This window comes from Oncorhynchus mykiss, chromosome 13 (assembly GCF_013265735.2).
Source record: "Oncorhynchus mykiss isolate Arlee chromosome 13, USDA_OmykA_1.1, whole genome shotgun sequence".
NCBI classification, from domain to species: domain Eukaryota; kingdom Metazoa; phylum Chordata; class Actinopteri; order Salmoniformes; family Salmonidae; genus Oncorhynchus; species Oncorhynchus mykiss.
In genome coordinates, this window is record NC_048577.1 from 8,399,470 (window position 1) to 8,471,558 (window position 72,089).

Below are 72,089 nucleotides of genomic sequence, written 5' to 3' on the forward strand. Positions count from 1 at the left end.
TTTAACTCTCTGCAAACTGGAAACGATTTATCTGGAGGCTGCATTCATTGTAGCTGGGGATTTTAACAAGGCTAATCTGAAAACAAGACTCCCCAAATTTTATCAGCATATCGATTGCGCAACCAGGGGAGGAAAGACCTTGGATCATTGTTACTCTAACTTCCGCGACGCATATAAGGCCCTGCCCCGCCCCCCTTTCGGAAAAGCTGACCACGACTCCATTTTGTTGATCCCTGCCTACAGACAGAAACTAAAACAAGAGGCTCCCACGCTGAGGTCTGTCCAACGCTGGTCCGACCAAGCTGACTCCACACTCCAAGACTGCTTCCATCACGTGGACTGGGAGATGTTTCGTATTGCGTCAGATAACAACATTGACGAATACGCTGATTCGGTGTGCGAATTCATTAGAACGTGCGTTGAAGATGTCGTTCCCATAGCAACGATTAAAACATTCCCTAACCAGAAACCGTGGATTGATGGCAGCATTCGTGTGAAACTGAAAGCGCGAACCACTGCTTTTAATCAGGGCAAGGTGTCTGGTAACATGACCGAATACAAACAGTGCAGCTATTCCCTCCGCAAGGCTATCAAACAAGCTAAGCGCCAGTACAGAGACAAAGTAGAATCTCAATTCAACGGCTCAGACACAAGAGGCATGTGGCAGGGTCTACAGTCAATCACGGACTACAGGAAGAAATCCAGCCCAGTCACGGACCAGGATGTCTTGCTCCCAGGCAGACTAAATAACTTTTTTGCCCGCTTTGAGGACAATACAGTGCCACTGACACGGCCTGCAACGAAAACATGCGGTCTCTCCTTCACTGCAGCCGAGGTGAGTAAGACATTTAAACGTGTTAACCCTCGCAAGGCTGCAGGCCCAGACGGCATCCCCAGCCGCGCCCTCAGAGCATGCGCAGACCAGCTGGCCGGTGTGTTTACGGACATATTCAATCAATCCCTATACCAGTCTGCTGTTCCCACATGCTTCAAGAGGGCCACCATTGTTCCTGTTCCCAAGAAAGCTAAGGTAACTGAGCTAAACGACTACCGCCCCGTAGCACTCACATCCGTCATCATGAAGTGCTTTGAGAGACTAGTCAAGGACCATATCACCTCCACCCTACCTGACACCCTAGACCCACTCCAATTTGCTTACCGCCCAAATAGGTCCACAGACGATGCAATCTCAACCACACTGCACACTGCCCTAACCCATCTGGACAAGAGGAATACCTATGTGAGAATGCTGTTCATCGACTACAGCTCGGCATTCAACACCATAGTACCCTCCAAGCTCGTCATCAAGCTCGAGACCCTGGGTCTCGACCCCGCCCTGTGCAACTGGGTACTGGACTTCCTGACGGGCGCACCCCAGGTGGTGAGGGTAGGCAACAACATCTCCTCCCCGCTGATCCTCAACACTGGGGCCCCACAAGGGTGCGTTCTGAGCCCTCTCCTGTACTCCCTGTTCACCCACGACTGCGTGGCCACGCACGCCTCCAACTCAATCATCAAGTTTGCGGACGACACAACAGTGATAGGCTTGATTACCAACAACGACGAGACGGCCTACAGGGAGGAGGTGAGGGCCCTCGGAGTGTGGTGTCAGGAAAATAACCTCACACTCAACGTCAACAAAACTAAGGAGATGATTGTGGACTTCAGGAAACAGCAGAGGGAACACCCCCCTATCCACATCGATGGAACAGTAGTGGAGAGGGTAGCAAGTTTTAAGTTCCTCGGCATACACATCACAGACAAACTGAATTGGTCCACTCACACAGACAGCATCGTGAAGAAGGCGCAGCAGCGCCTCTTCAACCTCAGGAGGCTGAAGAAATTCGGCTTGTCACCAAAAGCACTCACAAACTTCTACAGATGCACAATCGAGAGCATCCTGGCGGGCTGTATCACCGCCTGGTATGGCAACTGCACCGCCCTCAACCGTAAGGCTCTCCAGAGGGTAGTGAGGTCTGCACAACGCATCACCGGGGGCAAACTACCTGCCCTCCAGGACACCTACACCACCCGATGTCACAGGAAGGCCATAAAGATCATCAAGGACATCAACCACCCGAGCCACTGCCTGTTCACCCCGCTATCATCCAGAAGGCGAGGTCAGTACAGGTGCATCAAAGCTGGGACCGAGAGACTGAAAAACAGCTTCTATCTCAAGGCCATCAGACTGTTAAACAGCCACCACTAACACTGAGTGGCTGCTGCCAACACACTGACACTGACTCAACTCCAGCCACTTTAATAATGGGAATTGATGGGAAATTATGTAAATATATCACTAGCCACTTTAAACAATGCTACCTTATATAAATGTTACTTACCCTACATTATTCATCTCATATGCATACGTATATACTGTACTCTATAGCATCGACGGTATCCTTATGTAATACATGTATCACTAGCCACTTTATACTATACTATGCCACTTTGTTTACATACTCATCTCATTTGTACATACTGTACTCGAGACCATCTACTGTATCTTGCCTATGCTGCTCTGTACCATCACTTATTCATATATCCTTATGTACATATTCTTTATCCCCTTACACTGTGTACAAGACAGTAGTTTTGGAATTGTTAGTTAAATTACTTGTTATTACTGCATTGTCGGAACTAGAAGCACAAGCATTTCGTTACACTCGCATTAACATCTGCTAACCATGTGTATGTGACAAATAAAATTTGATTTGATTTGATCAATAGCTGAAGCACAGGGGGATGGTGGCACCTTCATTGGGGAGGATGGGCTCGTGGTAATTGCCGGAGCGGAATAAGTGGAATGGTATAAAATACATCAAACACATGGTTTCCATTCTACTTGCCTCGTTCCAGCCATTCTTATGACCCGTTCTCACCTCAGCAACCTCCTTCAGGACAAAGTGCATTTCCTTGAACTCATAATATGGTGTAACAATGGACATTTTGAAAAGTTGCACTCAGGGTTGGGGTCAATTCCATTTCCATTTAGGAAAATTCCAATTCCAATTGTTCCTCATTGAAAAGCATTGAGAAAATCTGACATTTCAGTTTACTTCCTGAATTGAAATGTGTTTCCTAAGTGATTGGTTTAGGCCAATTTTTAGTTGTGTCTTTAGACTAAACTTTAGCAAAAAACAAATCTGCACAAGACTATACAGCTGCACTCTTATTCGATTCGATGTATGACATTAACTTGGCGTTGATATTGAGACTGTCAAGCATGGTACTATAACGCTTATTTAATCGCTTATCTGAACGTGTTTCTTACTTCTTGTCAAATGTGATGAGTGGCCAGTGTTTGTTTATCCATGAGAAAATGTGATGAGTGGCCAGTGTTTGTTTATCCTTGAGAAAATGTGATGAGTGGCCAGTGTTTGTTTATCCATGAGAAAAGGTGATGAGTGGCCAGTGTTTGTTTATCCTTGAGAAAAGGTGATGAGTGGCCAGTGTTTGTTTATCCTTGAGAAAATGTTAATAAATGCGTTCATCCTCCATTGGTTCTCACGCTCTTCCTTTTTGTCAAACAGTGAATGTGGCCTCCTTTAAGTCACTGATATATTAACAAAGTAAAACAATGACAGAGCTAATGCCTATAGGGTCTATTTTAAAATAAGTTGAACAAAGAAGAAATATCAGTTTGTTGACATGAGAGTATTATGATGATGGAACATATATACTTAATATCATGCAAATGAGCAAGCATTTCAGTTCTAGCATGATGTCACTGGTCCTCTTCTATACACCTGTGAAATTATCTTTACGTACGGTGTACATTTTAGGACCTCCCGACTCCTTATGACAAAAGTCGACTATGGGTCTCCATCCAAAGGTTTCACTTTCGTTTGCATTACAAGCAAAAGCACAACTACACAAAAATGACATTATTAACAAAATGTATTATATCATCTAAAACTACATTCTGGGATTTAAAAAAAAACACGGTCACTTCACCATCTGTTTTGGTAAAGAGATGAGAATTCTGTCTGGAGAAATGTAACCACTCTGGAATTCTATCCATGAGATCGAAATGATTGTTTTAACCCTGTTTTAAAGGGTTTTGATGGGGTAGTACCGTTGAAATAAGCTTCTAAGCATTTAAGTTATATTCTTCAAGAATTAATGGCCATACATCATTCATTTAAAAATCTGAAAATGGATGTACCAATCACAGACTGTAGCTTTAAGCTGACTTAGACACATGCCTTTTGTTGTATAGAATTCACTGTTCCTGTACCCCTTGGTAGCACACAGGATATAAGAAAAAATAGTTTGTTGATTTGAGAGTACATGATGTAACATCAACAAATCAGCATTATGCAAATTAGTATGCTTTCCAATTCTGACATGTCACTGATCCTCTTCAATAGACATGAAATGATCTTCTCTACGGTGTACATGTTAGGACATCCCTAAAACAAAGTCTACTATGTAATTTCATGGGACTCCTTCCAATGTGTTTACGATAAGATCATGGGTATTGTGTTTGCTGTTAATGTGACACACACACAAACACACACACACACACACACACACACACACACGCAAGTAATGTTATGGTATTGTGGTATTGTGGATTCTATATTGCAAATGTGAAATATTAGATTAATGATGTAATAATGTATTATATGATGTATTGTTTTATTGATGATTTTATTTGTATTATTTTATTTAACCTTTATTTAACCAGGTCGGCAAGTTGAGAACATGTTCTCATTTACAACTGCAACCTGGCTAAGATAAAGCAAAGCAGTGCGACACAAACAACAACAGAGTTACACATGGAGTAAACAAGCGTTCAGTCAATAATACAATAGATATAATAGTACATGTGTTTAGTTCAGTTCAGATTATTCAATAGCGTGTTTAAAACATGATCAGTAGAGGACAGTATGCCAGTAATACCAAAATGCATTTCTGCTGAAGGATAATGTTCACGTCAGTGTATTACACTGTCAAGTATAACTGTGTGGTGTGTTTGTGTGTTCATGTACTTTTATATATGAATCTGATTGTGAGATATACAGTCACGACTGTAATTATTGGCACCCCTGATAAATATTAGCAGAAAATATAGTATAAAATACATATTACAAATACTGCATGCTGCAAAAGATGGGATGTACATCTGGTTTCATATATAATACTCGTGCTTGCTATTTTAACGTGTTAACGGTACAGGTTCCCCTAGGGGTACCACACCCCCCCCCCCCCCGCTCAGCTGAAACCGTGGCGCAGGCAATGCAAAAATATTCTTAGAAATATTTAACCTCCACACATTTTAACGTTACAGAATTAGTTGACTATGTAATAATCTGAGACGGCGCTCAGACGTAAGCAATATTTCTCCGCTATGTTGGAGTCAACAGAAATACAAAATTACCACATAAATATTCCCTTACCTTTGATGGTCTTCGATCAGAATGTAGTGGAAGGAGTCATACTTACCCAATACATCGTTTTGTTTCACTTCGTGTGCCTCTATAGTAGCGTATGCTATGAGTTCCAGCTGAAATGCATCCAAAATTACTTCTGGTCCCGAACAGTTGCGCATCAAAACTTCAAAATGACATATTATATGTCGACTAAACTGGTCAAACTAAGTGCAGAATCAGGCTTTAGGATGTTCTAAACGTACAAAACAATTCTCTAATCTGTCGGACATTCTTGCTTCTTCTCAGGCATTCTGGAACAAAGGAAAGTCTCTCCAAAAAGCGCTCTCTGGTCACCTTGTATTTTCTCGCGACACTCAGTCTTTTGCCTACCAAAGAGTCAAAGCTCACGGGATTTGCACAATTAAACGCTGTACTGAATGAGGACATCTAGTGGAAGACATAGAAAGTGTCTCCAGATCCATAGCTGGTTGGGAAGGGTGGGGGCGATGACGTCAAAGTTGCCCCAAGTTTCAGGCTCCCAAAAATAGTTTGGGAGATTGCCTGCCCTGTGAGTTCTGCTATACTTACAGACATAATTCAAACGGTTTTAGAAGCTTGAGTGTTTTCTATCCAATAATAATTATTATATGCATATATTAGCAATTTTGGACAGATTTTTTTTCAGTTTACTATGGGCACGCAATTCATCCAAAGGGGGCAGTATTCTGCCTAGCCCTAACTGGTTGACCTCTGAGAGTAACAGATTGTTGTGGAGACATTTTGAAAATGGCCTACAGTAAGAGTAAGATTGATTGAGTTGATGCTTCATAAGAGCTTTAGGAGTAGTATAGACACAGTGATGGTGGGTTGTTGGTAGGAGTAGTATTAACATGAGACACAGTGATGGTGGGTTGTGTTTAGGAGTAGTATTAACATGAGACACAGTGATGGTGGGTTGTGTTTAGTAGTAGTATTAACATGAGACACAGTGATGGTGGGTTGTGTTTAGGAGTAGTATTAACATGAGACACAGTGATGGTGGGTTGTGTTTAGGAGTAGTATTAACATGAGACACAGTGATGGTGGGTTGTGTTTAGGAGTAGTATTAACATGAGACACAGTGATGGTGGGTTGTGTTTAGGAGTAGTATTAACATGAGACACAGTGATGGTGGGTTGTGTTTAGTAGTAGTATTAACATGAGACACAGTGATGGTGGGTTGTGTTTAGGAGTAGTACTAACATGAGACACAGTGACGTTGGGGTATCAGGAATCTGTATAAACACATTCGACTATACAGAATATAGTTCCCTGTAGCTCTGCGGGTAGAGCAATTTTTTGTATTCCTATTACTGCCCAAATGAATGAGGACATCATATGAAGACTGGAGGCTGCAGTAATGTTGAGATGCCAGTAGGGAGCGCTCTAGTCTAGAACACTGGAACATTCAGTAAAACTGATGCAGCTGATGAGGAGTGATAGGAATGGGTCACATTTTTCCTCTTTAAAAAATGTATGGCCCACTCCTCAAATGAAGAAATGCAACCCTCTTCTGAGATGCTGATAATGCATGTTAATGTCTTATCTCCCTGTTTAGAATTCACACTTACAGGAGGCTACTTCTTGTTTCTCTGCACTGCCAGTAAGTGTTGTTGGTTCAGATCAGAGGTTCCCAAACTTTTTATAGTCCCGTACCCCTTCAAACATTCGACCTCCAGTTGTGTACCCCGTCTAGCACTCTCAAATATAGTTTTTTGCCATCATTGTAAGCCTGCCGCACACACACTATACGATACATTTATTAAACATGAGGGTAACATGAGGGTAAAGAATGAGTGTGAGTTTGTCACAACCCGGCTCGTGGGAAGTGACAAAGAGCTCTTATAGGACCAGGGCACAAAAAATAATATAATATTAGTGAATCATTTTGCTCATTATTTTGCCATCTTACATGTAAAACCTTATTTGTTCATTGTGAGTAACTCACCACAGGTTAATGAGAAGGGTGTGCTTGAAAGGATGCACATAACGATGCAACGTTGGGTTGTATTGGAGAGAGTCTCAGTCTTAAATCATTTTCCACACACAGTCTGTGCCTGTATTCAGTTTTTATGCTAGTGAGGGCTGAGAATCCACTCTCACATAGGTACAATTAAAGTCAGAAGTTTACATACACTTAAGTTGGAGTCATTAAAACTTCAACCACTCCACAAATTTCTTGTTAACAAACTGTAGATTTCGCAAGTCGGTTAGGACATCTACTTTGTGCATGACACAAGTAACTTTTCCAACAATTGTTTACAGACAGATTATTTCACTTATAAATAACTGTATCACAATTCCAGTGGGTCAGAAGTTTACATACACTAAGTTCACTGTGCCTTTAAACAGTTTGGAAAATTCCAGAAAATGATGTCATGGCTTTAGAAGCTTCTGATAGTCTAATTGACATGATTTGAGTCAATTAGAGGTGTACCTGTGGATGTATTTCAAGGCGTACCTTCAAACTCAGTGCCTCTGCTTGACATCATGGGAAAATCAAAAGAAATCAGCCAAGACCTCAGAAAACAAATTGAAGCCCTCCACAAGTCTGGTTCATCCTTGGGAGCAATTTGGCCATAATGACCATTGTTATGTTTGGAGGAAAAAGGGGGAGGCTTGCAAGCTGAAGAACACCATTCAAACCGTGAAGCACAGTGGTGGCAGCATCATATTTTGGGGGTGCTTTGCTGCAGGGGGGACTAGTGCACTTCACAATATAAATGGCATCACGAGGAGGGAAAATGTGGATATATTGAAGCAACATCAAGACAGTCAGAAAGTTAAAGCTTGATCGCAAATGGGTCTTCCAAATGGACATTGACCCCAAGCATACTTCCAAAGTTGTGGCAAAATGGCTTATGGACAACAAAGTCAAGGTGGCCATCACAAAGCCCTGACCTCAATCCTATAGAAAATTTGTGGGCAGAACTGAAAAAGCGTGTGCGAGAAGGAGGCCTACAAACCTGACTCAGTTACACCAGCTCTGTCAGGAGAAATGGGCCAAAAATCACCCAACTTATTGTGGGAAGCTTGAGGAAGGTACCCAAAAGGTTTTACCCAAGTTAAAAAATGTAAAGGCAATGCTACCAAATACACTCAATTAGTATGTAAACTTCAGACCTACTGGGAATGTGATGAAATAAATAAAAGCTGAAATAAATCATTCTCTCAACTATTATCATGACATTTCACATTCTTAAGTCAAAGTGGTGATCCTAACTGACCTAAAACAGGATATTTTTACTGGGATTAAATGTCAGGAATTGTTAAAAACTTAGTTCAAATGTATTTGGCTAAGGTGTATGTAAACTTCCGACTTCAACTGTATATATGGACAACAGGCTACATTAGACCATATATGGACAACAGGCTACATTAGACCATATATGGACAGCCAGTGAAAGTGCAGGGCGCCAAAATCAAAACAACAGAAATCTCAAAATTAAAATTCCTCAAACATGTATCTTATACCGTTTTAAAGGTAGTCTTGTTGTTAATCCGACCACAGTGTCCGATTTCAAATGGTCTTTACGGCGAAAGCACCACAAACGATTATGTTAGGTCACCACCAAGCCACAGAAAAACACAGCCATTTTCCCAGCCAAAGAGAGGAGTCACAAAAAGCACAAATTGAGATGAAATGAATCACTAACCTTTGATGATCTTCATCAGATGACACTCATAGGACACAATACATGTATGTTTTGTTTGATAAAGTTCATATTTATATTTTTTAAATTATATAAAAAAAATCTGATTTTACATTGGCGCATTACATTCACTAGTTCCAAAAACATCCAGTGATTTTGCATAGTCACATCGATTCAACAGAAATACTCATCATAAATGTAGATGATAATACAAGTTATACACATGGAATAATAGATATACCTTTTTAAAACATTTATTTTTATTTAACTAGGCAAGTCAGTTAAGAACAAATTCTTATTTTCAATGACGGCCTAGGAACAGTGGGTTAATTCCCTGTTCAGGGGCAGAACGACAGTTCGGGGGTTTGAACTTGCAACCTCCCGTTTACTAGTCAAACACTCTAACCACTAGGCTACCTGCCACCCCATGTTTGATTCCTCATTGTAGTCTTTCAATACAAAAGCATTCCCACAGTGGGATTATTAAGGAATTAATGCACTTCCTATTTGTGAGATTTACAGGAAGTATACTGGTCAGATAGAAACTGCCGCCCCGTCCTTAATGCAACCGCTGTGTCAGTAATCTGAGACGGCGCTCAGAACAATCAAGTCAAAATAGCCGCCATGTTGTGGTCAACATAAACCATAAATTACATGCTAAATATTCCCTTACCTTTGATGATCTCCTTCAGAATGCACTCCCAGGAATCCCAGGTCCACAATAAATACTTGATTTGTTCGATAATGTACATTATTTATGTCCAATTAGCGACTTTTGTTAGCGCGTTTGGTATACATATCCAAACGCTCGCTCTGGTCAGCGTTACGTCGGACAAAAACTTAAAAAAGTTATATTACAGGTCGAAGAAACATTTCAAACTAAGTACAGAATCAATCATTAGGATGTTTTTATCATTAATCTTCAATAAAGTTCCAACTGGGGTAATCCTTTGTGTCTTGAGGAGTCATGGAACGCAGGTTGCTATCATGTGAAATGCACTTGACCAGGAAATGGCTGACTGTCAACGACACCTGATTCATTCTGCTGTCCTTCAGTCCCACAACACAGTAGAAGCCTCGTTCAAATTTCTATAGACGGTTGACATCTAGTGGAAGACCTAGGAAGTGCAACTTCATTAATACCTAAAGGGGATTCCAATGGGAACTGTGTTGAATACATACCAACCTCAGATTTCTCACGTCCGGTTTTGATTTCTCCTCAGGTTTTTGCCTGCCATATGAGTTCTGTTATACTCACAGACATCATTCAAAGTTTTCGAAACTTCAGAGTGTTTTCTATCCTATACTAATAATAATATGCATATATTAGCAACTGAGACTGAGGAGCAGGCCGTTTACTTTGGGCACCTTATTCATCCAAGCTACTCAATACTGCCCCCCAGCCATAAGAAGTTAACTGTAACTTTGTCAAGTAAACAGTTTAGCTTTTCCACTAGTTTAGCCAATGTATTTTCAGTTTGTTATGTTGTTATTAACCCAACATTATTGAGGACATTATTATTAGGATGGTGCAGTAATGTTGAGATACCAGTAGGGAGAGCTCTAGTCCAGAACACTGGAACCTTCAGTATTAATTTGATACAGCTGATGAGGAGTGATGGTCATGGGTTTAAAATGGAATGGGTTCTACTTGAGTGACATCTTGGAAATTTGACCTGTATATACAGAACTCAGAAGGACAAGACAACACATGAGAAATTGTAAACATTCTAAATAGTATAGAGGGCTTTCGGATACGTCAGAAATCACCTAGCAACCGCATCAAGCCCCCTGTAGTCGACACATTGTTTAAATGGTTCTCTGTGTAGTCAAAATATCACATTGAAAATGTGAAACATTTAGCTAATTTTAAAAATGTAGTCCCACTCCTTAAAATGAAGGCAAGTAGATATGCAATCTGTTGCACAATATGTATTGAAATACAGGAACATCCCTTTTTCTGAGATGCTGGTCTGGTCATCATCCATGTTAACGTCTTAAAGAGGAAGGAAAGGTCAGTTAAATATGTGTCAACAACAGAATTCACACAAACTGCCAGTATGTTGACTCCCTGTACAATACCTCTCCCTTTCACTTCACTCTGTAAGTACTCTTAACAATATCTTGAAATATAGTTTCTGGTTTTGTTTTCAGTCAGGTCATATTATTGAGGGTAATGTATCATTTTACTTGTTATGTTTTGAGCTGTGTTTTGGTTGTTACATCAGGGTCAGTATTCATAAAGTTTAATATCAGTGTAGGAGTGTTGATCTACATAGTGATGAGATGATTAACCAGGGTAAAATAGACATGCAAACAAACATTGTAGCACTGCAGGGTGTGTGTGCATGTGGGCCTAAGTGTGTGTCTGCGTGTGACACAGCTGATTTAGCTGAGGGCCCTTTAGGACCAGTCTGATATGGAGTAGGGTTGACATCTATACTGTGTAGGATGTGTGTTTTAACTTTTCTTCATCCTTTACAACCAGCTCTCTAGACTTTGATACAGACTCCATGGGCTTATTTACCTTCCCTACACATGGTCTCTCCTACAGATGGTCTCCGTGTGTGGGCATTATCAGCCAGAAGTCCCCACAAGAATAGTAAACAGACAAAAATGTTGTTAGTCCCCACAAGATCAAATGCAAGCTCTAGGGGGTTTAGGGTTAAGTTGAATGAATGTTAGAATTAGGTTTAGGAGCTAGGGTTAGTAGGTTTTGGGGTCGAGGTAAAGGAAAAGGGGGGAAATGGGAAATGGGAACCAGGTGTGGGTAATTAGACAGTTCAGTGATGCCTAGAAAGCCAGTGACGTAGACTTCCAGAACTGGTGCACAGAATGAGCAGCAGTACTGGAGGGATCCCTGACAGTTAGAAGCCTTTATAAACCTTGAATCCACTACAAGTTTGCATTTCCAGGAAGCAGGAAAATTCTCTACAACAAAAGTGTGATCAAATTAAGATCCACGTCTGTAGCACAATACAGTACACAATATGAGCTTGGTTCATTTTCAGTGATGAGGCCCTGTACCCCATTTACAGCTTATACTTCATTGTATCAGGTGGAGTTATTCACCAGCTATAGAGTGAGTTGTTGTTTATGTTTCTAAGACTGCAGGGTGGGAGATGCAACAATGTCCTTGAGAACAGCAGGAAGTGTGTTGGTGGTCTTTCTCTGGTCTGTAGCAGGTATGGTCTCATTCTTATCTTTTAGTTGCTCTGGTTAATTAACAGACATTTCTAAAAAGGTTAAGAATCATGATGTTATTCTGGTGTGTTCTGTTAGGCGTCTCCACTTCACTTAAATAGTTTTCTGTGGTTTCCATTCACACTCAACTCAGCAACTATAGCAACATAGTGGAGACAAACCCTACAGTCAGTGTGAACCAATAGATAGTGTCCTAATTCTGATACCATTGTTTTGTGTGACTATGTTTCAGTGGTACTGGGTCAGGATGTCTGGAGTGTGACATACTCCACTCAGAGTATCTGTACCTTGAAGGGGTCATCAGTGGATCTGTTCTGCTTTTACACATATCCCAGTGGTACAGTCACAACAACCTTCTGGTTCACTAAAATTGTAAATCTGAGAGACGACCCAGACTACAAAGGTCGTGTGACGTACCGTAGTGATAGGATGAATGTCCACACCCTGAAAATCACAGACCTGAGGGAGAGGGACTCAGCTGAGTACAAGTTCAGATTTATAACAGATCAGACTGGAGAGAAATATACTGGTGATCCTGGAGTCACTCTGTCTGTTACAGGTACAGTGATATTATATATGGTGTTGATCTGTTTAATCACTCTGTCTGTTACAGGTACAGTGATATTATATATAGTGTTGATCTGTTTAATCACTCTGTCTGTTACAGGTACAGTGATATTATATATAGTGTTGATCTGTTTAATCACTCTGTCTGTTACAGGTACAGTGATATTATATATAGTGTTGATCTGTTTAATCACTCTGTCTGTTACAGGTACAGTGATATTATATATAGTGTTGATCTGTTTAATCACTCTGTCTGTTACAGGTACAGTGATATTATATATAGTGTTGACCTGTTTAATCACTCTGTCTGTTACAGGTACAGTGATATTATATATAGTGTTGATCTGTTTAATCACTCTGTCTGTTACAGGTACAGTGATATTATATATAGTGTTGATCTGTTTAATCACTCTGTTACAGGTACAGTGATATTATATATAGTGTTGATCTGTTTAATCACTCTGTCTGTTACAGGTACAGTGATATTATATATAGTGTTGATCTGTTTAATCACTGTCTGTTACAGGTACAGTGATATTATATATAGTGTTGATCTGTTTAATCACTCTGTCTGTTACAGGTACAGTGATATTATATATAGTGTTGATCTGTTTAATCACTCTGTTACAGGTACAGTGATATTATATATAGTGTTGATCTGTTTAATCACTCTGTCTGTTACAGGTACAGTGATATTATATATAGTGTTGATCTGTTTAATCACTGTCTGTTACAGGTACAGTGATATTATATATAGTGTTGATCTGTTTAATCACTCTGTCTGTTACAGGTACAGTGATATTATATATAGTGTTGATCTGTTTAATCACTCTGTCTGTTACAGGTACAGTGATATTATATATAGTGTTGATCTGTTTAATCACTCTGTTACAGGTACAGTGATATTATATATAGTGTTGATCTGTTTAATCACTCTGTCTGTTACAGGTACAGTGATATTATATATAGTGTTGATCTGTTTAATCACTGTCTGTTACAGGTACAGTGATATTATATATAGTGTTGATCTGTTTAATCACTCTGTCTGTTACAGGTACAGTGATATTATATATAGTGTTGATCTGTTTAATCACTCTGTTACAGGTACAGTGATATTATATATAGTGTTGATCTGTTTAATCACTGTCTGTTACAGGTACAGTGATATTATATATAGTGTTGATCTGTTTAATCACTCTGTCTGTTACAGGTACAGTGATATTATATATAGTGTTGATCTGTTTAATCACTCTGTCTGTTACAGGTACAGTGATATTATATATAGTGTTGATCTGTTTAGTCACTCTGTCTGTTACAGGTACAGTGATATTATATATAGTGTTGATCTGTTTAATCACTCTGTCTGTTACAGGTACAGTGATATTATATATAGTGTTGATCTGTTTAATCACTCTGTCTGTTACAGGTACAGTGATATTATATATAGTGTTGATCTGTTTAATCACTCTGTCTGTTACAGGTACAGTGATATTATATATAGTGTTGATCTGTTTAATCACTGTCTGTTACAGGTACAGTGATATTATATATAGTGTTGATCTGTTTAATCACTCTGTCTGTTACAGGTACAGTGATATTATATATAGTGTTGATCTGTTTAATCACTCTGTTACAGGTACAGTGATATTATATATAGTGTTGATCTGTTTAATCACTCTGTCTGTTACAGGTACAGTGATATTATATATAGTGTTGATCTGTTTAATCACTCTGTCTGTTACAGGTACAGTGATATTATATATAGTGTTGATCTGTTTAATCACTCTGTCTGTTACAGGTACAGTGATATTATATATAGTGTTGATCTGTTTAATCACTCTGTCTGTTACAGGTACAGTGATATTATATATAGTGTTGATCTGTTTAATCACTCTGTCTGTTACAGGTACAGTGATATTATATATGGTGTTGATCTGTTTAATTGGTTAGGGAAAATTGTCTTGATTTGTATTTAAATAAAATTAATATGAATGTTGGTATAATAGGAATGTCTGAATTGATGATTTGAGAACGTCCACTCCTGCCTCATTTGAACTAGACAACAGGTCATTCAGGGTTTTAATGTTGTTATCTACTCCAGACCTGCAGGTGAAGGTGGCCACTACATGGTGGTTAATGACACTGACCTGTAGCACCACCTGTACTCTGACTGGTAACCCCACCTACATCTGGTACAGGAACAGTACGATTGTACAAGGAGCCTCCTCCCCCTCATACTCATTGTACTTTAAAACTGAAGACAGCTTCTACTGTGCTGTAAAAGACATAAATTCTCCTGCAGTGTGTGAGTGTGACTAATACACTTTTAAAGTCTGCCAAAATCATCCAATCATTAGTTAGTGTTGCAGTGGAACAGAACAAGTTCCATGATTGTACTCATCTCATTACTGCACTAACTACAAGTACTTCACAAACACTGTATTGTTACATTATTGTCTAAGTTATACATATTTATATTAATATTTCATTTATTTTAATCATAAGTCCAAGTTCCATGATGCTCCTCATGTAAAGCTCTATGTATGAACAATGTGTTACATATTGTCAACCAGACGGCCCAAAGAACACCTCAGTGTCAGTCAGTCCCTCTGGTGAAATAGTGGAGGGCAGTTCAGTGACTCTGACCTGCAGCAGTGATGCCAACCCACCTGTGGACAAATACACCTGGTACAAGAAGAACGTAGCCTCACCAAAAGCATCAGGACAGAGTTACAGCATCACTAACATCCTCTCTGAGGACAGAGGAGAATATTACTGTGAGGCCCAGAATACAATAGGATCTAAGATCTCTACAGCTCAGATGATCATTGTAACAGGTAAAGTTACATCTTCAATACTTCAATACAGAACTACATGTTTCAATCTAATGTTAATACTTTGAATTTGGCTTATTATAATTAAACATTGAGTGTACAAAACATTAAGAACACCGGCTCTTTCCATGACATAGACAGGCTGACCAGGTTGAATCCAGGTGAATCTTTGATCCCATATTGATGTCACTTGTTAAATCCTTCAATCAGTGTGGATGAAGGGGAGGAGACAAATTTTACCAAATTATATTTGTTTTTAGTTCATTATATCATGCCATGTACTCATATCATCCATATTTTATTATAGGGAAACAAACCTCAGTTCTGACTGCAGCTGTAGGAATCACAGTGTTTATTCTGGTTCTCATCCTCTTTCTCCCTTGCTTCATGTGGTTCAGGTGACATACATTTTGTTTTACCTTAGCACCCTGATTGGTTATGAATGCATTAATATATTCAGTCATTCATTAATGTGCAAAACTTTATTTGTAACATTTCAACATCCTCTGGAGGTCAGTAGAGAGCAGAACTCACTCTGTCCCTCATTACAGGAGATCAACAGGAGGAAGTGATGTCACAGCAGACACACAGGTGATGATATCAGCCATGCCTCCACCTCCACACCTGGTGACATGAATTTACTATGTCACGACAGTCTCTCTCATACTATTTTCACTGTTACCATGACAACGCTCTGTCTCTCTCTCTCTCTCTCTCTCTCTTTCTCTCTGCACAGAGTGTCCATCCTGATCCTAACAGTGAGACGTACACAGCTCTGAACATGAAGACCAGGTCACCAGAGTATGACACCCTGGCAGTAAGTGTGTGTGTTTGTGTTTGTGTGTGTGTTTGTATCCATACAAATGTTATAGAGTGGTGTGTATGTAACGGATGTGAAACGGCTAGCTTAGTTAGAGGTGCGTTCTAAATAGCGTTTCAATCGGTGACGTCACCTGCTCTGAGACCTTGAAGTAGTGGTTCCCCTTGCTCTGCAAGGGCCGCGGCTTTTGTGGAGCGATGGGTAACGATGCTTCGAGGGTGACTGTTGTTGATGTGGGCGAGGGGACGGTCTAAAGTTATACTGTTACATGTAATGTGTTCATTGTGTTTTCTTTCAGAATTTGAGGGACTCGTCCTTGAGGGACACAGTCCCTCAGATAGATGCTGAGCCCTCAGATTATGAGAACTGAAGAGAACGACCACATAACCTGGACCGAAGAGATCCACCACAGAACCTGGACTGAAGAGAACCACCACATAACCTGGACTGAAGAGAACCACCACAGAACCTGGACTGAAGAGAACCACCACAGAACCTGGACTGAAGAGACTCACCACAGAACCTGGATGAAGAGCTTCAGCACCAAACCAAAGCTAGGATTTACACCTCTATTCTCCTGCTATCATACTGCTATCATATCTAGAAGGCTTTCCAGATAATGAGCTTTAACATTTTAGAAAATCATGTCATTATTTTTTATTTTCTTGCAAAGTTAAGGAATGGGAAACTCTCCTCTCAACCTTGTCTTATCACTCCAAAGGGAAACTCTCCTCTCAACCTTGTCTTATCACTCCAAAGGGAAACTCTCCTCTCAACCTTGTCTTATCACTCCAAAGGGAAACTCTCCTCTCAACCTTGTCTTATCACTCCAAAGGGAAACTCTCCTCTCAACCTTGTCTTATCACTCCAAAGGGAAACTCTCCTCTCAACCTTGTCTTATCACTCCATTCCTAGTCAATTGTACAACTGAATGCATTCAACTGAAATGTGTCTTCCGCATTTAACCCAACCCCTCTGAATCAGAGCGATGCGGGGGGCTGCCATCATCGACATCCTCATCTTCGGTGCCCGGTGAACAATGGGTTAACTGCTCAGGGGCACTAAGACATATTTTTGTAGTTATGCTTATTGGTGACATGTCAAGAAGTTTCTCCTAAGCTTTAACTTCTGAGTAAATGCTGGAGTTGAATTATCTTTCCTTGTAATGATAATTGTGTATATTGATGAGAAATAAGATAGATTATGCTTCTGCTCTTTTTCAATGAGATTTGACCATTTGTAGATTTTCTGTAACACATAAAGCTTTTCTGTTTACTCTCTGTAGATTAATATTATACTTCTGCTCTTTTTCAATTAGATTTGACCATTTGTAGATTCTCTGTAACACATAAAGCTTTTCTGTTTACTCTCTGTAGATTAATATTATACTTCTGCTCTTTTTCTATGGGATTTGACCATTTGTAGATTCTCTGTAACACATAAAGCTTTTCTGTTTACTCTCTGTAGATTAATATTAATCTTCTGCTCTTTTTCAATGAGATTTGACCATTTGTAGATTCTCTGTAACACATAAAGCTTTTCTGTTTACTCTCTGTAGATTAATATTATACTTCTGCTCTTTTTCAGTGAGATTTGACCATTTGTAGATTTTCTGTAACACATAAAGCTTTTCTGTTTACTCTCTGTAGATTAATATTATACTTCTGCTCTTTTTCAATGAGATTTGACCATTTGTAGATTTTCTGTAACACATAAAGCTTTTCTGTTTACTCTCTGTAGATTAATATTATACTTCTGCTCTTTTTCAGTGAGATTTTACCATTTGTAGATTCTCTGTAACACATAAAGCTTTTCTGTTTACTCTCTGTAGATTAATATTATACTTCTGCTCTTTTCTATGGGATTTGCCTTTTCCAGATGTTTATACCAAAAATAGGCCGACATTTCTCAGTGACTAATATTGATAACAGCTTTTTATTACTTCTAGCTCTTGGACCAGGTTTCTCCTTGTCACGTTCTGACCTTAGTTCCTTTGTTTTTGTCTTTGTTTTAGTTGGTCAGGGCGTGAGTTGGGTGGGCAGTCTGTTTGTTTTTCTATGTTGGGTTTTGAGTTCGGCCTAGTATGGTTCTCAATCAGAGGGAGCTGTCAATTGTTGTCCCTGATTGAGAATCATACTTAGGTAGCCTGGGTTTCACACGGTACTGTTTCGGTTTTCGTTATTTCACGTTTATTGTTTTGTATTTCGTAGTGTTCAGTTTATGTCTTAAAATAAACATTATGGACACTTACCACGCTGCGCATTGGTCCTCCGATCCTTCTCGCTACTCCTCCTCAGAAGAGGAGGACGACATCCCTTACACTCCTAATTATTTACTTTGTATTCCTGTCAGACATTATTGCACATTTTATATTCATTATTATTTTATATTAGGTAATACCATATTGTTCAGTGTCATGATATCACTTATTTTATTATCAACATTGTTCATTAATATCTATTTTAGATACATTAAATACGTTTACCTTTGCAGTTTTCACAGTTTGGTTTGGTGTCAATACAGTATAAGCGCCAAGTTGTAAATAAGCTCAAAGTTCAAGATAAGAAATACATTGATTATTTGATCAACTATTAATACATTGATTCATAACTATCTTCCTCTCTGCTGTCGTTTCTTGTATTTCTGCCTATTGGACACATGATAGAGGCATTGAACAGATCAACACCCAGCACTGTTCCTTACAAAGGACATGCAGGCACACACGCTAGTGGTGCGCCGGTCAGCTGTTTGTTAACCCGCAGCCGCCCACAACTGCTAATAACCCATCTGCAACCTCACGACTATGTGATAAAGTGAAAGTCTGACGCCCTCACCACCCACCACTACCCCGCAAATATAGAACATTCGCTACAGGCTACAGTCAAAGACTGTGAAGGATTTTTTTGACAGGGGGGGCAGGATATATTTGACAGGGGGGCAGGATATATTTTACGGGGGGGGGAGGATATATTTGACAGGGGGGGGGCAGGATATATTTGACAGGGGGGGCAGGATATATATGACTGGGGGGGCAGGATATATTTGACGGGGGGGCAGGATATATTTGACAGGGGGGGCAGGATATATTTGACGGGGGGGCAGGATATATTTGACAGGGGGGGGGCAGGATATATATGACTGGGGGGGCAGGATATATTTGACGGGGGGGCAGGATATATTTGACGGGGGGGGCAGGATATATTTGACAGGGGGGGCAGGATATATTTGACGGGGGGGGCAGGATATATTTGACAGGGGGGGCAGGATATATTTGACAGGGGGGGCAGGATATATTTGACGGGGGGGGCAGGATATATTTGACAGGGGGGGCAGGATATATTTGACGGGGGGGGCAGGATATATTTGACAGGGGGGGGCAGGATAAGCAGAAACATTTTGGACAACATTTGAATAGTGACTGTCGGCGAAAGTCACACCGACTAATGTGACCAGGATGACCTGTAAAATGTAAGCTATAGCTGATCGTGTGCATTGATTTCAGCGGTTTCGTGAGCTGACGACATGTTGTACTAAACTAGTTAACGTCCACAGACTGAAATACTACTGCATCACTGTGATAAACAGTATCTCCTGCTCATGATCTGAAAACATTGCTTCTCACTCACTGTATAGCAACACATAGCCTGTATGCTAGTCTAGCACAGGCTTCTTCCTCCTTGTATGGATGAAGGACTATTCTCCATGATGGTTCACGGAGTGCATTGACTCAGCTCGAAAGCTGTTATTGGGAACAAACAAGTAGGCTATATGATTGACTACTCCTGAGGCTAATTCTACTTAGCTAATTCTACATGTCGCCGGCTATTAACTGAAAACAGAGCAGTAACATGGTTGATCCTCACAATCAATCACATCACCGCAGCAGCCAAACATTGCAACATGAGCATATTGAACGATGCTGGTGAGGTTTAAACACAGCTAGCGAGCACTTACAAAGAAAACATTATATCAGACATCAGCAGCATAGTGAGAAACAGATAGTTACAGCAGCAGTCAATGGAGAAAAAGAAGCCAGCGCTTAGTAGCAGCAAGCGGCAGAAGGATGTAAGAGCAGACCAGGTCAATAAGGAAGTCATGAATGATACTAGCCTCTAATTGGTTCCATTCTCAGTTGAGGCGGGCCCTCGGGTTTCCTTTCTGGACCTGCTCCCCTTAATAAATAGCCCACTTTTCTTGTGTACTTATCTATTGTTGATCTTTTTCTATGGGATTTAGCCAATTCCAGATTTTTTATAATAGATAAAGTATTGGCTTGTTTTAGTGACACAAAATGAATAATATTGATAAGAGCTTTTAAATCATTTTAGCTCTGGAGTTTCTCCTGATTTGTTTTAATACGTTTTACTTTGTAATGGTGTCAGATGTTATTGGGCATTTTATATTTTATATTATGTAATACCATATTGTTCAGTGTCATAATATTGCTTGTTTTATTATCAAATTATGAATTATTACCTATTTTAGATACATTACATTTTTCATTTTTTTTTACATTGAATACAGTACAAGTATCATGTTGTAAATAAGCTCAGCTTAAGACAATAAATAGACAACAAATAAATCAATTATGTTTCTTGTATTTCTGCCTATTGTACACATGATGGCGCCATTGAGCAACATAATGCATGAGTGGCTAGCCTATAGGCCAGCCAGGGATACTCCATTACTGTCAGGAGATAAACTGTAATAGATCAACAATCAGCACTGTTCATCAACAAACACACACACAAACATGCACGCACGCACACACGCACACACACATGTAAACACACACTGAGTCTGGAACTTGCCAGAGTCTTTCCCGGTAGTTCAGACGTTGTATGGGTGTGTGTGTGTGTGTGTGTGTGTGTGTGTGGTATGGGTATGTTGCTCCCTAGACTATTGCAGGAGTACTCACATTAAAGTGGTCCAACAGATTTGCTAGGTTTTAAAGGTCTGGATGGACTATTTCTACTTTGATCTCATTTCTTGTATTTCTTTTGTTCTCTGGGAATATGGTTTATACTGCTACTGGTGTCTGGAGCTCTACCCCTCTGCCTGTCAGACACTCAGAAGTCCATCCAGCTCAACCCTGATTGGCCAAAGGGATACTTCCTCAAGGGGAGTGCACTGAAGGGGTTGAAGGTCAGTGTCTGAGCTTTCTACTGTGAACGTGGAAATTGCTGATTGTGTGTGTGTGTCAGTCTGTCTTCTCCCTCTCCCCACTCCTTCTATCTCCCCATCCTTTCTCCCCTTCACTCTCTCACTTCATCTCCTCTACCTCCCTTCCACTCCGCTCAGTTTTCCTTAAATGGCCTTCTGAATAGGAATGGACCAGGGTTTTAGGCTGCGTGTTGCTACTGATGTCCACCTGACAGCACAGTAGAGATCACAATGGTGAGTTAGACGTCTCTGCATGATACACAGAGTCAAGAGCCTTCAGTTTAGAGCTTCAGTTTAGAGCTTTAAATAGTATCACCATCGTTCAACACAGAGAGAAAAGTACAACGATTCAACTAATTTCTGGCAGCAAAGGAAAAACAAGCTTTGTTATTGGTTCCATTGTACTTGTGGGACAATGCTATTGGTCCCATTGCATGTATTTGGAATGTGCCTGCTGTTTGTCCTCCGGTCCAGGGGGTGGAGCTGGAGAGCACCAGGCTGGTGATCAGGTACCCAGACAGCTAAATGCAGAGAACACCTCCCTCTCCTCAGAGGACCAACCCCATAGGCCTCAACACCTCCCCAGCCTCCCAGTATGCCTCCACAGGGTAAGGACATCCATCTGGCTGTCAAAACATCATCTACAATTTATAAACATATATATAAGCATTTATAATGAATAATTATGAGTTATAAAGTGTTACCAATCATCTCATATAAACGTTTGAAATGGAAGGTGGAAGCAGGAGCACAGTGTCACGTTCTGACCTTAGTTCCTTTGTTTTGTCTTTGTTTTAGTATGGTCAGGGCGTGAGTTGGGGTGGGCAGTCTATGTTCTTTTTTCTATAATTTGGGTTTTCTCTGTTTGGCCTGGAATGGTTCTCAATCAGAGGCAGCTGTCAATCGTTGTCCCTGATTGAGAACCATACTTAGGTAGCCTGGTTTCACCTTTGAGTTGTGGGTGATTGTTTTCTGTTGTGTGTCTGCACCAGCCAGAACTGTTTTCGGTCGGTCTCTTTGTTATTTCTGTGTTCATTTAATAAATATGGACATATACTACGCTGCACCTTGGTCCTCCTCTTCTTCCACCGACGACGGGCGTTACAGAATCACCCACCACCAAAGGACCAAGCAGGGTGGTAATGGGCAGCAGCAGCAGCGATCTCAGGACTCCTGGACATGGGAGGAGATTCTGGACGGCAAGGGACCCTGGGCACAGGCTGGAGAATATCGCCGCCCCAAGGCAGAGCTGGAGGCAGCGAAAGCCGAGAGGCGGTGGTATGAGAAGGCAGCAGCACAGTCCGGTTCGGGCTATTCCACCTCGCCGCACTGGCCTAGCTACAGGGAGCATTCAGCCAGGTAGGGTTGGGCAGGCTCGGTGCTCGAGACCTCCAGTGTGCCTCCACGGTCCGGTCTAGCCGGTGCCGCCTCCACGCACCAGCCCTCCGGTGGCAGCCCCCCGCACCAGGCTGTCTCTCCGTCTCCTCCCTACAGGTGCTCCCGAGCCTGTCCAGAGCTGCCAGAATCTTCCTCCTGTCCTGAGCTGCCAGAGTCTCCCGTCTGTTAAACACAGGTGCAGGTGTTTGTGTTTTCATACTGTTTGTGTGTCTCTCTCCCAGGACCAGGAGGACGGCTCCCATCAATGGTGACGAGTGTTTCTTCTGGAGGACCACTGGCTGTTTCTATGGTGACAGGTGTCGCTTCAAACACAAGCCTGACCAGAGAGGGAGAGACAGGAAACCATGGCAACCCTGACAACCCTGAACACCACGTACCGTCAGGATACAGATTAAGGAAGAAGAGAAGGAATAATGAATATGACGATTGAGGAAGAGGAGGAGGGACCGTGTAGGTACCTGAAAAGGGAACAGGAACCTTGGAGAGAATGGGGCTGTTGGGAGGGTGTCACCGCTTTTGTAGTCTTCTGACACACAGCACAGACAGCACACTGGACACACAGTAGGAGTAAGTGTCAATCAAAGTGAGGAGTGCTCCTCTGATTTCCTTCCCCCGCCCCCTCGGCCTGAGATGTGAAACATGTTTGGTTATTGATGTTAGATGATGGAGATGAAGTCATCATTAGAATCTTGAGGGGGTTGTTGCCCAGGCCAACGCCTTTACAACAACAATGTTGTAGACACTAAAGGTGGTCAGGGCAGGGTCTTTGATGCAGCTGATGAGGAGTGTACATTAAATGTGTTTGTAGAATAGAATGAATGACATCATGGAACTGACCAAATGTAAATGGAACTTTGACCTGTTCCATGTAGAACTCAGAGGGACAAGGCAACACATTCTAAGATATTATAAACATTCCATATAGAATAGTCAACATATTGTTAACATGGTTCTGTATTTATATAAAAGTGGAAATGGGGGACATTTTGTCTATTATAGAAATGTAGGACCCATTTTAATACAGTAACCTCCCTTTTCTGATGTACTGTTCTGGTCGTCATGCATGTTTGTGTCTTAAAGAGGAAGGAGAGGACAGTTGTCATCTACTTTAAATATGTATCAACCACAGAACTGACACTTACTAGCAGTTCCCACTCACTACCAGTAAGTTGATTCACTGTACAAGACCTCTCCCCTTCACTTCACCCTGTAAGTACAGTTGACAATATCTGGAAAAATAGTTTTTGGTTATTTGTTTTTAGTCATAAGTCAAATACTTGAGGGTAATGTATCATTTTACTTGTTATGTTTTGAGCTGTGTTTTGGTTGTTACATCAGGGTCTGTATTCATGAAGTGTCTCAGTGTAGAAGTGTTGATATACATAGTGATGAGATGATTAATCGGGGTAAAATAGACAAGCAAACAAACATTGTAACATTGTGTGTGTGACTTCTGTTTATCCTCACAGCTTGGGGATAGGAGCTATAATTGAAACCGGGCGTCAGTCTTTAGGCTGCTATACAGCTTGACGGACCGTAGATGATTGAACATTTATCCTCCTGTATTTGGGGTTCTGAGAATAAAACAGCTTCAGAACATTCAGAAATATGTGTTTACAGTTCTACAGATCTGTTCAATAAGTTGTTGTTGTTTATAATGATGGTGATGATGATGGTGATGATGATGATGACTTTATTGTATCCATTAGATAAATAGTTTTTGCATCATACATCATGTCATCTTAAATAGACGTCACACACATTACATACATAGTGGAATAGACTTACAGACAGACAGTATTCACATTGACAACCATATAGCACAAAACAACACAACACAACATGAGCCTGGTTCATTTTCAGTAATGAGGTCCTGTACCCCATTTACAGTTTCTACTTCAATGTATCAGGTGGAGTTATTCACCAGCTATAGAGAGAGTTGTTGTTTATGTTTCTAAGACTGCAGGGTGGGAGATGCAACAATGGTCTTGAGAACAGCAGGTGGTCGTCTTTCTCTGTTGGTCTTTCTCTGGTCTGTAGCAGGTACGCTCTCATTCACATCTTTAAGTTGCCCAGTTTGTCAAACTACAGATATTTCTAAAAGCATAACCATTTTTATGTTCTACTGTCGACACATTTGGCGTCTCCACTCCATTTTAAACAGTTGTCTTTCTCACCTCACTGAGTGAAGCTTATCTGTGGTTTCCATTCACACTCAACCAAAGAGTATCTATGTCTCAACTCAGCAACTATGGAACAAAGTGTTAGTGTGAGTCACAAGACCTTGAACTTAATGTAACGTCCTTGTGATGTCTAACTGTGTTTCAGTGGTACTGGGTCAGTATGGCTGGAGTGTTACATACACCACTCGGAGTATCTGTACCTTGAAGGGGTCAACAGTGAATCTGTCCAGCTCTTACACATATCCCAGTGGTACAGTCACATCAACCTTCTGGTTCATCAAAACGTTTGATGTGGAGAATTATGTAAATCTGAGAAATGACTCAGACTACAATGGTCGTGTGACGTACCATAGTGATAAGACGAATGGCCACACCCTGACAATCACAGACCTGAGAGAGAGTGACTCAGCTACGTACAAATTCAGATTCATAACAGATCAGACTGGAGGGAAATATTTTGGCAATCCTGGAGTCACTTTGTCTGTTACAGGTACAGTGATATTATATATAGTGTTGATCTGTTTAAGTGGTTCTGGAAAAATTGTTTTGATTTGTACAGTAATAATACAATTAATATGAATGTATGGTATAATAGGAATGTCTGAATTGATGATTTGAGAACGTCCACTCCTGCCTCATTTGAACTAGACAACAGGTCATTGATGGTTTTAATGTTGTTATCTACTCCAGACCTGCAAATGATTACTTAATGATGTACTCAGTGTTTTAATCCTCTTTCATTTAGGTCTGCTGGTGAAGGTGACTCCTCCCACTGTGACAGAGGGACAGAAGGTGACACTGACCTGTAGCACCACCTGTACTCTGGGTGACAACCCCACCTACGTTTGGTACAAGAATGGACATGTAACCACAAAATCTACCAGTCTGTTCCTAAACCCAGTCAGCAGTGAGGATGCAGGCAGATTCTCCTGTTCTGTAGAAGGACATGAGGATCTCCACTCTGTTGAAGAGACTCTCACTGTCACATGTGAGGATGTGTGAAACATCTCCAGTTGTATTCTTTTAGTAACATCTTCTCTCATCTATTCTATCTATTATTTCAATCTATGTCCCAGTTCCATGATTGTACTCATCTCATTACTGTAGTAACTACACGTACTTCACAAACACTGTATTGTTACATTAATGTCTAAGTTACACATATTTATATTAATATTTCATTTATTTTGATCATAAGTCCAAGTTCCATGATGCTCCTCATGTAAAGCTCTATGTATGAACAATGTGTTACATATTGTCCACCAGATGGCCCAAAGAACACCTCAGTGTCAGTCAGTCCCTCTGGTGAAATAGTGGAGGGCAGTTCAGTGACTCTGACCTGCAGCAGTGATGCCAACCCACCTGTGGACAAATACACCTGGTACAAGAAGAACGTAGCCTCACCAAAAGCATCAGGACAGAGTTACAGCATCACTAACATCATCTCTGAGGACAGAGGAGGATATTACTGTGAGGCCCAGAATGGAAGAGGATCTATGAACTCTACAGCTCTGATGATCATTGTAGCAGGTAAAGTTACATCTTCAATACTTCAATACAGAACTACATGTTTCAATCTAATCTTTAATCATTCTACTCTGACTAATTACACCTTAGTTTACACTGGGTTATAAGATCCCTTAACAAGTATTACTGTCCTGTATTATAGTTCATTTGTAGTTCATTATATCATGCCATGTACTCAAATCATCCATGCTGTATCATAGGGAAACCCACCTCTTTTGTGACTGCAGCTGTAGGAATCATAGTGGTTGTTCTGGTTCTCATCCTCTGTCTCTCTGGCTTCATGTGGTTCAGGTGAGTGAAGTGAAAACACATTTTTCAGTTTTATTATTTAGCTTTAGTAATATTGATTGATTGATTCATTAATGTGTAAAACAGGAAGAAGGCCTCCAAATCCACCTCTGACACAAGAGATACATCAGAGAATGTACAGGTGAGTCTGTTGGAAACAGAAGGTGACTGTGTATTCTTTGTGGAACATTTCTACTCCTTATGTTGTCTGTCCTCTCTTTCTCCATCAGGGAGACTCTAGTCCAGTGTATGACAACATCTCAGGCATGGCCATGACCTCTACTGCAGCACAGGCAGCTGACACAGACAACCAGGATGATGTTCACTATGCCAGCGTCCACTTCTCTGGCTCCAAAAACCAGGAAGTGCCTCTATACTCCACCGTCCAGCTGCCTCAGCCCCAGATTCAGGACGAGGATGTCCAGTATGCTGCTGTGAAATTCAGCCGCCCCAGTGCTGCCACCCGGTGAATGTTTTCTGCCATTACAACAGAGTCAATACTAGAACACTGAACTCACAGACATCATCAAGGGCATTCATATGCTGCTGTTTATTGGAAGAGTAGACAATGATGTGATCAATAAGCAAAACGGTTGACCCCCTAGTGACAACTCATTGTCCTTGAGAACTCCCTCCATCAATAGCTGAAGCACAGGGGGATGGTGGCACCTTCATTGGGGAGGATGGACTCGTGGTAATTGCCGGAGCGGAATAAGTGGAATGGTATAAAATACATCAAACACATGGTTTCCATTCTACTTGCCTCGTTCCAGCCATTATTATGACCCGTTCTCACCTCAGCAACCTCCTTCAGGACAAAGTGCATTTCCTTGAACTCATAATATGGTGTAACAATGGACATTTTGAAAAGTTGCACTCAGGGTTGGGGTCAATTCCATTTCGATTTAGGAAAATTCCAATTCCAATTGTTCCTCATTGAAAAGCATTGAGAAAATCGGACATTTCAGTTTACTTCCTGAATTGAAATGTGTTTCCTAAGTCATTGGTTTAGGCCAATTTTTAGTTGTGTCTTTAGACTAAACTTTAGCAAACAATAATCTGCACAAGACTATACAGCTGCACTCTTATTCGATTCGATGTATGACATTAACTTGGCATTGATATTGAGACTGTCAAGCATGATACTATAACGCTTATTTAATCGCTTATCTGAACGTGTTTCTTACTTCTTGTCAAATGTGATGAGTGGCCAGTGTTTGTTTATCCATGAGAAAATGTGATGAGTGGCCAGTGTTTGTTTATCCATGAGAAAATGTGATGAGTGGCCAGTGTTTGTTTATCCATGAGAAAATGTGATGAGTGGCCAGTGTTTGTTTATCCATGAGAAAATGTGATGAGTGGCCAGTGTTTGTTTATCCTTGAGAAAATGTGATGAGTGGCCAGTGTTTGTTTATCCATGAGAAAAGGTGATGAGTGGCCAGTGTTTGTTTATCCATGAGAAAATGTGATGAGTGGCCAGTGTTTGTTTATCCATGAGAAAAGGTGATGAGTGGCCAGTGTTTGTTTATCCTTGAGAAAAGGTGATGAGTGGCCAGTGTTTGTTTATCCTTGAGAAAAGGTGATGAGTGGCCAGTGTTTGTTTATCCATGAGAAAATGTGATGAGTGGCCAGTGTTTGTTTATCCATGAGAAAATGTGATGAGTGGCCAGTGTTTGTTTATCCATGAGAAAATGTGATGAGTGGCCAGTGTTTGTTTATCCATGAGAAAATGTGATGAGTGGCCAGTGTTTGTTTATCCATGAGAAAAGGTGATGAGTGGCCAGTGTTTGTTTATCCATGAGAAAATGTGATGAGTGGCCAGTGTTTGTTTATCCATGAGAAAAGGTGATGAGTGGCCAGTGTTTGTTTATCCTTGAGAAAAGGTGATGAGTGGCCAGTGTTTGTTTATCCATGAGAAAATGTGATGAGTGGCCAGTGTTTGTTTATCCATGAGAAAATGTGATGAGTGGCCAGTGTTTGTTTATCCATGAGAAAAGGTGATGAGTGGCCAGTGTTTGTTTATCCTTGAGAAAAGGTGATGAGTGGCCAGTGTTTGTTTATCCTTGAGAAAAGGTGATGAGTGGCCAGTGTTTGTTTATCCATGAGAAAATGTGATGAGTGGCCAGTGTTTGTTTATCCATGAGAAAATGTGATGAGTGGCCAGTGTTTGTTTATCCATGAGAAAATGTGATGAGTGGCCAGTGTTTGTTTATCCATGAGAAAATGTGATGAGTGGCCAGTGTTTGTTTATCCATGAGAAAAGGTGATGAGTGGCCAGTGTTTGTTTATCCTTGAGAAAAGGTTAATAAATGCGTTCATCCTCCATTGGTTCTCACGCTCTTCCTTTTTGTCAAACAGTGAATGTGGCCTCCTTTAAGTCACTGATATATTAACAAAGTAAAACAATGACAGAGCTAATGCCTATAGGGTCTATTTTAAAATAAGTTGAACAAAGAAGAAATATCAGTTTGTTGACATGAGAGTATTATGATGATAGAACATATATACTTAATATCATGCAAATGAGCAAGCATTTCAGTTCTAGCATGATGTCACTGGTCCTCTTCTATACACCTGTGAAATTATCTTTCAGGACATCCCGACTCCTTATGACAAAAGTCGACTATGGGTCTCCATCCAAAGGTTTCACTTTCGTTTGCATTACAAGCAAAAGCACAACTACACAAAAATGACATTATTAACAAAATGTATTATATCATCTAAAACTACATTCTGGGATTTAAAAAAAAACACGGTCACTTCACCATCTGTTTTGGTAAAGAGCTGAGAATTCTGTCTGGAGAAATGTAACCACTCTGGAATTCTATCCATGAGATCGAAATGATTGTTTTAACCCTGTTTTAAAGGGTTCTGATGCGGTAGTACCGTTGAAATAAGCTCCTAAGCATTTAAGTTATATTCTTCAAGAATTAATGGCCATACATCATTCATTTAAAAATCTGAAAATGGATGTACCAATCACAGACTGTAGCTTTAAGCTGACTTAAACACATGCCTTTTGTTGTATAGAATTCACTGTTCCTGTACCCCTTGGTAGCACACAGGGCATAAGAAAAAATAGTTTGATTTGAGAGTACATGATGTAACATCAACAAATCAGCATTGTGCAAATTAGTATGCTTTCCAATTCTGACATGTCACTGATCCTCTTCAATAGACATGAAATGATCTTCTCTACGGTGTACATTTTAGGACATCCCTAAAACAAAGTCTACTATGTAATTTCATGGGACTCCTTCCAATGTTTTTACTATAAGATCATGGGTATTGTGGTTGCTGTTAATGTGACAGACACACACACACACAAAAGCAAGTAATGTTATGGTATTGTGGATTCTATATTGCAAATGTGAAATATTAGATTAATGATGTAATAATGTATTATATGATGTATTGTTTTATTGATGATTTTATTTGTATTCTTTTATTTAACCAGGTAGGCCAGTTGAGAACAAGTTCTCATTTACAACTGCAACCTGGCTAAGATAAAGCAAAGCAGTGCGACACAAACAACAACAGAGTTACACATGGAGTAAACAAGCGTACAGTCAATAATACAATAGATAATAGTACATGTGTTTAGTTAAGTTCAGATTATTCAATAGCGTGTTTAAAACATGATCAGTAGAGTACAGTATGCCAGTAATACCAAAATGTATTTCTGCTGAAGGATAATGTTCACGTCAGTGTATTACACTGTCAAGTATAACTGTGTGGTGTGTTTGTGTGTTAATGTACTTTTATATATGAATCTGATTGTGAGATATACAGTCACGACTGTAATTATTGGCACCCCTGATAAATATTAGCAGAAAATATAGTATAAAATACATATTACAAATACTGCATGCTGCAAAAGATGGGATGTACATCTGGTTTCATATATAATACTCGTGCTTGCTATTTTAACGTGTTAACGGTACAGGTTCCCCTAGGGGTACCCCCCCCCCCCCCCCCCCCCGCTCAGCTGAAACCGTGGCGCAGGCAATGCAAAAATATTCTTAGAAATATTTAACCTCCACACATTTTAACGTTACAGAATTAGTTGACTATGTAATAATCTGAGACGGCGCTCAGACGTAAGCAATATTTCTCCGCTATGTTGGAGTCAACAGAAATACAAAATTACAACATAAATATTCCCTTACCTTTGATGGTCTTCGATCAGAATGTAGTGGAAGGAGTCATACTTACCCAATACATCGTTTTGTTTCACTTCGTGTGCCTCTATAGTAGCGTATGCTATGAGTTCCAGCTGAAATGCATCCAAAATCACTTCTGGTCCCGAACAGTTGCGCATCAAAACTTCAAAATTACATATTATATGTCGACTAAACTGGTCAAACTAAGTGCAGAATCAAGCTTTAGGATGTTCTAAACGTACAAAACAATTCTCTAATCTGTCGGACATTCTTGCTTCTTCTCAGGCATTCTGGAACAAAGGAAAGTCTCTCCAAAAAGCGCTCTCTGGTCACCTTGTATTTTCTCGCGACACTCAGTCTTTTGCCTACCAAAGGGTCAAAGCTCACGGGATTTGCACAATTAAACGCTGTACTGAATGAGGACATCTAGTGGAAGACATAGAAAGTGTCTCCAGATCCATAGCTGGTTGGGAAGGGTGGGAGCGATGACGTCAAAGTTGCCCCAAGTTTCAGGCTCCCAAAAATAGTTTGGGAGATTGCCTGCCCTGTGAGTTCTGCTATACTTACAGACATAATTCAAACGGTTTTAGAAGCTTGAGTGTTTTCTATCCAATAATAATTATTATATGCATAAATTAGCAATTTTGGACAGATTTTTTTTCAGTTTACTATGGGCACGCAATTCATCCAAAGGGGGCAGTATTCTGCCTAGCCCTAACTGGTTGACCTCTGAGAGTAACAGATTGTTGTGGAGACATTTTGAAAATGGCCTAAAGTAAGAGTAAGATTGATTGAGTTGATGCTTCATAAGAGCTTTAGGAGTCGTATAAACATGAGACACAGTGATGGTGGGTTGTGGTTAGTAGTAGTATTAACATGAGACACAGTGATGGTGGGTTGTGTTTAGGAGTAGTATTAACATGAGACACAGTGATGGTGGGTTGTGTTTAGGAGTAGTATTAACATGAGACAGTGACGTTGGGGTATCAGGAATCTGTATAAACACATTCGACTATACAGAATATAGTTCCCTGTAGCTCCGCTGGTAGAGAACATTTTTGTATTCCTATTACTGCCCAAATGAATGAGGACATCATATGAAGACTGGAGGCTGCAGTAATGTTGAGATGCCAGTAGGGAGCGCTCTAGTCTAGAACACTGGAACATTCAGTAAAACTGATGCAGCTGATGAGGAGTGATAGGAATGGGTCACATTTTTCCTCTTTAAAAAATGTATGGCCCACTCCTCAAATGAAGAAATGCAACCCTCTTCTGAGATGCTGATAATGCATGTTAATGTCTTATCTCCCTGTTTAGAATTCACACTTACAGGAGGCTACTTCTTGTTTCTCTGCACTGCCAGTAAGTGTTGTTGGTTCAGATCAGTGGTTCCCAAACTTTTTATAGTCCCGTACCCCTTCAAACATTCAACCTCCAGTTGTGTACCCCGTCTAGCACTCTCAAATATAGTTTTTTGCCATCATTGTAAGCCTGCCGCACACACACTATACGATACATTTATTAAACATGAGGGTAACATGAGGATAAAGAATGAGTGTGAGTTTGTCACAACCCGGCTCGTGGGAAGTGACAAAGAGCTCTTATAGGACCAGGGCACAAAAAAATATATAATATTAGTGAATCATTTTGCTCATTATTTTGCCATCTTACATGTAAAACCTTATTTGTTCATTGTGAGTAACTCACCACAGGTTAATGAGAAGGGTGTGCTTGAAAGGATGCACATAACGATGCAACGTTGGGTTGTATTGGAGAGAGTCTCAGTCTTAAATCATTTTCCACACACAGTCTGTGCCTGTATTCAGTTTTTATGCTAGTGAGGGCTGAGAATCCACTCTCACATAGGTACAATTAAAGTCAGAAGTTTACATACATTTAAGTTGGATTCATTAAAACTTGTTTTTCAACCACTCCACAAATTTCTTGTTAACAAACTGTAGATTTCGCAAGTCGGTTAGGACATCTACTTTGTGCATGACACAAGTAACTTTTCCAACAATTGTTTACAGACAGATTATTTCACTTATAAACAACTGTATCACAATTCCAGTGGGTCAGAAGTTTACATACACTAAGTTCACTGTGCCTTTAAACAGTTTGGAAAATTCCAGAAAATGATGTCATGGCTTTAGAAGCTTCTGATAGTCTAATTGACATGATTTGAGTCAATTAGAGGTGTACCTGTGGATGTATTTCAAGGCGTACCTTCAAACTCAGTGCCTCTGCTTGACATCATGGGAAAATCAAAAGAAATCAGCCAAGACCTCAGAAAACAAATTGGAGCCCTCCACAAGTCTGGTTCATCCTTGGGAGCAATTTGGCCATAATGACCATTGTTATGTTTGGAGGAAAAAGGGGGAGGCTTGCAAGCTGAAGAACACCATTCAAACCGTGAAGCACAGTGGTGGCAGCATCATATTTTGGGGGTGCTTTGCTGCAGGGGGGACTAGTGCACTTCACAATATAAATGGCATCACGAGGAGGGAAAATGTGGATATATTGAAGCAACATCAAGACAGTCAGAAAGTTAAAGCTTGATCGCAAATGGGTCTTCCAAATGGACATTGACCCCAAGCATACTTCCAAAGTTGTGGCAAAATGGCTTATGGACAACAAAGTCAAGGTGGCCATCACAAAGCCCTGACCTCAATCCTATAGAAAATATAGAAAACTGAAAAAGCATGTGTGAGCAAGGAGGACTACAAACCTGACTCAGTTACACCAGCTCTGTCAGGAGAAATGGGCCAAAAATCACCCAGCTTATTGTGTGAAGCTTGAGGAAGGTACCCAAAAGGTTTTACCCAAGTTAAAAAATTTAAAGGCAATGCTACCAAATACACTCAATTAGAATGTAAACTTCAGACCTACTGGGAATGTGATGAAATAAATAAAAGCTGAAATAAATCATTCTCTCAACTATTATCATGACATTTCACATTCTTAAATCAAAGTGGTGATCCTAACTGACCTAAGACAGGATATTTTTACTGGGATTAAATGTCAGGAATTGTTAAAAACTTAGTTTAAATGTATTTGGCTAAGGTGTGTGTAAACTTCCGACTTCAACTGTATATATGGACAGGCTACATTAGACCATATATGGACAACAGGCCTATGGTAACAGTCTACATTAGCCTATACATTCAACACAGAATCACAATGGTGATGATGGTACTGATCCCTCTACTACTACCGGTACTGTACAACGGAGGAGGCTGGTGGGCAGATATATAGAAGGACGGGCTCATTGTAAAGGCTGGAATGGAATAAATGGAACGATATCCCATAATTCTATTCCAGCCATTACAATGAGCCTCTCCTCCTATGTCTCTGCCCACCATCCTTCTCTATTGTACAAAAGGCCCAACAGTGTAACAGAATATGATAGTGGCATATTGTACTACAACAGTGTGTTTGCTTAATTTGGGCTGCAATCCCGTTAACGGGATGATATGACAACAGCCAGTGAAAGTGCAGGGCGCCAAAATCATAACAACAGAAATCTCAAAATTTAAATTCCTCAAACGTGTATCTTATACCGTTTTAAAGGTAGTCTTGTTGTTAATCCCACCACAGTGTCCGATTTCAAATAGTCTTTACGGTGAAAGCACCACAAACGATTATGTTAGGTCACCACCAAGCCACAGAAAAACACAGTCATTTTCCCAGCCAAAGAGAGGAGTCACAAAAAGCACAAATTGAGATAAAATGAATCACTAACCTTTGATGATCTTCATCAGATGACACTCATAGGACTTCATGTTACACAATACATGTATGTTTTGTTTGATAAAGTTCATATTTACAGTGCCTTGCGAAAGTATTCGGCCCCCTTGAACTTTGCGACCTTTTGCCACATTTCAGGCTTCAAACATAAAGATATAAAACTGTATTTTTTTGTGAAGAATCAACAACAAGTGGGACACAATCATGAAGTGGTATATTTAATCTGAGACGGCGCTCAGAACAATCAAGTCAAAATAGCCGCCATGTTGTGGTCAACATAAACCATAAATTAAATGCTAAATATTCCCTTACCTTTGATGATCTCCATCAGAATGCACTCCCAGGAATCCCAGGTCCACAATAAATACTTGATTTGTTTGATAATGTACATTATTTATGTCCAATTAGCTACTTTTGTTAGCGTGTTTGGTATACATATCCAAACGCTCGCTCTGGTCAGCGTTACGTCGGACAAAAACTTCAAAAAGTTACATTACAGGTCGAAGAAACATTTCAAACTAAGTACAGAATCAATCATTAGGATGTTTTTATCATTAATCTTCAATAAAGTTCCAACCGGAGTAATCCTTTGTGTCTTGAGGAGTCATGGAACGCAGGTCGCTATCATGTGAAATGCACTTGACCAGGAAATGGCTGACTGTCAGCGACACCTGATTTATTCTGCTGTCATTCAGTCCCACAACACAGTAGAAGCCTCGTTCAAATTTCTTAAACGGTTGACATCTAGTGGAAGACCTAGGAAGTGCAACTTCATTAATACCTAAAGGGGATTCCAATGGGAACTGTGTTGAATACATACCAACCTCAGATTTCTCACTTCCGGTTTTGATTTCTCCTCAGGTTTTTGCCTGCCATATGAGTTCTGTTATACTCACAGACATCATTCAAAGTTTTCGAAACTTCAGAGTGTTTTCTATCCAATACTAATAATAATATGCATATATTAGCAACTGAGACTGAGGAGCAGGCCGTTTACTTTGGGCACCTTATTCATCCAAGCTACTCAATACTGCCCCCATCCATAAGAAGTTAACTGTAACTTTGTCAAGTAAACAGTTTAGCTTTTCCACTAGTTTATCTAATGTATTTTCAGTTTATGTTGTTATTAACCCAACATTATTGAGGACATTATTATTAGGCTGGTGCAGTAATGTTGAGATACCAGTAGGTGGAGCTCTAGTCCAGAACACTGGAACCTTCAGTATTAATTTGATACAGCTGATGAGGAGTGATGGTCATGGGTTTAAAATGGAATGGGTTCTACTTGAGTGACATCTTGGAAATTTGACCTGTATATACAGAACTCAGAAGGACAAGACAACACATAAGAAATTGTAAACATTCTAAATAGTATAGAGGGCTTTCGGATACGTCAGAAATCACCTAGCAACCGCATCAAGCCCTCTGTAGTCGACACATTGTTTAAATGGTTCTCTGTGTAGTCAAAATATCACATTGGAAATTTGAAACATTTAGCTCATTTAAAAAAATGTAGTCCCACTCCTTAAAATGAAGGCAAGTAGATATGCAATCTGTTACACAATATGTATTGAAATACAGGAACCCTTTTTCTGAGATGCTGGTCTGGTCATCATCCATGTTAATGTCTTAAAGAGGAAGGAAAGGACAGTTAAATGTGTCAACAACAGAATTCACACTAACTGCCAGTATGTTGACTCCCTGTACAATACCTCTCCCTTTCACTTCACTCTGTAAGTACTCTTAACAATATCTTGAAATATAGTTTCTGGTTTTGTTTTCAGTCAAGTCATATTATTGAGGTGTATCATTTTACTTCTTGTTTTGAGCTGTGTTTTGGTTGTTACATCAGGGTCAGTATTCATAAAGTGTCTCAGTGTAGGAGTGTTGATCTACATAGTGATGAGATGATTAACCAGGGTAAAATAGACATGCAGACAAACATTGTAGCACTGCAGTGTGTGTGTGCATGTGGGCCTGTGTGTGTGTCAGCGTGTGAGACAGCTGATTTATCTGAGGGCCCTTTAGGACCAGTCTGATAGGGAGTAGGGTTGACATCTATACTGTGTAGGATGTGTGTTTTAACTTTTCTTCATCCTTAACAACCAGCTCTCTAGACTTTGATACAGACTCCATGGGCTTATTTGCCTTCCCTACACATGGTCTCTCCTACAGATGGTCTCCGTGTGTGGGCATTATCAGCCAGAAGTCCCCACAAGAATAGTAAACAGACAAAAATGTTGTTAGTCCCCACAAGATCAAATGCAAGTCCTAGGGGGTTTAAGGTTAAGTTGAATGAATGTTAGAATTAGGTTTAGGAGCTAGGGTTAGTAGGTTTTGGGGTCAAGGTAAAGGAAAATAGGATTGTGAACAGGACTGAATTTTGTCCCCACAAGGTTAGTTGGACAAGACTGTGATTGAGCCACTGCTGATTAGCCTCAGCTTGGGGATAGGTGCTATCATTGAACCTGGTGGTCAGTCTTTAGGCTGCTGTACAGCTTGACGGACCGTAGAGGATTGAACATTTGTCCTCCTATATTTGAGGTTCTGACAATAACAGTTTCAGAACAATCAATATAGAAATGTGTGTTTACAGTGCAATACAGACAGTATTTACACACAACCGTATACAGACGTAGGATCTTAATATTCCTGCAGCAACAGGAAAAGTGAATTATTATGTGGACTATAATTAATGTGGTGGTTGACAGTTTGTTAGGGAAAATCAAGTCTGACATTTTAAATTACAAACGTTAGTGTCACGTTGTTTAAATGGCAGGAGACAGGCGCAGGAATACGTAATAGGTTTAAATAGTCCATCAAACAATACAACCTGCCATAAAAAGTCACGAAGCCCAAAACACAGGATGAAAACCAAACAAAACAGCCATGTTAAACCTCTAATAAATACACGGGGTGAGACACGTAATACACGGGACGAGACACGTAATACGAGACACGTAATACACGGGACGAGACACGTAATACACGGGACGAGACACGTAATACACGGGACGAGACACGTAATACACGGGACGAGACACGTAATAACACGGGACGAGACACGTAATACACGGGACGAGACACGTAATAACACGGAACGAGACACGTAATAACACGGGACGAGACACGTAATACACGGGACGAGACACGTAATACACGGGACGAGACACGTAATAACACGGGACGAGACACGTAATGAGACACGTAATACACGTTGCACGAAAACCAAAGCAACAAAGCACAGGTACTCACAAGACCAACAGACATGGAAACAATACCTGACCAAGACAATGGTGAACAAAGGGCACATTTATATAATTGCTAATCAGGGGAAATGGGAACCAGGTGTGGGTAATTAGACAGCTCAGTGATGTCTAGAAAGCCAGTGACGTAGACTTCCAGAACTGGTGCACAGAATGAGCAGCAGTACTGGAGGGATCGTGTTGATCTGTTTAATCACTCTGTTACAGGTACAGTGATATTATATATAGTGTTGATCTGTTTAATCACACTGTCTGTTACAGGTACAGTGATATTATATATAGTGTTGATCTGTTTAATCACTCTGTCTGTTACAGGTACAGTGATATTATATATAGTGTTGATCTGTTTAATCACTCTGTCTGTTACAGGTACAGTGATATTATATATAGTGTGGATCTGTTTAATCACTCTGTCTGTTACAGGTACAGTGATATTATATATAGTGTTGATCTGTTTAATCACTGTCTGTTACAGGTACAGTGATATTATATATAGTGTGGATCTGTTTAATCACTCTGTCTGTTACAGGTACAGTGATATTATATATAGTGTTGATCTGTTTAATCACTCTGTCTGTTACAGGTACAGTGATATTATATATAGTGTTGATCTGTTTAATCACTCTGTTACAGGTACAGTGATATTATATATAGTGTTGATCTGTTTAGTCACTCTGTCTGTTACAGGTACAGTGATATTACATATAGTGTTGATCTGTTTAATCACTCTGTCTGTTACAGGTACAGTGATATTATATATAGTGTTGATCTGTTTAATCACTCTGTTACAGGTACAGTGATATTATATATAGTGTTGATCTGTTTAGTCACTCTGTCTGTTACAGGTACAGTGATATTACATATAGTGTTGATCTGTTTAGTCACTCTGTCTGTTACAGGTACAGTGATATTACATATAGTGTTGATCTGTTTAATCACTCTGTCTGTTACAGGTACAGTGATATTATATATAGTGTTGATCTGTTTAATCACTCTGTTACAGGTACAGTGATATTATATATAGTGTTGATCTGTTTAATCACTCTGTTACAGGTACAGTGATATTATATATAGTGTTGATCTGTTTAATCACTCTGTTACAGGTACAGTGATATTATATATAGTGTTGATCTGTTTAGTCACTCTGTCTGTTACAGGTACAGTGATATTATATATAGTGTTGATCTGTTTAATCACTCTGTCTGTTACAGGTACAGTGATATTATATATAGTGTTGATCTGTTTAATCACTCTGTTACAGGTACAGTGATATTACATATAGTGTTGATCTGTTTAATCACTGTCTGTTACAGGTACAGTGATATTATATATAGTGTTGATCTGTTTAATCACACTGTCTGTTACAGGTACAGTGATATTATATATAGTGTTGACCTGTTTAATCACTCTGTCTGTTACAGGTACAGTGATATTATATATAGTGTTGATCTGTTTAATCACTCTGTCTGTTACAGGTACAGTGATATTATATATGGTATTGATCTGTTTAATCACTGTCTGTTACAGGTACAGTGATATTATATATAGTGTTGATCTGTTTAATCACTCTGTCTGTTACAGGTACAGTGATATTATATATAGTGTTGATCTGTTTAGTCACTCTGTTACAGGTACAGTGATATTATATATAGTGTTGATCTGTTTAATCACTCTGTCTGTTACAGGTACAGTGATATTATATATAGTGTTGATCTGTTTAGTCACTCTGTCTGTTACAGGTACAGTGATATTATATATAGTGTTGATCTGTTTAGTCACTCTGTCTGTTACAGGTACAGTGATATTATATATAGTGTTGATCTGTTTAATCACTCTGTTACAGGTACAGTGATATTATATATAGTGTTGATCTGTTTAATCACTCTGTTACAGGTACAGTGATATTATATATGGTATTGATCTGTTTAATCACTGTCTGTTACAGGTACAGTGATATTATATATAGTGTTGATCTGTTTAATCACTCTGTCTGTTACAGGTACAGTGATATTATATATAGTGTTGATCTGTTTAGTCACTCTGTTACAGGTACAGTGATATTATATATAGTGTTGATCTGTTTAATCACTCTGTCTGTTACAGGTACAGTGATATTATATATAGTGTTGATCTGTTTAGTCACTCTGTCTGTTACAGGTACAGTGATATTATATATAGTGTTGATCTGTTTAGTCACTCTGTCTGTTACAGGTACAGTGATATTATATATAGTGTTGATCTGTTTAATCACTCTGTTACAGGTACAGTGATATTATATATAGTGTTGATCTGTTTAGTCACTCTGTCTGTTACAGGTACAGTGATATTATATATAGTGTTGATCTGTTTAATCACTCTGTTACAGGTACAGTGATATTATATATAGTGTTGATCTGTTTAATCACTCTGTCTGTTACAGGTACAGTGATATTATATATAGTGTTGATCTGTTTAATCACTCTGTCTGTTACAGGTACAGTGATATTATATATAGTGTTGATCTGTTTAATCACTCTGTTACAGGTACAGTGATATTATATATAGTGTTGATCTGTTTAATCACTCTGTCTGTTACAGGTACAGTGATATTATATATAGTGTTGATCTGTTTAATCACTCTGTCTGTTACAGGTACAGTGATATTATATATAGTGTTGATCTGTTTAATCACTCTGTCTGTTACAGGTACAGTGATATTATATATGGTATTGATCTGTTTAATCACTCTGTCTGTTACAGGTACAGTGATATTATATATAGTGTTGATCTGTTTAATCACTCTGTCTGTTACAGGTACAGTGATATTATATATAGTATTGATCTGTTTAATCACTCTGTCTGTTACAGGTACAGTGATATTATATATAGTGTTGATCTGTTTAATCACTCTGTCTGTTACAGGTACAGTGATATTATATATAGTGTTGATCTGTTTAATCACTCTGTCTGTTACAGGTACAGTGATATTATATATAGTGTTGATCTGTTTAATCACTCTGTTACAGGTACAGTGATATTATATATAGTGTTGATCTGTTTAATCACTCTGTCTGTTACAGGTACAGTGATATTATATATAGTGTTGATCTGTTTAATCACTCTGTCTGTTACAGGTACAGTGATATTATATATAGTGTTGATCTGTTTAATCACTCTGTCTGTTACAGGTACAGTGATATTATATATAGTGTTGATCTGTTTAGTCACTCTGTCTGTTACAGGTACAGTGATATTATATATAGTGTTGATCTGTTTAATCACTCTGTCTGTTACAGGTACAGTGATATTATATATAGTGTTGATCTGTTTAATCACTCTGTCTGTTACAGGTACAGTGATATTATATATAGTGTTGATCTGTTTAATCACTCTGTCTGTTACAGGTACAGTGATATTATATATAGTGTTGATCTGTTTAATCACTCTGTCTGTTACAGGTACAGTGATATTATATATAGTGTTGATCTGTTTAATCACTCTGTTACAGGTACAGTGATATTATATATAGTGTTGATCTGTTTAATCACTCTGTTACAGGTACAGTGATATTATATATAGTGTTGATCTGTTTAATCACTCTGTCTGTTACAGGTACAGTGATATTATATATAGTGTTGATCTGTTTAATCACTCTGTCTGTTACAGGTACAGTGATATTATATATAGTGTTGATCTGTTTAATCACTCTGTCTGTTACAGGTACAGTGATATTATATATAGTATTGATCTGTTTAATCACTCTGTCTGTTACAGGTACAGTGATATTATATATAGTGTTGATCTGTTTAATCACTCTGTCTGTTACAGGTACAGTGATATTATATATAGTGTTGATCTGTTTAATCACTCTGTTACAGGTACAGTGATATTATATATAGTGTTGATCTGTTTAATCACTCTGTCTGTTACAGGTACAGTGATATTATATATAGTGTTGATCTGTTTAATCACTCTGTCTGTTACAGGTACAGTGATATTATATATAGTGTTGATCTGTTTAATCACTCTGTCTGTTACAGGTACAGTGATATTATATATAGTGTTGACCTGTTTAATCACTCTGTTACAGGTACAGTGATATTATATATAGTGTTGATCTGTTTAATCACTCTGTCTGTTACAGGTACAGTGATATTATATATAGTGTTGATCTGTTTAATCACTCTGTCTGTTACAGGTACAGTGATATTATATATAGTATTGATCTGTTTAATCACTCTGTCTGTTACAGGTACAGTGATATTATATATAGTGTTGATCTGTTTAATCACTCTGTCTGTTACAGGTACAGTGATATTATATATAGTGTTGATCTGTTTAATCACTCTGTCTGTTACAGGTACAGTGATATTATATATAGTGTTGATCTGTTTAATCACACTGTCTGTTACAGGTACAGTGATATTATATATAGTGTTGATCTGTTTAATCACTCTGTCTGTTACAGGTACAGTGATATTATATATAGTGTTGATCTGTTTAATCACTCTGTCTGTTACAGGTACAGTGATATTATATATAGTGTTGATCTGTTTAATCACTCTGTCTGTTACAGGTACAGTGATATTATATATAGTGTTGATCTGTTTAATCACTCTGTCTGTTACAGGTACAGTGATATTATATATAGTGTTGATCTGTTTAATCACTCTGTCTGTTACAGGTACAGTGATATTATATATAGTATTGATCTGTTTAATCACTCTGTCTGTTACAGGTACAGTGATATTATATATAGTGTTGATCTGTTTAATCACTCTGTCTGTTACAGGTACAGTGATATTATATATAGTGTTGATCTGTTTAATCACTCTGTTACAGGTACAGTGATATTATATATAGTATTGATCTGTTTAATCACTCTGTCTGTTACAGGTACAGTGATATTATATATAGTATTGATCTGTTTAATCACTCTGTCTGTTACAGGTACAGTGATATTATATATAGTGTTGATCTGTTTAATCACTCTGTCTGTTACAGGTACAGTGATATTATATATGGTGTTGATCTGTTTAATCACTCTGTCTGTTACAGGTACAGTGATATTATATATGGTATTGATCTGTTTAATCACTCTGTCTGTTACAGGTACAGTGATATTATATATAGTGTTGATCTGTTTAATCACTCTGTCTGTTACAGGTACAGTGATATTATATATGGTGTTGATCTGTTTAATCACTCTGTCTGTTACAGGTACAGTGATATTATATATAGTGTGGATCTGTTTAATCACTCTGTCTGTTACAGGTACAGTGATATTATATATAGTGTTGATCTGTTTAATCACTCTGTCTGTTACAGGTACAGTGATATTATATATAGTGTTGATCTGTTTAATCACTCTGTCTGTTACAGGTACAGTGATATTATATATGGTATTGATCTGTTTAATCACTCTGTCTGTTACAGGTACAGTGATATTATATATAGTGTTGATCTGTTTAGTCACTCTGTCTGTTACAGGTACAGTGATATTATATATAGTGTTGATCTGTTTAATCACTCTGTTACAGGTACAGTGATATTATATATAGTGTTGATCTGTTTAATCACTGTCTGTTACAGGTACAGTGATATTATATATAGTGTTGATCTGTTTAATCACTCTGTCTGTTACAGGTACAGTGATATTATATATAGTGTTGATCTGTTTAATCACTCTGTTACAGGTACAGTGATATTATATATAGTGTTGATCTGTTTAATCACTGTCTGTTACAGGTACAGTGATATTATATATAGTGTTGATCTGTTTAATCACTCTGTCTGTTACAGGTACAGTGATATTATATATAGTGTTGATCTGTTTAATCACTCTGTCTGTTACAGGTACAGTGATATTATATATGGTATTGATCTGTTTAATCACTCTGTCTGTTACAGGTACAGTGATATTATATATAGTGTTGATCTGTTTAATCACTCTGTTACAGGTACAGTGATATTATATATAGTATTGATCTGTTTAATCACTCTGTCTGTTACAGGTACAGTGATATTATATATAGTATTGATCTGTTTAATCACTCTGTCTGTTACAGGTACAGTGATATTATATATAGTGTTGATCTGTTTAATCACTCTGTCTGTTACAGGTACAGTGATATTATATATGGTGTTGATCTGTTTAATCACTCTGTCTGTTACAGGTACAGTGATATTATATATGGTATTGATCTGTTTAATCACTCTGTCTGTTACAGGTACAGTGATATTATATATAGTGTTGATCTGTTTAATCACTCTGTCTGTTACAGGTACAGTGATATTATATATAGTGTTGATCTGTTTAATCACTCTGTCTGTTACAGGTACAGTGATATTATATATAGTGTTGATCTGTTTAATCACTCTGTCTGTTACAGGTACAGTGATATTATATATAGTGTGGATCTGTTTAATCACTCTGTCTGTTACAGGTACAGTGATATTATATATAGTGTTGATCTGTTTAATCACTCTGTCTGTTACAGGTACAGTGATATTATATATAGTGTTGATCTGTTTAATCACTCTGTCTGTTACAGGTACAGTGATATTATATATGGTATTGATCTGTTTAATCACTCTGTCTGTTACAGGTACAGTGATATTATATATAGTGTTGATCTGTTTAGTCACTCTGTCTGTTACAGGTACAGTGATATTATATATAGTGTTGATCTGTTTAATCACTCTGTCTGTTACAGGTACAGTGATATTATATATAGTGTTGATCTGTTTAATCACTCTGTTACAGGTACAGTGATATTATATATAGTGTTGATCTGTTTAATCACTCTGTTACAGGTACAGTGATATTATATATAGTGTTGATCTGTTTAATCACTGTCTGTTACAGGTACAGTGATATTATATATAGTGTTGATCTGTTTAATCACTCTGTCTGTTACAGGTACAGTGATATTATATATGGTATTGATCTGTTTAATCACTCTGTCTGTTACAGGTACAGTGATATTATATATAGTGTTGATCTGTTTAATCACTGTCTGTTACAGGTACAGTGATATTATATATAGTATTGATCTGTTTAATCACTCTGTCTGTTACAGGTACAGTGATATTATATATAGTATTGATCTGTTTAATCACTCTGTCTGTTACAGGTACAGTGATATTATATATAGTGTTGATCTGTTTAATCACTCTGTCTGTTACAGGTACAGTGATATTATATATAGTGTTGATCTGTTTAATCACTCTGTCTGTTACAGGTACAGTGATATTATATATAGTGTTGACCTGTTTAATCACTCTGTCTGTTACAGGTACAGTGATATTATATATAGTGTTGATCTGTTTAATCACTCTGTCTGTTACAGGTACAGTGATATTATATATAGTGTTGATCTGTTTAATCACTCTGTCTGTTACAGGTACAGTGATATTATATATAGTGTTGACCTGTTTAATCACTCTGTCTGTTACAGGTACAGTGATATTATATATAGTGTTGATCTGTTTAATCACTCTGTCTGTTACAGGTACAGTGATATTATATATAGTGTTGATCTGTTTAATCACTCTGTCTGTTACAGGTTCAGTGATATTATATATGGTGTGATCTGTTTAATCACTCTGTCTGTTACAGGTACAGTGATATTATATATAGTGTTGATCTGTTTAATCACTCTGTCTGTTACAGGTACAGTGATATTATATATAGTGTTGATCTGTTTAATCACTCTGTCTGTTACAGGTACAGTGATATTATATATAGTGTTGATCTGTTTAGTCACTCTGTTACAGGTACAGTGATATTATATATAGTGTTGATCTGTTTAATCACTCTGTCTGTTACAGGTACAGTGATATTATATATAGTGTTGATCTGTTTAATCACTCTGTTACAGGTACAGTGATATTATATATAGTGTTGATCTGTTTAATCACTCTGTTACAGGTACAGTGATATTATATATAGTGTTGATCTGTTTAATCACTCTGTCTGTTACAGGTACAGTGATATTATATATGGTATTGATCTGTTTAATCACTCTGTCTGTTACAGGTACAGTGATATTATATATAGTGTTGATCTGTTAAATCACTCTGCCTGTTACAGGTACAGTGATATTATATATGGTGTTGATCTGTTTAATTGGTTCTGGAAAATTGTCTTGATTTGTATTGAAATAATATAAATGTGAAAGTATGCATTTAATAGGAATGACTGAATCGATGATTTGAGAATGTCCACTCCTGCCTCATTTGAACTAGACAACAGGTCATTGAGGGTTTTAATGTTGTTATCTACTCCAGACCTGCAGGTGAAGGTGGCCACTACATGGTGGTCAACTACACTGACCTGTAGCACCACCTGTATTCTGACTGATCCCTGACAGTTAGAAGCCTTTTTAAACATTCAATACACTGCAAGTTTGCATTTCCAGGAAGCAGGAAAATTCTCTACAACTAAAGAGTGATCAAATTAAGATCCACGTCTGTAGCACAATACAACACAACACAGTATGAGCCTGGTTCATTTTCAGTGATGAGACCCTGTACCCCATTTACAGTTTCTACTTCAATGTATCAGGTGGAGTTATTCACCAGCTATAGAGTGAGTTGTTGTTTATGTTTCTAAGACTGCAGGGTGGGAGATGCAACAATGGTCTTGAGAACAGCAGGAAGTGTGTTGGTGGTCTTTCTCTGGTCTGTAGCAGGTATGGTCTCATTCATATCTTTTAGTTGCTCTGTTTAATAATCTACAAACACTTATAAAAGGTTAAGAATCATAATGTTATTCTGGTGTGTTCTGTTAGGCGTATCAACTTCACTTAAATAGTTTTCTGTGGTTTCCATTCACACTCAACTCAGCAACTAAAGCAACAAAGTGGAGACAAACCCTACTGACAGTGTGAACCAATAGACCTTGTCTTCATTCTGATACCATTGTGTTGTGGGACTGTGTTTCAGTGGTACTGGGTCAGGATGGCAGGAGTGTGACATACACCACTCAGAGTATCTGTACCTTGAAGGGGTCAACAGTAGAGCTGACCTGCTCTTACACATATCCCAGTGGTACAGTCACAACAACCTTCTGGTTCACTAAAATTGTAAATCTGAGAGACGACCCAGACAACAAAGGTCGTGTGACGTACCGTAGAGATAGGATGAATGTCCACACCCTGAAAATCACAGACCTGAGAGAGAGTGACTCAGCTGAATACAAGTTCAGATTCATAACAGATCAGACTGGAGGGAAATATTCTGGCTATCCTGGAGTCACTCTGTCTGTCACAGGTACAGTGATATTATATATAGTGTTGATCTGTTTAATCACTCTGTCTGTTACAGGTACAGTGATATTATATATAGTGTTGATCTGTTTAATCACTCTGTCTGTTACAGGTACAGTGATATTATATATGGTATTGATCTGTTTAATCACTCTGTCTGTTACAGGTACAGTGATATTATATATAGTGTTGATCTGTTTAATCACTCTGTCTGTTACAGGTACAGTGATATTATATATAGTGTTGATCTGTTTAATCACTCTGTTACAGGTACAGTGATATTATATATAGTGTTGACCTGTTTAATCACTCTGTCTGTTACAGGTACAGTGATATTATATATAGTGTTGATCTGTTTAATCACTCTGTTACAGGTACAGTGATATTATATATAGTGTTGATCTGTTTAATCACTCTGTCTGTTACAGGTACAGTGATATTATATATAGTGTTGATCTGTTTAATCACTCTGTTACAGGTACAGTGATATTATATATAGTGTGGATCTGTTTAATCACTCTGTTACAGGTACAGTGATATTATATATAGTGTTGACCTGTTTAATCACTCTGTCTGTTACAGGTACAGTGATATTATATATAGTGTGACCTGTTTAATCACTCTGTCTGTTACAGGTACAGTGATATTATATATAGTGTTGATCTGTTTAATCACTGTCTGTTACAGGTACAGTGATATTATATATAGTGTTGATCTGTTTAATCACTCTGTCTGTTACAGGTACAGTGATATTATATATAGTGTTGATCTGTTTAATCACTCTGTCTGTTACAGGTACAGTGATATTATATATAGTGTTGATCTGTTTAATCACTCTGTCTGTTACAGGTACAGTGATATTATATATAGTGTTGATCTGTTTAATCACTCTGTCTGTTACAGGTACAGTGATATTATATATAGTGTTGACCTGTTTAATCACTCTGTCTGTTACAGGTACAGTGATATTATATATAGTGTGACCTGTTTAATCACTCTGTCTGTTACAGGTACAGTGATATTATATATAGTGTTGATCTGTTTAATCACTGTCTGTTACAGGTACAGTGATATTATATATAGTGTTGACCTGTTTAATCACTCTGTCTGTTACAGGTACAGTGATATTATATATAGTGTTGATCTGTTTAATCACTCTGTCTGTTACAGGTACAGTGATATTATATATAGTGTTGATCTGTTTAATCACTCTGTCTGTTACAGGTACAGTGATATTATATATAGTGTTGACCTGTTTAATCACTCTGTCTGTTACAGGTACAGTGATATTATATATAGTGTTGATCTGTTTAATCACTCTGTCTGTTACAGGTACAGTGATATTATATATAGTGTTGATCTGTTTAATCACTCTGTTACAGGTACAGTGATATTATATATAGTGTTGATCTGTTTAATCACTCTGTCTGTTACAGGTACAGTGATATTATATATAGTGTTGATCTGTTTAATCACTCTGTCTGTTACAGGTACAGTGATATTATATATGGTGTGGATCTGTTTAATCACTGTCTGTTACAGGTACAGTGATATTATATATAGTGTTGATCTGTTTAATCACTCTGTCTGTTACAGGTACAGTGATATTATATATAGTGTTGATCTGTTTAATCACTCTGTTACAGGTACAGTGATATTATATATAGTGTTGATCTGTTTAATCACACTGTCTGTTACAGGTACAGTGATATTATATATAGTGTTGATCTGTTTAGTCACTCTGTCTGTTACAGGTACAGTGATATTATATATAGTGTTGATCTGTTTAATCACTCTGTCTGTTACAGGTACAGTGATATTATATATAGTGTTGATCTGTTTAATCACTCTGTCTGTTACAGGTACAGTGATATTATATATAGTGTTGATCTGTTTAGTCACTCTGTCTGTTACAGGTACAGTGATATTATATATAGTGTTGACCTGTTTAATCACTCTGTTACAGGTACAGTGATATTATATATAGTGTTGATCTGTTTAATCACTCTGTCTGTTACAGGTACAGTGATATTATATATAGTGTTGATCTGTTTAAGTGGTTCTGGAAAAATTGTTTTGATTTGTACAGAAATAATACAATTAATATGAATGTATGGTATAATAGGAATGTCTGAATTGATGATTTGAGAACGTCCACTCCTGCCTCATTTGAACTAGACAACAGGTCATTGATGGATTTAATGTTGTTATCTACTCCAGACCTGCAAACGATTACTTAATGATGTACTCAGTGTTTTAATCCTCTTTCATTTAGGTCTGCTGGTGAAGGTGACTCCTGCCACTGTGACAGAGGGACAGAAGGTGACACTGACCTGTAGCACCACCTGTACTCTGGGTGACAACCCCACCTACGTTTGGTACAAGAATGGACATGTAACCACAAAATCTACCAGTCTGTTCCTAAACCCAGTCAGCAGTGAGGATGCAGGCAGATACTCCTGTTCTGTAGAAGGCCATGAGGATCTCCCCTCTGCTGAAGAGACTCTCACTGTCACATGTGAGGATGTGTGAAACATCTCCAGTTGTATTCTTTTAGTAACATCTTCTCTCATCTATTCTATCTATTATTTCAATCTATGTCCCAGTTCCATGATTGTACTCATCTCATTACTGTAGTAACTACACGTACTTCACAAACACTGTATTGTTACATTAATGTCTAAGTTACACATATTTATATTAATATTTCATTTATTTTAATCATAAATCCAAGTTCCATGATGTTCCTCATGTAAAGCTCTATGTATGAACAATGTGTTACATATTGTCCACCAGATGGCCCAAAGAACACCTCAGTGTCAGTCAGTCCCTCTGGTGAAATAGTGGAGGGCAGTTCAGTGACTCTGACCTGCAGCAGTGATGCCAACCCACCTGTGGACAAATACACCTGGTACAAGAAGAACGTAACCTCACCAAGAGCATCAGGACAGAGTTACAGCATCACTAACATCATCTCTGAGGACAGAGGAGAATATTACTGTGAGGCCCAGAATAGAAAAGGATCTATGAACTCTACATCTCTGATGATCATTGTAGCAGGTAAAGTTACATCTTCAATACTTCAATACAGAACTACATGTTTCAATCTAATCTTAATCATTCTACTCTGACTAATTACACCTTAGTTTACACTGGGTTATAAGATCCCTTAACAAGTATTACTGTCCTGTATTATAGTTCATTTGTAGTTCATTATATCATGCCATGTACTCAAATCATCCATGTTGTATCATAGGGAAACCCACCTCCTTTGTGACTGCAGCTGTAGGAATCATAGTGGTTGTTCTGGTTCTCATCCTCTGTCTCTCTGGCTTCATGTGGTTCAGGTGAGTGAAGTGAAAACGCATTTTTCAGTTTTATTATTTAGCTTTAGTAATATTGATTGATTGATTCATTAATGTGTTAAACAGGAAGAAGGCCTCCAAATCCACCTCTGACACAAGAGACACATCAGAGAATGTACAGGTGAGTCTGTTGGAAACAGAACATGACTGTGTCTTCTTTGTGGAACTTTCCACTCCTCATGTTGTCTGTCCTCTTTCTCCATCAGGGAGACTCTAGTCCAGTGTATGACAACATCTCAAGCATGGCCATGACCTCTACTGCAGCACAGACAGCTGACACAGACAACCAGGATGATGTTCACTATGCCAGCGTCCACTTCTCTGGCTCCAAAAACCAGGAAGTGTCTCTATACTCCACCGTCCAGCTGCCTCAGCCCCAGATTCAGGACGAGGATGTCCAGTATGCTGCTGTGAAATTCAGCCGCCCCAGTGCTGCCACCCGGTGAATGTTTTCTGCCATTACAACAGAGTCAATACTAGAACACTGAACTCACAGACATCATCAAGGGCATTCATATGCTGCTGTTTATTGAAAGAGTAGACAATGATGTCATCAATAAGCAAAACAGTTGACCCCCTAGTGACAACTCATTGTTCCCTGAGATCTCGCCTTCCGGCGCCGACAGAGATGGCCGCCTCGCTTCGCGTTCCTAGGAAACTATGCAGTTTTTTGTTTTTTTACGTGTTATTTCTTACATTAGTACCCCAGGTCATCTTAGGTTTCATTACATACAGTCGAGAAGAACTACTGAATATAAGATCAGCATCAACTCACCATCAGTACGACCAAGAATATGTTTTTCGCGACGCGGATCCTGTGTTCTGCCTTACAAACAGGACAACGGAGTGGATCCTATGCAGCGACCCAAAAAAACGACTCCGAAAGAGAGGGAAACGAGGCGGTCTTCTGGTCAGACTCCGGAAACGGGCACAGCGCGCACCACTCCCTAGCATTCTTCTTGCCAATGTCCAGTCTCTTGACAACAAGGTTGATGAAATCCGAGCAAGGGTAGCATTCCAGAGGGACATCAGAGACTGTAACGTCCTTTGCTTCACTGAAACATGGCTCACTGGAGAGACTCTATCCGAAGCGGTGCAGCCAACGGGTTTCTCCACACATCGCGCTGACAGAAACAAACATCTTTCTGGTAAGAAGAGGGGCGGGGGCGTATGCCTCATGGCCAACGTGACATGGTGTGATGAAAGAAACATACAGGAACTCAAATCCTTCTGTTCACCTGATTTAGAATTCCTCACAATCAAATGTAGACCACATTATCTACCAAGAGAATTATCTTCGATTATAATCACAGCCATATATATCCCCCCCAAGCAGACACATCGATGGCTCTGAACGAACTTTATTTAACTCTCTGCAAACTGGAAACGATTTATCTGGAGGCTGCATTCATTGTAGCTGGGGATTTTAACAAGGCTAATCTGAAAACAAGACTCCCCAAATTTTATCAGCATATCGATTGCGCAACCAGGGGAGGAAAGACCTTGGATCATTGTTACTCTAACTTCCGCGACGCATATAAGGCCCTGCCCCGCCCCCCTTTCGGAAAAGCTGACCACGACTCCATTTTGTTGATCCCTGCCTACAGACAGAAACTAAAACAAGAGGCTCCCACGCTGAGGTCTGTCCAACGCTGGTCCGACCAAGCTGACTCCACACTCCAAGACTGCTTCCATCACGTGGACTGGGAGATGTTTCGTATTGCGTCAGATAACAACATTGACGAATACGCTGATTCGGTGTGCGAATTCATTAGAACGTGCGTTGAAGATGTCGTTCCCATAGCAACGATTAAAACATTCCCTAACCAGAAACCGTGGATTGATGGCAGCATTCGTGTGAAACTGAAAGCGCGAACCACTGCTTTTAATCAGGGCAAGGTGTCTGGTAACATGACCGAATACAAACAGTGCAGCTATTCCCTCCGCAAGGCTATCAAACAAGCTAAGCGCCAGTACAGAGACAAAGTAGAATCTCAATTCAACGGCTCAGACACAAGAGGCATGTGGCAGGGTCTACAGTCAATCACGGACTACAGGAAGAAATCCAGCCCAGTCACGGACCAGGATGTCTTGCTCCCAGGCAGACTAAATAACTTTTTTGCCCGCTTTGAGGACAATACAGTGCCACTGACACGGCCTGCAACGAAAACATGCGGTCTCTCCTTCACTGCAGCCGAGGTGAGTAAGACATTTAAACGTGTTAACCCTCGCAAGGCTGCAGGCCCAGACGGCATCCCCAGCCGCGCCCTCAGAGCATGCGCAGACCAGCTGGCCGGTGTGTTTACGGACATATTCAATCAATCCCTATACCAGTCTGCTGTTCCCACATGCTTCAAGAGGGCCACCATTGTTCCTGTTCCCAAGAAAGCTAAGGTAACTGAGCTAAACGACTACCGCCCCGTAGCACTCACATCCGTCATCATGAAGTGCTTTGAGAGACTAGTCAAGGACCATATCACCTCCACCCTACCTGACACCCTAGACCCACTCCAATTTGCTTACCGCCCAAATAGGTCCACAGACGATGCAATCTCAACCACACTGCACACTGCCCTAACCCATCTGGACAAGAGGAATACCTATGTGAGAATGCTGTTCATCGACTACAGCTCGGCATTCAACACCATAGTACCCTCCAAGCTCGTCATCAAGCTCGAGACCCTGGGTCTCGACCCCGCCCTGTGCAACTGGGTACTGGACTTCCTGACGGGCCGCCCCCAGGTGGTGAGGGTAGGCAACAACATCTCCTCCCCGCTGATCCTCAACACTGGGGCCCCACAAGGGTGCGTTCTGAGCCCTCTCCTGTACTCCCTGTTCACCCACGACTGCGTGGCCACGCACGCCTCCAACTCAATCATCAAGTTTGCGGACGACACAACAGTGATAGGCTTGATTACCAACAACGACGAGACGGCCTACAGGGAGGAGGTGAGGGCCCTCGGAGTGTGGTGTCAGGAAAATAACCTCACACTCAACGTCAACAAAACTAAGGAGATGATTGTGGACTTCAGGAAACAGCAGAGGGAACACCCCCCTATCCACATCGATGGAACAGTAGTGGAGAGGGTAGCAAGTTTTAAGTTCCTCGGCATACACATCACAGACAAACTGAATTGGTCCACTCACACAGACAGCATCGTGAAGAAGGCGCAGCAGCGCCTCTTCAACCTCAGGAGGCTGAAGAAATTCGGCTTGTCACCAAAAGCACTCACAAACTTCTACAGATGCACAATCGAGAGCATCCTGGCGGGCTGTATCACCGCCTGGTATGGCAACTGCACCGCCCTCAACCGTAAGGCTCTCCAGAGGGTAGTGAGGTCTGCACAACGCATCACCGGGGGCAAACTACCTGCCCTCCAGGACACCTACACCACCCGATGTCACAGGAAGGCCATAAAGATCATCAAGGACATCAACCACCCGAGCCACTGCCTGTTCACCCCGCTATCATCCAGAAGGCGAGGTCAGTACAGGTGCATCAAAGCTGGGACCGAGAGACTGAAAAACAGCTTCTATCTCAAGGCCATCAGACTGTTAAACAGCCACCACTAACACTGAGTGGCTGCTGCCAACACACTGACACTGACTCAACTCCAGCCACTTTAATAATGGGAATTGATGGGAAATTATGTAAATATATCACTAGCCACTTTAAACAATGCTACCTTATATAAATGTTACTTACCCTACATTATTCATCTCATATGCATACGTATATACTGTACTCTATAGCATCGACGGTATCCTTATGTAATACATGTATCACTAGCCACTTTATACTATACTATGCCACTTTGTTTACATACTCATCTCATTTGTACATACTGTACTCGAGACCATCTACTGTATCTTGCCTATGCTGCTCTGTACCATCACTTATTCATATATCCTTATGTACATATTCTTTATCCCCTTACACTGTGTACAAGACAGTAGTTTTGGAATTGTTAGTTAAATTACTTGTTATTACTGCATTGTCGGAACTAGAAGCACAAGCATTTCGTTACACTCGCATTAACATCTGCTAACCATGTGTATGTGACAAATAAAATTTGATTTGATTTGATCAATAGCTGAAGCACAGGGGGATGGTGGCACCTTCATTGGGGAGGATGGGCTCGTGGTAATTGCCGGAGCGGAATAAGTGGAATGGTATAAAATACATCAAACACATGGTTTCCATTCTACTTGCCTCGTTCCAGCCATTCTTATGACCCGTTCTCACCTCAGCAACCTCCTTCAGGACAAAGTGCATTTCCTTGAACTCATAATATGGTGTAACAATGGACATTTTGAAAAGTTGCACTCAGGGTTGGGGTCAATTCCATTTCCATTTAGGAAAATTCCAATTCCAATTGTTCCTCATTGAAAAGCATTGAGAAAATCTGACATTTCAGTTTACTTCCTGAATTGAAATGTGTTTCCTAAGTGATTGGTTTAGGCCAATTTTTAGTTGTGTCTTTAGACTAAACTTTAGCAAAAAACAAATCTGCACAAGACTATACAGCTGCACTCTTATTCGATTCGATGTATGACATTAACTTGGCGTTGATATTGAGACTGTCAAGCATGGTACTATAACGCTTATTTAATCGCTTATCTGAACGTGTTTCTTACTTCTTGTCAAATGTGATGAGTGGCCAGTGTTTGTTTATCCATGAGAAAATGTGATGAGTGGCCAGTGTTTGTTTATCCTTGAGAAAATGTGATGAGTGGCCAGTGTTTGTTTATCCATGAGAAAAGGTGATGAGTGGCCAGTGTTTGTTTATCCATGAGAAAAGGTGATGAGTGGCCAGTGTTTGTTTATCCATGAGAAAAGGTGATGAGTGGCCAGTGTTTGTTTATCCTTGAGAAAAGGTGATGAGTGGCCAGTGTTTGTTTATCCATGAGAAAAGGTTAATAAATGCGTTCATCCTCCATTGGTTCTCACGCTCTTCCTTTTTGTCAAACAGTGAATGTGGCCTCCTTTAAGTCACTGATATATTAACAAAGTAAAACAATGACAGAGCTAATGCCTATAGGGTCTATTTTAAAATAAGTTGAACAAAGAAGAAATATCAGTTTGTTGACATGAGAGTATTATGATGATGGAACATATATACTTAATATCATGCAAATGAGCAAGCATTTCAGTTCTAGCATGATGTCACTGGTCCTCTTCTATACACCTGTGAAATTATCTTTACGTACGGTGTACATTTTAGGACCTCCCGACTCCTTATGACAAAAGTCGACTATGGGTCTCCATCCAAAGGTTTCACTTTCGTTTGCATTACAAGCAAAAGCACAACTACACAAAAATGACATTATTAACAAAATGTATTATATCATCTAAAACTACATTCTGGGATTTAAAAAAAAACACGGTCACTTCACCATCTGTTTTGGTAAAGAGATGAGAATTCTGTCTGGAGAAATGTAACCACTCTGGAATTCTATCCATGAGATCGAAATGATTGTTTTAACCCTGTTTTAAAGGGTTTTGATGGGGTAGTACCGTTGAAATAAGCTTCTAAGCATTTAAGTTATATTCTTCAAGAATTAATGGCCATACATCATTCATTTAAAAATCTGAAAATGGATGTACCAATCACAGACTGTAGCTTTAAGCTGACTTAGACACATGCCTTTTGTTGTATAGAATTCACTGTTCCTGTACCCCTTGGTAGCACACAGGATATAAGAAAAAATAGTTTGTTGATTTGAGAGTACATGATGTAACATCAACAAATCAGCATTATGCAAATTAGTATGCTTTCCAATTCTGACATGTCACTGATCCTCTTCAATAGACATGAAATGATCTTCTCTACGGTGTACATGTTAGGACATCCCTAAAACAAAGTCTACTATGTAATTTCATGGGACTCCTTCCAATGTGTTTACGATAAGATCATGGGTATTGTGTTTGCTGTTAATGTGACACACACACAAACACACACACACACACACACACACACACACACGCAAGTAATGTTATGGTATTGTGGTATTGTGGATTCTATATTGCAAATGTGAAATATTAGATTAATGATGTAATAATGTATTATATGATGTATTGTTTTATTGATGATTTTATTTGTATTATTTTATTTAACCTTTATTTAACCAGGTCGGCAAGTTGAGAACATGTTCTCATTTACAACTGCAACCTGGCTAAGATAAAGCAAAGCAGTGCGACACAAACAACAACAGAGTTACACATGGAGTAAACAAGCGTTCAGTCAATAATACAATAGATATAATAGTACATGTGTTTAGTTCAGTTCAGATTATTCAATAGCGTGTTTAAAACATGATCAGTAGAGGACAGTATGCCAGTAATACCAAAATGCATTTCTGCTGAAGGATAATGTTCACGTCAGTGTATTACACTGTCAAGTATAACTGTGTGGTGTGTTTGTGTGTTCATGTACTTTTATATATGAATCTGATTGTGAGATATGCAGTCACGACCGTAATTATTGGCACCCCTGATAAATATTAGCAGAAAATATAGTATAAAATACATATTACAAATACTGCATGCTGCAAAAGATGGGATGTACATCTGGTTTCATATATAATACTCGTGCTTGCTATTTTAACGTGTTAACGGTACAGGTTCCCCTAGGGGTACCACACCCCCCCCCCCCCCCCGCTCAGCTGAAACCGTGGCGCAGGCAATGCAAAAATATTCTTAGAAATATTTAACCTCCACACATTTTAACGTTACAGAATTAGTTGACTATGTAATAATCTGAGACGGCGCTCAGACGTAAGCAATATTTCTCCGCTATGTTGGAGTCAACAGAAATACAAAATTACCACATAAATATTCCCTTACCTTTGATGGTCTTCGATCAGAATGTAGTGGAAGGAGTCATACTTACCCAATACATCGTTTTGTTTCACTTCGTGTGCCTCTATAGTAGCGTATGCTATGAGTTCCAGCTGAAATGCATCCAAAATCACTTCTGGTCCCGAACAGTTGCGCATCAAAACTTCAAAATTACATATTATATGTCGACTAAACTGGTCAAACTAAGTGCAGAATCAAGCTTTAGGATGTTCTAAACGTACAAAACAATTCTCTAATCTGTCGGACATTCTTGCTTCTTCTCAGGCATTCTGGAACAAAGGAAAGTCTCTCCAAAAAGCGCTCTCTGGTCACCTTGTATTTTCTCGCGACACTCAGTCTTTTGCCTACCAAAGGGTCAAAGCTCACGGGATTTGCACAATTAAACGCTGTACTGAATGAGGACATCTAGTGGAAGACATAGAAAGTGTCTCCAGATCCATAGCTGGTTGGGAAGGGTGGGAGCGATGACGTCAAAGTTGCCCCAAGTTTCAGGCTCCCAAAAATAGTTTGGGAGATTGCCTGCCCTGTGAGTTCTGCTATACTTACAGACATAATTCAAACGGTTTTAGAAGCTTGAGTGTTTTCTATCCAATAATAATTATTATATGCATAAATTAGCAATTTTGGACAGATTTTTTTTCAGTTTACTATGGGCACGCAATTCATCCAAAGGGGGCAGTATTCTGCCTAGCCCTAACTGGTTGACCTCTGAGAGTAACAGATTGTTGTGGAGACATTTTGAAAATGGCCTAAAGTAAGAGTAAGATTGATTGAGTTGATGCTTCATAAGAGCTTTAGGAGTCGTATAAACATGAGACACAGTGATGGTGGGTTGTGGTTAGTAGTAGTATTAACATGAGACACAGTGATGGTGGGTTGTGTTTAGGAGTAGTATTAACATGAGACACAGTGATGGTGGGTTGTGTTTAGGAGTAGTATTAACATGAGACAGTGACGTTGGGGTATCAGGAATCTGTATAAACACATTCGACTATACAGAATATAGTTCCCTGTAGCTCTGCGGGTAGAGAACATTTTTGTATTCCTATTACTGCCCAAATGAATGAGGACATCATATGAAGACTGGAGGCTGCAGTAATGTTGAGATGCCAGTAGGGAGCGCTCTAGTCTAGAACACTGGAACATTCAGTAAAACTGATGCAGCTGATGAGGAGTGATAGGAATGGGTCACATTTTTCCTCTTTAAAAAATGTATGGCCCACTCCTCAAATGAAGAAATGCAACCCTCTTCTGAGATGCTGATAATGCATGTTAATGTCTTATCTCCCTGTTTAGAATTCACACTTACAGGAGGCTACTTCTTGTTTCTCTGCACTGCCAGTAAGTGTTGTTGGTTCAGATCAGTGGTTCCCAAACTTTTTATAGTCCCGTACCCCTTCAAACATTCAACCTCCAGTTGTGTACCCCGTCTAGCACTCTCAAATATAGTTTTTTGCCATCATTGTAAGCCTGCCGCACACACACTATACGATACATTTATTAAACATGAGGGTAACATGAGGATAAAGAATGAGTGTGAGTTTGTCACAACCCGGCTCGTGGGAAGTGACAAAGAGCTCTTATAGGACCAGGGCACAAAAAAATATATAATATTAGTGAATCATTTTGCTCATTATTTTGCCATCTTACATGTAAAACCTTATTTGTTCATTGTGAGTAACTCACCACAGGTTAATGAGAAGGGTGTGCTTGAAAGGATGCACATAACGATGCAACGTTGGGTTGTATTGGAGAGAGTCTCAGTCTTAAATCATTTTCCACACACAGTCTGTGCCTGTATTCAGTTTTTATGCTAGTGAGGGCTGAGAATCCACTCTCACATAGGTACAATTAAAGTCAGAAGTTTACATACATTTAAGTTGGATTCATTAAAACTTGTTTTTCAACCACTCCACAAATTTCTTGTTAACAAACTGTAGATTTCGCAAGTCGGTTAGGACATCTACTTTGTGCATGACACAAGTAACTTTTCCAACAATTGTTTACAGACAGATTATTTCACTTATAAACAACTGTATCACAATTCCAGTGGGTCAGAAGTTTACATACACTAAGTTCACTGTGCCTTTAAACAGTTTGGAAAATTCCAGAAAATGATGTCATGGCTTTAGAAGCTTCTGATAGTCTAATTGACATGATTTGAGTCAATTAGAGGTGTACCTGTGGATGTATTTCAAGGCGTACCTTCAAACTCAGTGCCTCTGCTTGACATCATGGGAAAATCAAAAGAAATCAGCCAAGACCTCAGAAAACAAATTGGAGCCCTCCACAAGTCTGGTTCATCCTTGGGAGCAATTTGGCCATAATGACCATTGTTATGTTTGGAGGAAAAAGGGGGAGGCTTGCAAGCTGAAGAACACCATTCAAACCGTGAAGCACAGTGGTGGCAGCATCATATTTTGGGGGTGCTTTGCTGCAGGGGGGACTAGTGCACTTCACAATATAAATGGCATCACGAGGAGGGAAAATGTGGATATATTGAAGCAACATCAAGACAGTCAGAAAGTTAAAGCTTGATCGCAAATGGGTCTTCCAAATGGACATTGACCCCAAGCATACTTCCAAAGTTGTGGCAAAATGGCTTATGGACAACAAAGTCAAGGTGGCCATCACAAAGCCCTGACCTCAATCCTATAGAAAATATAGAAAACTGAAAAAGCATGTGTGAGCAAGGAGGACTACAAACCTGACTCAGTTACACCAGCTCTGTCAGGAGAAATGGGCCAAAAATCACCCAGCTTATTGTGTGAAGCTTGAGGAAGGTACCCAAAAGGTTTTACCCAAGTTAAAAAATTTAAAGGCAATGCTACCAAATACACTCAATTAGAATGTAAACTTCAGACCTACTGGGAATGTGATGAAATAAATAAAAGCTGAAATAAATCATTCTCTCAACTATTATCATGACATTTCACATTCTTAAATCAAAGTGGTGATCCTAACTGACCTAAGACAGGATATTTTTACTGGGATTAAATGTCAGGAATTGTTAAAAACTTAGTTTAAATGTATTTGGCTAAGGTGTGTGTAAACTTCCGACTTCAACTGTATATATGGACAGGCTACATTAGACCATATATGGACAACAGGCCTATGGTAACAGTCTACATTAGCCTATACATTAAACACAGAATCACAATGGTGATGATGGTACTGATCCCTCTACTACTACCGGTACTGTACAACGGAGGAGGCTGGTGGGCAGATATATAGAAGGACGGGCTCATTGTAAAGGCTGGAATGGAATAAATGGAACGATATCCCATAATTCTATTCCAGCCATTACAATGAGCCTCTCCTCCTATGTCTCTGCCCACCATCCTTCTCTATTGTACAAAAGGCCCAACAGTGTAACAGAATATGATAGTGGCATATTGTACTACAACAGTGTGTTTGCTTAATTTGGGCTGCAATCCCGTTAACGGGATGATATGACAACAGCCAGTGAAAGTGCAGGGCGCCAAAATCATAACAACAGAAATCTCAAAATTTAAATTCCTCAAACGTGTATCTTATACCGTTTTAAAGGTAGTCTTGTTGTTAATCCCACCACAGTGTCCGATTTCAAATAGTCTTTACGGTGAAAGCACCACAAACGATTATGTTAGGTCACCACCAAGCCACAGAAAAACACAGTCATTTTCCCAGCCAAAGAGAGGAGTCACAAAAAGCACAAATTGAGATAAAATGAATCACTAACCTTTGATGATCTTCATCAGATGACACTCATAGGACTTCATGTTACACAATACATGTATGTTTTGTTTGATAAAGTTCATATTTACAGTGCCTTGCGAAAGTATTCGGCCCCCTTGAACTTTGCGACCTTTTGCCACATTTCAGGCTTCAAACATAAAGATATAAAACTGTATTTTTTTGTGAAGAATCAACAACAAGTGGGACACAATCATGAAGTGGTATATTTAATCTGAGACGGCGCTCAGAACAATCAAGTCAAAATAGCCGCCATGTTGTGGTCAACATAAACCATAAATTAAATGCTAAATATTCCCTTACCTTTGATGATCTCCATCAGAATGCACTCCCAGGAATCCCAGGTCCACAATAAATACTTGATTTGTTTGATAATGTACATTATTTATGTCCAATTAGCTACTTTTGTTAGCGTGTTTGGTATACATATCCAAACGCTCGCTCTGGTCAGCGTTACGTCGGACAAAAACTTCAAAAAGTTACATTACAGGTCGAAGAAACATTTCAAACTAAGTACAGAATCAATCATTAGGATGTTTTTATCATTAATCTTCAATAAAGTTCCAACCGGAGTAATCCTTTGTGTCTTGAGGAGTCATGGAACGCAGGTCGCTATCATGTGAAATGCACTTGACCAGGAAATGGCTGACTGTCAGCGACACCTGATTTATTCTGCTGTCATTCAGTCCCACAACACAGTAGAAGCCTCGTTCAAATTTCTTAAACGGTTGACATCTAGTGGAAGACCTAGGAAGTGCAACTTCATTAATACCTAAAGGGGATTCCAATGGGAACTGTGTTGAATACATACCAACCTCAGATTTCTCACTTCCGGTTTTGATTTCTCCTCAGGTTTTTGCCTGCCATATGAGTTCTGTTATACTCACAGACATCATTCAAAGTTTTCGAAACTTCAGAGTGTTTTCTATCCAATACTAATAATAATATGCATATATTAGCAACTGAGACTGAGGAGCAGGCCGTTTACTTTGGGCACCTTATTCATCCAAGCTACTCAATACTGCCCCCCATCCATAAGAAGTTAACTGTAACTTTGTCAAGTAAACAGTTTAGCTTTTCCACTAGTTTATCTAATGTATTTTCAGTTTATGTTGTTATTAACCCAACATTATTGAGGACATTATTATTAGGCTGGTGCAGTAATGTTGAGATACCAGTAGGTGGAGCTCTAGTCCAGAACACTGGAACCTTCAGTATTAATTTGATACAGCTGATGAGGAGTGATGGTCATGGGTTTAAAATGGAATGGGTTCTACTTGAGTGACATCTTGGAAATTTGACCTGTATATACAGAACTCAGAAGGACAAGACAACACATAAGAAATTGTAAACATTCTAAATAGTATAGAGGGCTTTCGGATACGTCAGAAATCACCTAGCAACCGCATCAAGCCCTCTGTAGTCGACACATTGTTTAAATGGTTCTCTGTGTAGTCAAAATATCACATTGGAAATTTGAAACATTTAGCTCATTTAAAAAAATGTAGTCCCACTCCTTAAAATGAAGGCAAGTAGATATGCAATCTGTTACACAATATGTATTGAAATACAGGAACCCTTTTTCTGAGATGCTGGTCTGGTCATCATCCATGTTAATGTCTTAAAGAGGAAGGAAAGGACAGTTAAATGTGTCAACAACAGAATTCACACTAACTGCCAGTATGTTGACTCCCTGTACAATACCTCTCCCTTTCACTTCACTCTGTAAGTACTCTTAACAATATCTTGAAATATAGTTTCTGGTTATGTTTTCAGTCAAGTCATATTATTGAGGTGTATCATTTTACTTCTTGTTTTGAGCTGTGTTTTGGTTGTTACATCAGGGTCAGTATTCATAAAGTGTCTCAGTGTAGGAGTGTTGATCTACATAGTGATGAGATGATTAACCAGGGTAAAATAGACATGCAGACAAACATTGTAGCACTGCAGTGTGTGTGTGCATGTGGGCCTGTGTGTGTGTCAGCGTGTGACACAGCTGATTTATCTGAGGGCCCTTTAGGACCAGTCTGATAGGGAGTAGGGTTGACATCTATACTGTGTAGGATGTGTGTTTTAACTTTTCTTCATCCTTAACAACCAGCTCTCTAGACTTTGATACAGACTCCATGGGCTTATTTGCCTTCCCTACACATGGTCTCTCCTACAGATGGTCTCCGTGTGTGGGCATTATCAGCCAGAAGTCCCCACAAGAATAGTAAACAGACAAAAATGTTGTTAGTCCCCACAAGATCAAATGCAAGTCCTAGGGGGTTTAAGGTTAAGTTGAATGAATGTTAGAATTAGGTTTAGGAGCTAGGGTTAGTAGGTTTTGGGGTCAAGGTAAAGGAAAATAGGATTGTGAACAGGACTGAATTTTGTCCCCACAAGGTTAGTTGGACAAGACTGTGATTGAGCCACTGCTGATTAGCCTCAGCTTGGGGATAGGTGCTATCATTGAACCTGGTGGTCAGTCTTTAGGCTGCTGTACAGCTTGACGGACCGTAGAGGATTGAACATTTGTCCTCCTATATTTGAGGTTCTGACAATAACAGTTTCAGAACAATCAATATAGAAATGTGTGTTTACAGTGCAATACAGACAGTATTTACACACAACCGTATACAGACGTAGGATCTTAATATTCCTGCAGCAACAGGAAAAGTGAATTATTATGTGGACTATAATTAATGTGGTGGTTGACAGTTTGTTAGGGAAAATCAAGTCTGACATTTTAAATTACAAACGTTAGTGTCACGTTGTTTAAATGGCAGGAGACAGGCGCAGGAATACGTAATAGGTTTAAATAGTCCATCAAACAATACAACCTGCCATAAAAAGTCACGAAGCCCAAAACACAGGATGAAAACCAAACAAAACAGCCATGTTAAACCTCTAATAAATACACGGGGTGAGACACGTAATACACGGGACGAGACACGTAATACGAGACACGTAATACACGGGACGAGACACGTAATACACGGGACGAGACACGTAATACACGGGACGAGACACGTAATAACACGGAACGAGACACGTAATAACACGGGACGAGACACGTAATACACGGGACGAGACACGTAATACACGGGACGAGACACGTAATAACACGGGACGAGACACGTAATGAGACACGTAATACACGTTGCACGAAAACCAAAGCAACAAAGCACAGGTACTCACAAGACCAACAGACATGGAAACAATACCTGACCAAGACAATGGTGAACAAAGGGCACATTTATATAATTGCTAATCAGGGGAAATGGGAACCAGGTGTGGGTAATTAGACAGCTCAGTGATGTCTAGAAAGCCAGTGACGTAGACTTCCAGAACTGGTGCACAGAATGAGCAGCAGTACTGGAGGGATCGTGTTGATCTGTTTAATCACTCTGTCTGTTACAGGTACAGTGATATTATATATAGTGTTGATCTGTTTAATCACTCTGTCTGTTACAGGTACAGTGATATTATATATAGTGTTGATCTGTTTAATCACTCTGTCTGTTACAGGTACAGTGATATTATATATAGTGTTGATCTGTTTAATCACTCTGTCTGTTACAGGTACAGTGATATTATATATAGTGTTGATCTGTTTAATCACTCTGTTACAGGTACAGTGATATTATATATAGTGTTGATCTGTTTAATCACTCTGTCTGTTACAGGTACAGTGATATTATATATAGTGTTGACCTGTTTAATCACTCTGTCTGTTACAGGTACAGTGATATTATATATAGTGTTGATCTGTTTAATCACTCTGTCTGTTACAGGTACAGTGATATTATATATAGTGTTGATCTGTTTAATCACTCTGTCTGTTACAGGTACAGTGATATTATATATAGTGTTGATCTGTTTAATCACTCTGTCTGTTACAGGTACAGTGATATTATATATAGTGTTGATCTGTTTAATCACTCTGTTACAGGTACAGTGATATTATATATAGTGTTGATCTGTTTAATCACTCTGTCTGTTACAGGTACAGTGATATTATATATAGTGTTGATCTGTTTAATCACTCTGTTACAGGTACAGTGATATTATATATAGTGTTGATCTGTTTAATCACTCTGTCTGTTACAGGTACAGTGATATTATATATAGTGTTGACCTGTTTAATCACTCTGTTACAGGTACAGTGATATTATATATAGTGTTGATCTGTTTAATCACTCTGTCTGTTACAGGTACAGTGATATTATATATAGTGTTGATCTGTTTAATCACTGTCTGTTACAGGTACAGTGATATTATATATAGTGTTGATCTGTTTAGTCACTCTGTCTGTTACAGGTACAGTGATATTATATATAGTGTTGATCTGTTTAATCACTCTGTCTGTTACAGGTACAGTGATATTATATATAGTGTTGATCTGTTTAATCACTCTGTTACAGGTACAGTGATATTATATATGGTATTGATCTGTTTAATCACTCTGTCTGTTACAGGTACAGTGATATTATATATAGTGTTGATCTGTTTAATCACTCTGTCTGTTACAGGTACAGTGATATTATATATAGTGTTGACCTGTTTAATCACTCTGTCTGTTACAGGTACAGTGATATTATATATAGTGTTGACCTGTTTAATCACTCTGTCTGTTACAGGTACAGTGATATTATATATAGTGTTGACCTGTTTAATCACTCTGTCTGTTACAGGTACAGTGATATTATATATAGTGTTGATCTGTTTAATCACTCTGTTACAGGTACAGTGATATTATATATAGTGTTGATCTGTTTAATCACTCTGTCTGTTACAGGTACAGTGATATTATATATAGTGTTGATCTGTTTAATCACTCTGTTACAGGTACAGTGATATTATATATAGTGTTGATCTGTTTAATCACTCTGTCTGTTACAGGTACAGTGATATTATATATAGTGTTGATCTGTTTAATCACTCTGTCTGTTACAGGTACAGTGATATTATATATAGTGTTGATCTGTTTAATCACTCTGTCTGTTACAGGTACAGTGATATTATATATAGTGTTGATCTGTTTAATCACTCTGTCTGTTACAGGTACAGTGATATTATATATAGTGTTGACCTGTTTAATCACTCTGTCTGTTACAGGTACAGTGATATTATATATAGTGTTGACCTGTTTAATCACTCTGTCTGTTACAGGTACAGTGATATTATATATAGTGTTGATCTGTTTAATCACTCTGTCTGTTACAGGTACAGTGATATTATATATGGTGTTGACCTGTTTAATTGGTTCTGGAAAATTGTCTTGATTTGTATTGAAATAATATAAATGTGAAAGTATGCATTTAATAGGAATGTCTGAATCGATGATTTGAGAATGTCCACTCCTGCCTCATTTGAACTAGACAACAGGTCATTGAGGGTTTTAATGTTGTTATCTACTCCAGACCTGCAGGTGAAGGTGGCCACTACATGGTGGTCAACTACACTGACCTGTAGCACCACCTGTATTCTGACTGATCCCTGACAGTTAGAAGCCTTTTTAAACATTCAATACACTGCAAGTTTGCATTTCCAGGAAGCAGGAAAATTCTCTACAACTAAAGAGTGATCAAATTAAGATCCACGTCTGTAGCACAATACAACACAACACAGTATGAGCCTGGTTCATTTTCAGTGATGAGACCCTGTACCCCATTTACAGCTTATACTTCAATGTATCAGGTGGAGTTATTCACCAGCTATAGAGTGAGTTGTTGTTTATGTTTCTAAGACTGCAGGGTGGGAGATGCAACAATGGTCTTGAGAACAGCAGGAAGTGTGTTGGTGGTCTTTCTCTGGTCTGTAGCAGGTATGGTCTCATTCATATCTTTTAGTTGCTCTGTTTAATAATCTACAAACACTTATAAAAGGTTAAGAATCATAATGTTATTCTGGTGTGTTCTGTTAGGCGTATCAACTTCACTTAAATAGTTTTCTGTGGTTTCCATTCACACTCAACTCAGCAACTAAAGCAACAAAGTGGAGACAAACCCTACTGTCAGTGTGAACCAATAGACCTTGTCTTCATTCTGATACCATTGTGTTGTGGGACTGTGTTTCAGTGGTACTGGGTCAGGATGGCAGGAGTGTGACATACACCACTCAGAGTATCTGTACCTTGAAGGGGTCAACAGTAGAGCTGACCTGCTCTTACACATATCCCAGTGGTACAGTCACAACAACCTTCTGGTTCACTAAAATTGTAAATCTGAGAGACGACCCAGACAACAAAGGTCGTGTGACGTACCGTAGAGATAGGATGAATGTCCACACCCTGAAAATCACAGACCTGAGAGAGAGTGACTCAGCTGAATACAAGTTCAGATTCATAACAGATCAGACTGGAGGGAAATATTCTGGCTATCCTGGAGTCACTCTGTCTGTCACAGGTACAGTGATATTATATATAGTGTTGATCTGTTTAATCACTCTGTCTGTTACAGGTACAGTGATATTATATATGGTATTGATCTGTTTAATCACTCTGTCTGTTACAGGTACAGTGATATTATATATAGTGTTGATCTGTTTAATCACTCTGTCTGTTACAGGTACAGTGATATTATATATAGTGTTGATCTGTTTAATCACTCTGTCTGTTACAGGTACAGTGATATTATATATAGTGTTGATCTGTTTAATCACTCTGTTACAGGTACAGTGATATTATATATAGTGTTGATCTGTTTAATCACTCTGTCTGTTACAGGTACAGTGATATTATATATAGTGTTGATCTGTTTAATCACTCTGTCTGTTACAGGTACAGTGATATTATATATAGTGTTGATCTGTTTAATCACTCTGTCTGTTACAGGTACAGTGATATTATATATAGTGTTGACCTGTTTAATCACTCTGTCTGTTACAGGTACAGTGATATTATATATAGTGTTGATCTGTTTAATCACTCTGTTACAGGTACAGTGATATTATATATAGTGTTGATCTGTTTAATCACTCTGTTACAGGTACAGTGATATTATATATAGTGTTGATCTGTTTAATCACTCTGTTACAGGTACAGTGATATTATATATAGTGTTGATCTGTTTAATCACTCTGTCTGTTACAGGTACAGTGATATTATATATAGTGTTGATCTGTTTAATCACTCTGTCTGTTACAGGTACAGTGATATTATATATAGTGTTGATCTGTTTAATCACTCTGTCTGTTACAGGTACAGTGATATTATATATAGTGTTGATCTGTTTAATCACTCTGTTACAGGTACAGTGATATTATATATAGTGTTGATCTGTTTAATCACTCTGTCTGTTACAGGTACAGTGATATTATATATAGTGTTGATCTGTTTAATCACTCTGTCTGTTACAGGTACAGTGATATTATATATAGTGTTGATCTGTTTAATCACTCTGTCTGTTACAGGTACAGTGATATTATATATAGTGTTGATCTGTTTAATCACTCTGTCTGTTACAGGTACAGTGATATTATATATAGTGTTGACCTGTTTAATCACTCTGTCTGTTACAGGTACAGTGATATTATATATAGTGTTGATCTGTTTAGTCACTCTGTCTGTTACAGGTACAGTGATATTATATATAGTGTTGATCTGTTTAATCACTCTGTCTGTTACAGGTACAGTGATATTATATATAGTGTTGATCTGTTTAATCACTCTGTCTGTTACAGGTACAGTGATATTATATATAGTGTTGATCTGTTTAATCACTCTGTCTGTTACAGGTACAGTGATATTATATATAGTGTTGACCTGTTTAATCACTCTGTCTGTTACAGGTACAGTGATATTATATATAGTGTTGATCTGTTTAATCACTCTGTCTGTTACAGGTACAGTGATATTATATATAGTGTTGATCTGTTTAATCACTCTGTCTGTTACAGGTACAGTGATATTATATATAGTGTTGATCTGTTTAATTGGTTCTGGAAAATTATCTTGATTTGTATTGAAATAATTTAAATGTGAAAGTATGCATTTAATAGGAATGTCTGAATCGATGATTTGAGAATGTCCACTCCTGCCTCATTTGAACTAGACAACAGGTCATTGATGGTTTTAATGTTGTTATCTACTCCAGACCTGCAGGTGAAGGTGACCACTACATGGTGGTCAACTACACTGACCTGTAGCACCACCTGTACTCTGACTGGTAACCCCACCTACACCTGGTACAGGAACAGTAAGATTGTACAAGGGGCCTCCTCTCCCTCATACACATTCTACTTTAAAACTGAAGACAGCTTCTACTGTGCTGTAAAAGGCATCAGTTCTCCTGCAGTGTGTGAGTGTGACTAAAACACTTTTTAAAGTCAAAATCATCCAATCATTGGTTAGTGTTGATATGCAGTGGAACAGATATGAAATCTATCTATTATTTCAATCTATGTCCCAGTTCCATGATTGTACTCATCTCATTACTGTAGTAACTACAAGTACTTCACAAACACTGTACTGTTACATTAATGTCTAAGTTACACATATTTATATTAATATTTCATTTATTTTGATCATAAGTCCAAGTTCCATGATGCTCCTCATGTATAAGCTCTATATATTGTCCACCAGACGGCCCAAAGAACACCTCAGTGTCAGTCAGTCCCTCTGGTGAAATAGTGGAGGGCAGTTCAGTGACTCTGACCTGCAGCAGTGATGCCAACCCACCTGTGGACAAATACACCTGGTACAAGAAGAACATAGCCTCACCAAAAGCATCAGGACAGAGTTACAGCATCACTAACATCCTCTCTGAGGACAGAGGAGAATATTACTGTGAGGCCCAGAATGGAAGAGGATCTATGAACTCTACAGCTCAGATGATCATTGTAGCAGGTAAAGTTACATCTTCAATACTTCAATACAAAACTACATGGTTCATTCTAATGTTAATACTTTGATTTGGCTTTTTTTAAACTTTGGTTTATAATTAAACATTGGGTGTACAAAACACTAAGAACACCTGTTCTTTCCATGACATAGACAGGCTGACCAGGTGAATCCAGGTGAATCTTTGATCCCATATTGATGTCACTTGTTAAATCCTCTTCAATCAGTGTGGATGAAGGGGAGGAGACAAATTTTACCAAATTATATTTGTTTTTAGTTCATTATATCATGCCATGTACTCATATCATCCATATTTTATTATAGGGAAACAAACCTCAGTTCTGACTGCAGCTGTAGGAATCACAGTGTTTATTCTGGTTCTCATCCTCTTTCTCCCTTGCTTCATGTGGTTCAGGTGACATACATTTTGTTTTACCTTAGCACCCTGATTTGTTATGAATGCATTCATATATTCAGTCATTCATTAATGTGCAAAACTTTATTTGTAACATTTCAACATCCTATGGAGGTCAGTAGAGAGCAGAACTCACTCTGTCCCTCATTACAGGAGATCCACAGGAGGAAGTGATGTCACAGCAGACACACAGGTGATGATATCAGCTATGCCTCCACCTCCACACCTGGTGACATGAATTTACTATGTCACGACAGTCTCTCTCATACCATTACCATGACAACTCTCTCTCTCTCTTTCTCTCTGCAAAGAGTGTCCATCCTGACCCTAACAGTGACTCCAACATGGACACGTACACAGCTCTGAACATGAAGACCAGGTCACCAGAGTATGACACCCTGGCAGTACGTGTGTGTGTGTGTGTGTTTGTGTGTGTTTGTGTCCATAAAATGTTATAGAGTGGTGTGTAATGTGTTCATTGTGTTTTCTTTCAGAATGTGAGGGACTCCTCTAGTGACACAGTCCCTCAGATAGATGCTGAGCCCTCAGATTATGAGAACTGTAGAGAACCACCACATAACCTGGACTGAAGGGAACTACCACATAACCTGGACTGAAGAGAACCACCACAGAACCTGGACTGAAGAGAACCACCACAGAACCTGGACTGAAGAGAACCACCACAGAACCTGGATGAAGAGAACCACCACAGAACCTGGACTGAAGAGAACCACCACAGAACCTGGACTGAAGAGAACCACCACAGAACCTGGACTGAAGAGAACCACCACAGAACCTGGACGGAAGAGAACCACCACAGAACCTGGACTGAAGAGAACCACCACATAACCTGGATGAAGAGCTTCAGCACCAAACCAAAGCTAGGATTTACACCTCTATTCTCCTGCTATCATATTGCTATCATATCTAGAAGGCTTTCCAGATAATGATCTTTAACTTTTTTTTAAATTGTCATTATCTTTATTTTCTTGTAAAGTTAAGGAAAGGGAAAGGGGGATACCTAGTCAATTGTACAACTGAATGCATTCAACTGAAATGTGTATCCGCATTTAACCTAACCCCTCTGAATCAGAGCGATGCGGGGGGCTGCCATAATCGACATCCTCATCTCCGGTGCCCGGTGAACAATGGGTTAACTGCTCAGGGGCACTAAGACATATTTTTGTAGTTATGCTTATTGGTGACATGTCAAGAAGTTTCTCCTAAGCTTTAACTTCTGAGTAAATGCTGGAGTTGAATTCTCTTTCCTTGTAATGATAATTGTGTATATTGAAGAGAAATAAGATCGATTATACTTCTGCTCTTTTTCAATGAGATTTGACCATTTGTAGATTTTCTGTAACACATAAAGCTTTTCTGTTTACTCTCTGTAGATTAATATTA

The 72,089-nt window shown here is 39.0% G+C and overlaps 2 protein-coding genes and 1 long non-coding RNA gene across 5 annotated transcripts; all 3 read left to right on the plus strand.

Moving 5' to 3' along the window:
- Positions 1-11,916: 11,916 nt before the first annotated feature.
- On the plus strand, positions 11,917-55,786 carry LOC118938185 (sialoadhesin-like). The gene is made up of 10 exons (XM_036940120.1): positions 11,917-12,255; positions 12,507-12,833; positions 25,016-25,099; positions 25,385-25,729; positions 25,985-26,227; positions 26,506-26,769; positions 26,967-27,057; positions 27,142-27,196; positions 27,285-29,355; positions 55,611-55,786. Exons 1-9 carry the CDS (start codon positions 12,201-12,203, stop codon positions 27,522-27,524), a joined length of 1,704 nt encoding a protein of 567 aa, XP_036796015.1. The 5' UTR covers positions 11,917-12,200; the 3' UTR covers positions 27,525-29,355; positions 55,611-55,786.
- LOC118938188 lies at positions 19,879-22,507 on the plus strand. Its single transcript, XR_005035437.1, has 3 exons — positions 19,879-21,640; positions 21,823-21,892; positions 22,133-22,507. It is a non-coding gene; the product is annotated as an uncharacterized LOC118938188 (long non-coding RNA).
- Positions 55,787-63,105: 7,319 nt separating the features above from the next.
- Positions 63,106-71,410, plus strand: LOC110518697 (B-cell receptor CD22). 3 transcript variants are annotated; one of them, XM_036940123.1, is made up of 7 exons: positions 63,106-63,168; positions 69,525-69,728; positions 70,013-70,276; positions 70,595-70,685; positions 70,839-70,878; positions 70,997-71,089; positions 71,180-71,410. In XM_036940123.1, exons 1-7 carry the CDS (start codon positions 63,126-63,128, stop codon positions 71,273-71,275), a joined length of 831 nt encoding a protein of 276 aa, XP_036796018.1. In that variant the 5' UTR covers positions 63,106-63,125; the 3' UTR covers positions 71,276-71,410. The 3 variants fall into 3 exon arrangements, with proteins under 3 accessions (XP_036796018.1, XP_036796017.1, XP_036796016.1); XM_036940122.1 differs by lacking the exon at positions 63,106-63,168 and adding an exon at positions 66,573-67,255; XM_036940121.1 differs by lacking the exon at positions 63,106-63,168 and adding an exon at positions 67,265-67,835.
- Positions 71,411-72,089: the final 679 nt, after the last annotated feature.

Excerpts from the sequence above, each read along its gene's own strand:
- LOC118938185 (XM_036940120.1), top strand. The coding sequence starts at position 12,201 with ATGTCCTTGAGAACAGCAGGAAGTGTGTTGGTGGTCTTTCTCTGGTCT. Across the intron at positions 12,834-25,015 it reads AGTCACTCTGTCTGTTACAG|ACTGCAGGGTGGGAGATGCA; the intron begins GTACAGTGATAT and ends TATGTTTCTAAG. Across the intron at positions 27,058-27,141 it reads TCTGGCTTCATGTGGTTCAG|GAAGAAGGCCTCCAAATCCA; the intron begins GTGAGTGAAGTG and ends TGTGTAAAACAG.
- LOC110518697 (XM_036940121.1), top strand. The coding sequence starts at position 67,706 with ATGAATGTCCACACCCTGAAAATCACAGACCTGAGAGAGAGTGACTCA. Across the intron at positions 70,686-70,838 it reads CCTTGCTTCATGTGGTTCAG|GAGATCCACAGGAGGAAGTG; the intron begins GTGACATACATT and ends CCCTCATTACAG. Across the intron at positions 71,090-71,179 it reads CAGAGTATGACACCCTGGCA|AATGTGAGGGACTCCTCTAG; the intron begins GTACGTGTGTGT and ends GTTTTCTTTCAG.